Source organism: Mustela nivalis, assembly GCF_964662115.1.
Source record: "Mustela nivalis genome assembly, chromosome: 16".
Classification (NCBI taxonomy): domain Eukaryota; kingdom Metazoa; phylum Chordata; class Mammalia; order Carnivora; family Mustelidae; genus Mustela; species Mustela nivalis.
In genome coordinates this window covers 28,764,768-28,834,584 of record NC_139035.1, presented here as the reverse complement: position 1 = coordinate 28,834,584, position 69,817 = coordinate 28,764,768, and the positions used below count along the sequence as shown (strand labels likewise).

The following is a 69,817-nucleotide window of genomic DNA, read 5'->3' as shown; positions in this document are numbered from 1 at the left end:
AAGGAGGGCTGGAGACCTTTCCTGGTTTTCTACAAGTTCTGTTCTTTAACCTCAAACAGCCCCCAGAGGGTAGGCCGGATTGGACTGTTGGAGGCTGTTGTCACACACAGGGGCTGAGACATGCTGACATGGGACACTTTGTTCCCTGGTCCCAAGGCTCCAGGGACAGGAGGTTGTCCGTTACCCAGATATAGATGAGAGGGAGGGGAGAACCTGTTCTTTCAAACCTTTCATCAGTGCCAGAAGTTTTGAGGCCCCTCATCACCCCTCCCCCACCATGCACTCTGCAGACTGAGGACCATACCCTGGGCCCCCTCCCCCTGGGCTGTGGTGCAGGTGGCTGGGTCAGTAGGGGTTAGGGGCAGCTACACAGGATAATAAGACATGAATAGTTTAAATATGACTTTCATCCCTCCTGTGTGTGAAAGCAGCTAGAAGGAAGGCTCTCCAGGGCTTGTCTAGCTGCCCCCAGCTGCCAGGGACCCAGCCTCCTTTCAACTTTATGCCTTGCTGTTCTTAGCAGTTAGCTTCCCTCCCGAGGTTGGCTTCGTGGTACAAAATGGCTGCTGGAATTCCAGCCATCAGGTCCACGTTCAAGGCGGGAAAGTGGAGGAACCAGGCTATGACTCCTATATGAGACAGGACTCCTAAAAAACTCTACACACTTCCATGTATATCTCATTATTCACTACTAGCTGCGAGGGGGTCTGGGAAATGCCATCTCTTAGCTGGATGCTGCTCACCGGGATAAAAAGTTGCTTTAATTTTAAGGAGGAAGAGATAGATGCATACAAGACAGGAACAAGTAACCTCTGCCACTCAGTGTCCTTTCTTTCTTTCTGGAATGCTCTATTGACCCATTAGCTCTCAACTTCGATGTCTCTTCTTCCAGGTGCTTCCTGGGCCCGAGACTCTGGTTACCATACCATCTGACACCTGCTGGCTGACCTGTCCCACTCTCCTCATCAACAGGGAGCTCCAGGAAGGCAGAGGCCGCTGAAGCTCCAATCATGCCCATGGAGGCTGGGGCAATGTTCTTTCTGGAACATTTCACACGAATTCCCCTGTTCAGGATGCTGGTACAGCCCCCAACTGATCTTGCTGTGTTTTCACTTCTGAGTCATTACCACAAACATGTACCCAAACCTCTTCTTTTTTTTTTTGGAAAGGAAAAGCATCTCTTCCCAAACCCCTGGGGATGGTGTATGACTTGCGGGCTCACAGCTCTGGGAACAACTGGCACACCCAAAACAGCGTTCACGCCTGTCTGGCTGGCAGTTTGTAGGGTAATAAAATAAGTAATTTAGAAGCGGCAGAGAACTTGAACTGAAGCATAATTCCATTTGGTGCAGAGAGCCAAGCTGTTCTGCATAATTTGTCAACCAGCCAGTCCTCTGTGACTTGCTCCAGCCAACGGCCCCCACCTCCTCCCCATTTCTCCCTGGCTTCTTCTAATTCAATTCTACATGGCAGTGGTCCAGGCTCCCAGCGTCCCCAGTAAGGATGTTTTCTCCCCCAGCTGGGCCCACTGGTCCATTGTCTTTGCCAAAGGCTGACCTGGAATGAAAATTTTTGGCCTTTTGATCCCAGAAACTTGCTCCTGGAAGAAGTTCACATGGTTTTTGGGGTCTTAAAATAACAATTTATGATTTCCCCTGATTCTGCGGGCTGTCACTTTGGTCACTCACAAGCTTGCGTTCCGCTGGGGTCTGCCTGTAGCTGGCACATCCATGGTGGCCTCTTACCCCTCCCCCCAACATGACCTTGAGCCATTCAGCGCCTGCCTTGCATTTTCTCCAGCATGGTAGCTGGCTCGCAAGGAGGGACTTTCTAAAGGAGCAAGTCCCAGTTGGCAAGGGCTTGTGCAATAGCCTATTGGCCAAATCAGGACACGTGGCCAGTCCGGGAACACACAAGCCACGGATCCTGGGAGGTGTGGGTCCTTGGGTCACCAATGCGACCGTCTACACGACTGGCTTCTGGGGACAGTGGCAGGGGGAGGAGCAACGAGCCTTAGGGCAGGCCACACAGGACTCCCAGAGGCAGGGCCCATGGGTGACCAAGACCTTTCATGGGAGCTGCTCAGCAAGGAGTTGTCTGCTTTGTAAGATAACGGGTTTGTCTTGGGAAGCATCCAAAGAGACCCTTGACCCCCCCTCTTGGTGAGGATGGACTTAGTGAGCGTAAGCTCCTTTCAACTCAGTCTTTTTAATGCCCTTGGTGGCAGGCCAGGTTCATCGTCTCCCAGATAGCGGGTCCCCCGGCTGGGCTGCTCTCCAGGGGAGTGAGGGCGACAGGGATCCCAGTCTTCAGGTGGAAAATAGCTCAGGGATGGAGACCTTAGGGACTTGTCTCCGTGGACGCTGTTCGCACTGACTGATTGCCATGTCAAGGTGCATGGGTGGCCCTGGCTGTCCTGGTCAGCCCTGAGGGACCCAGAGAGAGAGGGGTGTCCAGAAACAGACCATGGGGGCTGCCAAAGGAGGGGGGCAAGCCCAGGAGGGTTTGCCACTAGCAGAGGTGAGGGGGGTGGGGGTAGGGGAGGGTCCTGCATCAGCTTCAGCAACACCCGCAGATCTGCTCCTCGAGTCTGAGGTACTGTTTTGGAGGGTTTGGCCTACTCGCCCAGGAAGTGGCTCCAAGTCTACCTAGAGGTGGTGTGAGGCCTGCGGGGGACAAAGCCCACACCAGGGATGTCCCTGGAGCACTGAGGGAGAGGCGAGACGGCCCGCTAGATCTGATGGGGTCTCCCCCTACAGCACAGCACAAGACCACCCCCCTCACAGCTGGTTGAGGAAAGCAGATCCCACCAAACGACCCCTTTCCACCTCAAGACAGGCTGCAGCCCCGTGCTAGTCCCTCTCCTCTCTGGAGCCGCAAAGAGTTTCTCTCCTGGTGGTGATGTGACCGAGGAGGGCTCCTGCCTTTTGCCAGGAGCGTTTGGCTGGAGGCTATCTTCAGTTCCCTGCCACAAGGGCCTCCTTGACATAGCATGGGGCTTCATCAAGGCTGCAGGGGGAGCTTTTCACCTCAGGGAGGGCCCAGACCTCCTGGAAGGGCTTTCACCTGATTAGGTCAGCCCCATCCTGGTCCACCTTCCTTTACAGTAACTCAAAATCAACAGATTTGGGACCTTAATTACATCTGAAAAAAATCACTCTAAGGTTGCCGTATTCTGTTGGCTAAAGACAGTCACATGTCCCACCCAGGCTCAGAGGAAGGGTGTGAGGGGGATGGAAATCATGGCGACCATCCAGGCTGCATCCTTTACCGGGAAACCCCCAGGCTCCAGGCCCCTAATCCCTCTCCCTGCTTGCTGGGCCCCATGCTTCCCGCCTTCCTCCCCATGCCTAGCTCTTCCAGATTGCTCTTCTCAGCTGTTAGTCAAAGACTTCTTTCCATCATGCCCAACTTGGGCTTCCTAAACCAAATGTCTGATGAGGTAGAAATGTCCGGATCAAAGATATAGGTCCTCCAGAGGGGACTCTGCCTCCTCTTTGGAGCCTCTGCCTTATTCATACAAAGAGGTAACCAGCGGCGCACATTTTAAGATTTTATTATTTATTTATTTTAAAGGTTTTTATTTATTTATTTTAGATAGAAAGAGAGGCAGGGGGTGGGGAGAGGGGGGAATCCTAGGCAGACACCAGGCTGAGTGCAGAGCCCAACGTGGGGCTTGATCTCACAACCCAGAGATAACCACCTGAGTCAAAACCAAGAGTTGGACACTCAACTGACTGAGCCACCCAGGCTCCCCTGAGATTTTATTTTTAAGTAATCTCTCTTCCCAATGTGGGACTTGAACTCATGTCCCTGAGGTCAAGAGTTGCATGCTCCGTGGACTGAGCAGCCAGCTGTCCCCAGCGGTGCCCGTTTTAGGGAGCCATGACTTGTGAGCTCTAAAAATGGTTCATTTGGATGCTGAGATCACTCTTAATCACTCTGCTTAGATGACCTCCTGCTTTGTTACTCTGTGGGGTCATCTCTGGGGGCACGTGTTCCTCCCACCACCACCCCAGAGGACAACTTGCTGATAAATCATCGATTCTTTGTGTGTCTGTGCTTCGAGAATGAGATGACCAGCCGCTACCAAGGGACCTGTCCCAGCCTGCTCTGTAATGTGTTAGCAATGACTGCCATAATACTCACCTACACATGAACGACTCAGTTTTCTACCTTCCTGTGTATGGAAACACCCACTCCTCCCCTCCTTGTTTCTTGCCTGTGTGTGTCCTTTTCTACTCACGCAGAACACCTACATCCGACACTGCTGGTCCCTGAATGTGTGCAGGTCCCCCCCACACCCTGCAGTTCCGTGACACCCGCTGTGTGTCCTACAGTGTGGCTCCATTCTGATGCTGTCGACCCGGAGATGGCGTCAGACCCTGCCAGGCTCAGCCCCATGAGACGGCCCCTGCCCCCCCACCCCCACATCTGCTTCAGACATATTGCAGGTCCTGGCTGTCACCTGGGCTTTGCTAGAGCGGTTCATAGAACTCAGGAAATACATTCACCAGTTTATTGAAGGATATAAAAGGTACAGAGGAACCACCAGACACAGGGATGTGTTGGGCGAGGTCTGGCGGGGTCCTGAATGCAGGAGTTTGTGTCCTGGTGGTGTTGGGGCATGTCCCCTCCCCTGTGGACATGTTCCACTACCTGGAAACTCTCCATACAATGTACTATTGGGGTCTTATGGAGGCCTCACTCTGTAACTTCGTTTCCAGCCCCTCTCCCTTCTCCAGAGAATGAGGAGGGCTGAAAATTCCAATCTTCTAATCATGGCTTGATTTTTCCGGTGACCGTCCCCACCCAGGAACCCACGCAGAGTCGCCTCATTCAAACAAGAGACACTCCTGTCACCCAGGCTGTTGACAAGGGTTTCAGGAGCTCTATGTCAGGAATGGAGGTCACCATTCCTAGTGTTCTTATCACAGGAGCCCTGTTCCAGGAAATGGGGCAGAGACCAATGTATATTTATTTTCTATGACCTCACAGTACCATTTCCGGAGCACTTACTATGTGCCAGGCATTGTACCGAGTTCTTTCCAGGACATCGTCATGTTGATGTTATAAGGTAGGTACTGTTGTTGTCCCATTTTACAGGTATGGAAACTGAGTCCCTGAGAGCCTCAGTCTCTGGCTCAGAGTCACGTCGTTGGCGAGAGGCAGAAGCAGGCTTGCCCCTCTGAGGACTCCGCTCTTCATGGGCCCAAGCACCTGCTGTCCTGGCTTTCGAATGTGTGGGTGCCCAGCATGCCTCTATGGGGTGCAGCCACACAGGCTTTCTGGGGGCTCTGGGAAGGTGTGGGTGGCATGCCCGAGGGCCTTTTGGAGGGCCATTGTGGCACGGCAGTTCCTGTGGCCCCCAGGAGCCTTGGAGGTGCTGACATAAGATTTGACTGTTGGGTGCCTGGGTGGCTCAGTAGGTTAAAGCCTCTGCCTTTGGCTCAGGTCATGATCTCAGGGTCCTGGGATCGAGTCCCACATGGCACTTTCTGCTCAGCAGGGAGCCTGCTTCCTCCTCCTCTCTCTCTCTGCCTGCCTCTCTGCCTACTTGTGATCTGTCAAATAAATAAAATCTTTAAAAAATTTAAAAAAAAATAAGATTTGACTGTTTAAGAGGGAAAAACCAACCCGTGCCCAGGATCTAAATACCAGGAGAGACCAATGTGTGGTGGCTACAGGAACAACAGCACTTCGTGTCCCCGTGTGCCCCGTGCCCCTGGCCTGGCCCTGCCTTTGCCCGTTGGGGTGCTGGGAGCCGGGCTGGAGGGCTTGCTGCTGGAAGGGCCACCAGGCCAGGCCATCCAGTTTTAGGGCCAAAGGGAGTTCAGCTGACAGACTTGGAAACAGGTCAGGAAGAAGCCACGGGGTCTCTGCACGACCCAGCTTCGGAGATGTGAGGTGGCCCAGGACTGCTGGTACCTGCCTGCCAGGCTGGCGTGGGTGGGGGGCTTTGTGATTGATTGCTTTTCTTTGTTTCATTTTCCAGGTCTTTCTTTTGTTTCTTTCTTCCTTCCCTTTTACTGAATCCCAGGACAGTTACCATACAAAGAGGATTCCACAAGTCTCTACCTTACACAGTGTTCATCAGGACAGGTGCACTCCCCACCACCTGGGCTATCCTGCCGCCTTCTTAGTTCAATGTTAGCGTCATGAACGTGACCATGCACGAGCCCCCTAGTACCAGCCCTGGCATGGATTACCTTCAGGGTTCAAGGCAAGCTCTCTTTCCCTCTGTTTCCCTCTCTCAAACCCACCCCTCTCCTTTCTTCTCCCTGGTTTCCCTCCTCCTCTAGCGACTCATCAGCTCTAGGACACCTACTGCTTCCGAGAAGACATCAGTGGCTTGGGGGATGCCAGGAAGCTGGATGAGAAAATTGCATGTGGATTGTGGATTCAATTCAACATATGAATTGATTGGTGCCTGCACTAGTGGGCGAAGGCAATTCACACAGATTGAACACCCAAGATGTGCAGCCTCTGTGCATCGCCCGGGTGTGGGGGTGTTGCAGGGAAGAGGGTGGGGGAGAAGGCTCCAGAAGCCCAGGCTGGACTGCAAGGAGCCTCACAGGAGTGTGGGACGAATGGTCAGCGTGCCCTGCCTCAACCGAGTGGCCTCGTGCCAACCTTCCTGGGGCTTCTGGAGAGGGAGAAGGGAGGGAGACTGATTTTCAGCTTTTGGAACATCTTCTCATCGGTCCTCGCAGCCACCCCTCCCCCACTTTGGGTCCCCACTCTCATGACCCCCGCTGCCTGTGGTCCCCTTCTGTTTGGTTGGGAATAGCTCAGACGAAATGCAGTTCCCAGACTGTGTAGGTGACCCACAGCTCTTGGAAAGCCCTAGCCTCTCTGGCCTCTATACCCAAGTGGACGGAGAAAATAATTACCCTAGACCTGGAAAGGGAGGGACTTTCCTGACTGGGAGGAGGAACCCTCTGCAGGAGTCTCGTCCCCCTTGGAGAACTTTCTCTCTGTGACTTTCAGGGTATGGACATCTGGCTCAAGGCCAGAGGTCCATTAGGCTCCCACAGCCTCAGCCTTGGGGGGAAGAGGACAGCAGGGGTCCGGTGATCCGTGGCCAGGGCCTGGCCAGGAAGCCCCTAGTGGAGAAGAGGTAGGGTCTTCTGAGGTCACCTCATTGTCCCTGTTAGTCACTTTGCTTTATTGGCTGCATCTTCATCTGTAATTACAGGAAACGCAAACCTCATCCCCACCAGAGACAATCAGGAAAGCTGATTTATAGATTGATTATGGATTAATTAGCAGGCCGAGTGAGGTGGGCCTGCCACATCTGGAGGGAGGACAGAACGAGTGCCAGAGGCGGAGAGGGGGCTGGGGGGCGGGAGAGGGGGGCAGCGGGACTCCCGTGGCAGGAGGGGTGGGCCCACGGCAGGTGGGAAGCCAGTGCCAGTGGCAAGGGATGGAAGAAGTGGGGGGAGATGGGAACTTGGGAGGGGAGAGAGGCAGCACACAGACGGAAAGGCTGCAGGAAGGGAGGGTTGGGGGGCATGGGTTCCCACTGGCATAGCTGCTGGGGGAGGGGCTGCTGTGTGCGCTGTGAGCCCCCACACCCCCCAAAGGGCTCCTCCTCACCCACAGTGGCAGGCTCACCATTTCCCACCAGGATAAAGGTTCCCAGTCCCCCCTCGGCATTGGACGAGGCCCCGTGACAGTTTCTGCCCAGTGGACACCAGGGGAGGAGGTGGGTGCACAGCCTGGGAGCACCTTCCAAAGGAGAGAATGCACTCTTTCTGGGCCCCGCAGATAAGAGGACACTCCAGGAATGACAGAGTGTCAAGACGGAAGGAACCCGGCCCCCCAATTCAGTGGGCACCACATGAGCCTCGCCGGTCCTGGTGACTTGGGGGCCCCGAGCTACCTCACTGACCTGAGATTTGACACACTAGAGAAAGAAACCAACCTCTCAGTGAGGCAAGTCTGAGGCTGCATCGTGGACCTGCAGCACTACTACTACCACATCTAGCTCAGCACTATCTTACGCAAACCTCCCGGGCAGCGGAGAATGGCCTTTGTCTATGCCATCCAGTATGGCAGCCACTGGGCCCATGTGGCCACAGAGCCCTTAGAACATGGCCGGTGCAGCTGGGGACCCAAATGGTAAGTTTACTGAACTTTCATTAATTTAACTTTACTTTGACACAGGGGGCTAAGGGCTACCATACTGAGCAGTATGCGACTACTTCATACCACTAGTAGTGTTACACAGTATGTCTACTACGTGCTACTACACTGTACTACCAGTAGTATTAGCTGCTGTGACTACTACACCTTACTACATAGTACTAGTACCACTGCATAGGATGACTACTACCTAGTACTACCTACTACTACCACAACATGTTACTATTATGTACTACCACACACTGCTACTAGATATTACTACTGCCACATACTATTACTACATGCTACTTCTAGTAGTACCAGCAGCTCTTACCTAGTACTACTGCATATCACTACACATCACTCCTACACAGTGCTACCACATACTACTACTATGACATTCTATCGCCACATGCTAGTATTACATACTACTACATGCTATGACATAACCATATACCACTACATACTACTACTGTTGCTGCTACTGCTACATAACAGCACTACTACTACCACACGCTACTACTACATACTACTAGACACTATGTACTATTACTATGGCTGCTACCTACTACTGCTGTTCCTACTACTACCTACTACTAGCACATACTACTACTATCTACTATTCTATACTCTTGGTACTACTACATATTCCTACTACTACCTACTACTGCACCACTGCTACTATATACCAATACTACTACTACTATATTGTTATATACTACCATGATGATGGCATATTATTACTACGGCTACGATGGCTGCTGCTACTACTGCATACCACCAGCACTCCTAAATACTACTACTATATGCTATTCTATACTATATACTATTACTACTACTATGATATATCACTACTACTACCTACTATGGCTGCTGCTATGACTATATGCTACTATTATATGCTATTCTATACTATATTCTATACTATACACTATTACTATATACTATTATATATTACAAATAATATGACGATGATATATTATTACTATGACCTACTAGGGCTGCTGGCTACTACATGTCCCAGGTGTGCTCCTGGCTGCCTGGTTCCCTTCGAGGACAACCCCTGTGGCACCCAAGCTGGTACTGCCCTGTGCAGGGAGAAGGCTGCTAGGGCAGCCCTCCTCGCCTCCCAGTGAGGTGGGGAATTTGGCTGATGCTACTGCGTGGGGGGCTCTGGGAGTCCTGGGTTCTTTAGATAATGTCAATCTGCCCGATTTCAGGAGCTTCCAGATCAGGAAGGCTTTTGTTGGCTCTCCTGTTTTCCCTCTTGACAGCGTTTCACGTTTTTCTTGGGGACTGGTCTGCAGCTGCAGCCTTACCAACTGTAGAGCAATGTGAAGCTGTTTGCATAAGAAGCAGGACTTGCCAAGGTAAAGCTCCAGCTCCCAGCAGTGGCTGTCCTGGGACTCTTCAATAGACAGCGGTCTCCTCCTTGTCACCGCAGGAGCTCCTGGTAACTACTGTTTTTCTCAGTTCACTGAGACTGAATTCAGTGCGGTGATGACTCTCCCCTCGTGCTTAAACCCCGGGTGGGGCAAGAGGCAGGATGGTTTCCCAGTGGGCCCGGCGCTTGCCAGGGTCCCGGGTCTTTCCCCCATAGACAGAACCACACCCAAGCTCAGCTTCCTGCAGGGTGCTTAGTTAGCTCTGCCACCATCACCTGTGTCGGTGGGGGCGACTTCCTGAGAGCACTAGCTTTCCAAATACCTCTGTAAGTAGCTGGTGTCCAAATCAAGACAGCCTGGTCTGATTATTGTTCTGCTGCCCACATTACCATCAGGCCTACTGTATTCATTTACAAAAGGATGCCCATAGTCCACTCTGAGTCCAGGAGAGCTCTCTGGCTCGTGTGCCTCTCGTTGGGATTTTGAGAGCACGGGGACCCATGCCGTCACTTCTCTTACTGCCCTTGGCCTTGTAAACTTTCTTTCCCTCATCATGTTCCTCTGCAAACACTATAGCATTGTGGCTCTTGGGGAGCAGTGGGGAGGGCATACCATTGTTTGGGGGAAGGAGAGTGAGAAGTCCCGTTCACAGAGGGAGAAGGGAAGCAACACTCCTATTCTAACTTGTGGTCTAAGTCCACACTCCCAATCTTCTGGAGCAGGAAGGTGGCTGTGGCCATTCCCATTACACAGACTGGTAAATGGAGGCACAGGGAGATGATGTGCTCTGACCAAGATCACCCAGCTGGGTAGCAGTGGTGTGAGATGTCGGGACAAGCAGGCTGGGCTCTGTCTTTACGATTTCATAGGGGTATGTTACTTCTGGGAAAGGCAACCAGTGGAGGCCAGCATGTGGAAGGAAGTCTAAACACGTGGCTCCTGTAGGTCAAGCTCAGTGACTGGAAAGGTTAGTTACCCAGAATCTCACTCTCTGTCATTCAGAGTACATTGCGGTGACTACAGCCATTTGTCTAGCACGCATCCCCATGCCCCTGTCTGGCTGCATTTCCACCCAAACCTTGAGGTTGGCAGAGGCGATCAGTTCCAGAATCCCTCTCATCACAGGCCTGGTCAAACTGAGTACTCGGCCACAGTACCCTGGCAACAGTGGCCGATCTAAGAGGACCCTGGGAGAGAAAGCCGTGTCCTGCCGGGCTCACTTGGAAAGATGTGAGTCTGGGCTGTTCAGAGCCTGTCTTCTTCCCCACGCAGGGAGAACCAGTCAACAGAATGAAGCCACACACGGAGGCCAGCTCGCTGAGATGGAGTTTGAGAGAGACACAGAAAGAGTCAGACAGAGAGGTGTTCATTGATTAGATGACTCTCTGACATAATTTCAGCCCATTGTATCAGCTGGGGTTGAGAAGAGAGGCAGAACTAGCAGAATCATGTAGATGATAGACAGACAGACAGGTAGATAGAGGTATGGATTTGTTCACTATAGGGGCTGGCTCAGCAAGTCTGGGGTCCACAGGGCAGGTACTTGGGGTAGGAAGATCACAATCAGGCTGGAACCCCATGCCAAGGTCAAAGCTAGGCTTCTACACATTGCACTGAAAAGGAAGATCCAGAGGGAAGGGAGAGTGCTTGTTGACCCAGCAGCTGTCCAGAGTGTCTCTTCTGGCTGAAGAAGCCAGGCCCACCCAGGAAAACCTCCCATTGACTAACACAAAGGGGCTCTCACGACATCTGCAGAATTCCTTCACCGTAGCACCAACATGAGCGCAAAACCTAATGTAGGCCTCGATCTCATGACCCTGAGATCAGGCCATGAGCCAAAACCAGGAGCTGGATTCCTAACTGACTGTGCCACTGAGGTGCCCCTGTGTTGGCTTTCTATCACTTGGGATGAAAAACCTCCTCACCCAGCTGCCGTTCATCAAGCGCCTTCTATATTCTCTCACTTAATCCTTACACATCAACAAATGAGATCAGTAATATTTCTGATTTTGGAGCCTGAGGCGGAGAGAGGTCAAGATATTGTTCAAAGATGCGGAGCTTCAAGCCAAATCCTTCTACCGCCGATGCCACAGTGCCAGTGTTGGCCAGCAGGAGCCATCTATGTTGGTGTACAAATTTCTTGGAGTGAAATGAGTGAAAATGTGTAAAGTGCTTAAAACAGTGCCTGAGAGCAGTCTGGAAGCAGATCTCAGCAAAAATGTTATTTTTTCCGGCTAAAAAGAGGTCTAGGGAATGTGCCTGGTTGAGCCAGCTCTCAAGTACCAGACCTGTGCGCCCCTTTGGAAATGAACCCTCAGCCCCAGTGGCTCTAACTGCCACCATCTGCGTCTTCCCTGCTAAGCCTCCAGACATTTCCTGACCTACTGGATTTGTGAGTGTTACCCAAAAGTTGGGTCAAGCCACGAGATTCTGGGGTAGTTTGTTACAGAGTAATAGTGCCTTGGAACCCCCTTGCCACGCCACACCCTTCCTGGAAATGTTCCAGGGATTCCCCATGGCCACCAGGATGAAATCCAGATTCCTTTTCTCTTCCTCGCCAGGTTCCTGCCCACCCCAGAGCCAACTCCTGTCCCTCCCGCACACGCCCCAGCCGAGCCCCAGGCATACGGCAATCCCCAGAACGTTCCCTAATTTCCTAGACTTCATGCTTTTGTATGTGCTGCTGATGCCTGGATGTCTTTCTGACATCTAGACCATTAAGTGAATCATCTAGCAAGCTGGGAGATGTAAATCCATTTTCTTCCTTGAAATCCTTTTTCCCCCCCAAGGAAGAATAGTGTTTGCATGGCCCTAAAATAGTTCAGGTGATCTGTGAGAGAATATTCATAGAATGTGGGTTATTTCCTGGGTTTCTGAATAAAATAACAGCTATCTGTATGGATTCTGGGGCCAGATTGCCTGCATTCCAATCCTGGCTGTGTCATTTACAAGCAGATGACCGTGTGCAAGCTACTCAACCCCTCAGTGCTCCCAGGCTTATCCCTCATCCGCAAAATGGGGAATCCATGATACTCCGTAGAGTTGTGATAAGAATTCAGTGAGTGAAAATGTGTAAAGTGCTTAGAACAGTGCCTGGCAGAGAGCGCTCCGATCAAGAAGTGTTTGTTTTTTATTTTATTTAAAAAAAAAAAAAAGACGTTTATTTATTTATTTGAGATAGAATGAGACAGAGAGCGCGTGCGTGCACAAGCACGGGGAGCAGCAGGCAGAGGGAGAAGAAGATTCCCTGCCAAGCAGGGAGCCCAATGTGGGACTCGATCCTGGGACCCCGGGATCATGACCTGAGCCGAAGGCAGCCGCTTAACCAGCTGAGACCCAGGTGCCCCTCTTTTATTTTATTTTTTTTTAGAAGACTTTATTTTTTGTCAGAGAAAAGAGAGACCACAGGCAGACAGAGAGGCAGGCCCCCCAATGAGCAAGGGGTCCAATGTGGGGCTCAATTTCAAGACCCAGGGATCATGACCTGAGGCAGATGTTTCACAGACTTGAGCCACTCAGGTGTCCAGGAAGCATTTGTTTAAAAAAAAAAAAAAATAGGTCTCCTGCAGGTAGCTAGCCATTGCTACACTCACAGTGGGCAGCAGCTCCACGGACAGGCCCACATTTGCTCAGCACCTTGCCATCTGTCACTGTCTAACTCTATCACCGTGACTCAGTTGGTCTATTAGACTGTTGAAGAAAGAGCCTGGGTTTTATTCCTTCCTAACTCTCCCTAGAACCAAAGTAGTATTCGACCTTCAATAAATTTGTATCAATTCCTGCTTTGATGTTACAGTCTGAGCCCAGAAGAGGTTGTGAGCTCTTCTAAGTCATACAGGTAATGAGTGGAGGAGTCCGGACTGAAATTTTCAGTCTTGTTCACCCCGACTGCAGGTCTGAGCTAATTACTGTGTGTGCACATGCAACACACGAGCCTGCAAGTGAGTGTGTGTCCGGAGTATCTTCAGTACCCCCTGAGCATCTGCTTTTAGAATTATTTTATCCAGGGACCCTTAACCTGTGGTCTTTCAGCAGCCTTCCTCTGACCCCTACAATCACTATTACTCCTGGAGAAGGAGGGACATGGAGAGGGAAATGGATTTGCCTTCTTCTGATCATCCAGACTGTTCCCTTAATATCTGGGTAATTCCAACTCACAGAACGTCTCCCTAAGGTAAGAGATGGTTGCTTTCAACCTATCACTTTTCCAGGTGTAGAGGTCAGGGCAGCATTATTCAAAAACCCTAATTCAGGGGTGCCTGGGTGCCTCATTTGTATAAGCCTCGGACTCCTGATCTCAACTCAGGTCTTGACCTCAGGGTCCTAGTTGGAGCCTGCGTTGAGCTCCAATGCTGGGCAGGGAGCCCACTTAAAAAAAATCCCCCCCAAACCCTAATTCAGTACAGGGGCTCCTGCCGCGGGTGAACCCTCTCGCTTCTACAAACTGTCACATTGTCAACACCAGACGGCGCTGTGTCCCCGCTGGCTTTTGAATCACCACGTCGAGCACACAAAAGGCCAGGTTTTCCTCCAGGACAGTTCACGGCTTGGTTCCCAACATCCCGCATTTCTAACCGCCTTCCGTGTGTGTGTGTGTGTATGTATGTGTGTGTGTATGTCTGTTTGTCTGTAGGGGACGGTCCCATCTTAACCAGTCGTGACCCAGTCTGAAAAGCCGCGTCTCCTGCTTTCAGCACTATTATCGACTGGAACGAAATCCCTTTAGAGCTGTGCGCCCCTGGCCTCCCTCCGCCCAGCGCTGTGTGGCTTTCGCGACAGGGCCCGCCGAGCACACCAGCCCCGTTCGCGGTGCCCCGGGCAGAGACTCGCGCCCGGCTCACCTGTTCCCGGGGGCGAGCTGCGTCCATCCCTCCCAGGACCTGCACCGCACGAGCTCCCTCCGCGTTCCTCTTCTACTTTCCTGCCTCCGCCGGGATCGGCAAGTGGCATTTTGTGGGGGGAGGCGGGGAGAAGGGCGGGGAAGGGGCCTGGCGGGGAGGGGCGTCGGAGCGCTGTCGCCGAGTGTCGCGCCGCCCTCTCCGCCCCGCGCCGGGGTGTGGGCGCGGCGCAGCGCGCGGCAGAGGGCCGGGCGCGTGGGGACGCGGGAGTGCGGGGTTCTCGGCGAGCCGCGCGGCGCCGGAGCACGCTGGCCGCCTGAGCTCGGCGCGGAGCCCGGGGCCCAGAGCCGCCGCCACCCGCCCCTGTGCGCGCCCCGCCATGGAGCCCTCGCACAAAGACGCCGAGACGGCGGCGGCGGCGGCGGCGGTGGCGGCGGCTGACCCCCGCGCCGCGTCCTCGTCCAGCGGGGTGGTGGTGCAGGTCCGCGAGAAGAAGGGCCCCCTGCGCGCCGCCATCCCCTACATGCCCTTCCCGGTGGCCGTCATCTGCCTCTTCCTCAACACCTTCGTGCCGGGATTGGGTAAGACGCAGCGGCGCTCGCGACCCCTGCGCCCCGAGCCCCGCCGCGTAGGGCACCGGGGGACGCCCTCGGGTGGCGCCCGCGCGTGCCCCGGCCCGCGCTCCCAGCGCCCCCAGGCGGGTGGCCAAGGCTTGCGGAGTGGGCGCCCGGGGGGAGGCGTCGCTTGGGGCTCCGTGACCCGCCCTTTACCTCCTCCCACCTGTGAGCGCGGTGGTGCGGCCCCAAGAGCCGGAACTTTACCGGGGACCCCGGGCCAGCTGGCGGCTCCCCCGGACCCCGCGAGCCTCGGCTCCAGACGCCCGGGAATCCTGCCCCTAGCGCGCGCTCCTGGGAGCCCCTTTCTTCGAGGGCTGGGGGCCCAGCCGGGGGAGCGCGGCGGCGTGGAGCTCCCGGGCGTTAGAGAGGTCCGCCGAGGTCGGGAAGAGGGGGACTAGCCGGGCTTTGGAGACACCCCGCGAGCCCGCCTGTCTTCGCGGGGTGCGGACCGTGAGGGGGCGAGTGTCCCCTGCCTCCTTCCGGGGTGTCCGCGATTCCGCCAGCACCCGGGGAGGGGGACGGTCTCATCAGTTTGAATTCCTGTGGGTTTGGACCACTCTCGGCCAGAGGTGACCCCATAGCTCCCTTCGGCTCTCAAGAAAGTGGGGAGAGCGCCGATATAATTCTGTGTGGGACTCTGGCTGCCCGGAGGAGGCCCTGTTGCTCCCAGCGTCCCAAATTTTAAGAGTCCCATTACAGAGGTAGGGGTGCTCAAGGTTGCAGAGAGAAGTTTCCCTGACCCTCCCTCTCCTGACCCAACCGCAAATCTCTGTCTGCGTGCCCTCCCCCAACTCCCGGCTTGCTTGCTTGCTTGTTTGCTTGCTTGGCATCCGCTGTTCTTGCCGGGAGGCCCCCCCGCACCCCAAGTGCGTACGGGACTAGAGCGGTAGCCACCTCTGTGCCCTCCCCAGGAGAGAGCTTGCCCCCGCGCCAGCCAGTTGCCAGCGCCTGGCTCCAAGTTCCCAAGAACAGAGGTCAGCTGGAAGCCGTTTACTGATTTACTATGGCCTTTCTCACGGCCTCGCGCTTAGCCGGCTCCCTGGGGCGGTGCGTGGCCAGGGTAGCGAAGGTCACGCCCATCCACGCGGGTCGCGTTCACTTTCCCTTCGGTGCTTGCTTCTGCTTGTGCCCTGGGTGGCTGCGGAGGCCGGGCTTGCAGATCTGTCTGAGCAGGAAGTTAGGTGGGCGGCAGCGGTGCTCCCCCCTGGCGGCGAGTCCAGCAGCCTGTCCCCTCCGTCCCCTCCCCCGCCCCAGGGCCGTGTCACCAGGCCGGCTGTCCCCACAGTTAGACGCCGCGGGGACAGCTAGCTGTTGTTAGTTTGCGTCAGAAATTCCCACCTGCTGGAGTACAAACGCACCGCCTAGTCTCTGGGGACCTGAAGATCACGGTCTGGGATGGGTCTTCATTCCCCTTTTTTAAAAAAAGTGAAGTAAACGGCACCTTGTATGGTCTTTTGCAGAATTAGATGCATTGCGTTCCCGTTTGGGAGGGGTCGTCCCAAGCTGCTGGGTGAGGGGATCTCTCCCCTCCGCCCCTGCCCACGGCAGACCGATGCAGGAGGCAGCAACTAGCTGCCCACCTCCACGCTGTACTGGCTTTCCCAGCTCTCCCCACCCTGGTTTATGCCTCTGCCCCTGGCATCCAGTTCTGTCTTCCCTCTTTGCACCTCCCTTTGTTAGATCAGAATCCTATGGGATTTTTCTAGTAATACTTTCTGAGAAGCCAGAAGAAAATAAAGGGGAAATTAGCAAATGCAAAAGTAATAAAACAGGTGAGCCAAGGGTGTACAGTTTTCTGAATTTTCTAGGACCGAATCCAGGACCCCCTGCCCGGTTTTGTTTTGCTTGTCATTGTCTGGTTGGCAGGCGCACAGCTCCGCCCCTCCTCCCCCCACCCGGCTGGCTTCTGTACTCCCAGGGAGGGGCTCCTGATCCTGGGTGGTGTTTCTCATCTGTAAGTCAAGGATGCCTGTCACTCTGGACTGTGGAGAGGACCGTATGAAATTCTAGAAAGCTCAGCGGTTGGGCAAAGAGGCAGTGCTCCTGGGAGAGTGGGTTCCTCTTGCCCCTGGCCCTTCTGCAGGGCTGAGCACTGCCCCCCACCACTGGGTGTGTTGGACACTCTCCAGGACCTTGGCTTTGAGTCCTTGTGGATCTCTCTGCAGTGGAGCCCAGGGTGACAATGCAGGCCACGCAAAACTTGCAGGTGTGTTCTGTTCTGTTGGCTTTTTTGTTGTTGTTGTTGTTTTGTTTTATTTGTCCTCCATGAGCGGTGTGAGTGGCCTCAGTACCTGGAAATCATCTCCTTGGCCTAGATCCCCTCTGCCAGGCTCTGCTAGGTCCTTGTGGCTTATCTGAAGCTCCCATGAAAACTGAATATTGATGTCGGGCTCTGCCCTTTGATGAAATGCAGCTTTTTTTCAATGCATGTGCTCTCATTCATTCAACCAGCACAGAGCACCCACTACCTACCAGGCGCAGGGGCGTGAGGATGAGTAAGTCAGTCCAGGTGTCAGAGACTATTGGGAACATGGAGGCAAACTTAGTTTGGATTTGATAAATGCTGTCAAGGCAGCAAGAACAGAGTGTTTGAGCACAGTTACTTCTTCCTAGAAGGACGTGGGGTCCAGAGAAAGCCTCCCAGAGGTGTTGTAGGAGGTGAGACCCTGCCTAGGGAGTCAGCCACAGGGCCACAAGCCCTTGCTACCCTCACTTTACTTCCACTCTTCGAAAATGGGTCAGACCTTTGGCCCCAAGATTGGTTCTTTTTTCTGGAAACTTGCTCCTCTGCAAGTCTTTTCCACATCTGCAAATCAAATGGTACAGAGTGGGTGGGGTGGGGGGCGGCTGGAGGCAGGCATGTGGTTCCTCTGACAGGTGTCTCTAGCGTGAGAAGCCCAGTCCTTACAATCCCCAGCGACTTGTCGATATAAGTGACAGTGCTGTCACTCTGTCGAGCATGTTTCCTCTCCTGGGATTTCTGATTTGTGGTCACTCTGACTCCTCATTGGAACAATACAAAAGAAATTTTAAAAATGGATGACAATAGGGGTGCCTGGGTGGCTCAGTTGGTTAAGCATTCGACTCTTGGTTTCCTCGGCTCAGGTCATGATCTCAGGGTCTTGAGATGGGCTTCTCTCTCCCTCTCCCTTTATCCCTCCCCCTGCCCGTGCGCACAGTGTGCATATACTCTCTCTCAAACAAATCAGCAAATAAATCTTTAAAATCTTAAAAAATCTCCATGGTCAGTAACTTCACAGTCCAAAAAACAGGGCATTTATAAGTTTATACACAATTCTTTATATATGTGATGAAAATTAATTGTTATGCCCCAGAATGGATGGAAAGTTTGTCTGTTAGGTTACAGACAAAATTATACTTTCATACTTAAAAATTTTATCTTTATTGATTGAGTTGGTGCAACGAAAATGTTGGTGACTCAGATGGCGACAGGGAAGTGATGGGGGGAGCACTTCCCTTGACCATTACCCATTCCTTCAGACTAATGTTAGCTATAAATCGACTGTTGGATATTCATAAATATTTAGTCTAACTCTAATATACTGCCTACCCTTTGACACCCAACTAAAGTCTTGCCTCCGTAGCAAAAGAATCATGGGATGGCTCAGTTTCTGTCTTCCTTCTAGCCCCGAGGCCCAAACTGCTGATGATTATTGCCCTATCTTGTGGCATCTATTGCTGACCTTTTTTTTTTAATTGTTTCAAGAGTTTATTTTTTGCCTCTGTAAATGTAAGTTCCTTGAAAGCAGCAACCATTTTAAATTTCTCCTTGATATAGTATAGTATATGTGAATGAATATTGACTAGAATTATACTCCTGGAATAGACATTGGAGATCATCTGGTCCAATGCCTTTATTTTATATGTAAGTACAGTGGTCCCAAGCATGCAAGGATCCAGGAAATTTACATTGTATTCAACCTTTTAAAGGAAGTTATTTAAGTATGTATTTCAGTAAAACCAGAGAGTAAACCAAGAGAGAAGATACGAGATCCAGGAAACAAGGGATCCGATTCAGGGCAGCCATGAAAATCGAGGATAAAATCATTCAGCAGGCCTGAGAGCAGTCAGTCTTCTTTAGAGTGGGAAGATGAAGGCCCCAAGGAAGAGTTTTTTGAGAATGGTGTGAAAAGGGAACATTCCATAGAGCTAAGAGTATTATTGGGACTGCCAGAAATTAAACATTTGATTAAAAAAAAAAAAGGAAGGCAATTAGTAACAACAGTAAAGACAAAAGGCTCTGGAAAAGCATTAAAATCCAAAAGTGAAGCAAAATGCCCAATTAGATCAGAAGGTCAACAGACTTCAAAAAAGAAGAATAAAAATATTCCAAACAATAAATGGAATGAGAAAGGATTTGGAAGGTATTGGGGATAGGGTGTAGAAAACACATGTTTCTTCCACCAACAATAAAAAAAAAAGAGAGGTAATGAGCGATTTCGGGGAGACCAAAAATTTTTCAGGGAAGGCATAGCTCAAATATGAAGCAGATCAAAATGTGGCCTGATATGGAGCAAATGATGGAATATAAAAAAGGCTCTTCGAGGCGCATAGAGTCTGTGTCATTGGAACTGTGGTGCACAGTATGGGCTCTTAGCACCGCTTTGACTCTGCAGCAAAGAATATTTGCTTAGTCATAATAATATAAATGCTGCTCAGTGGTTTTCAGCTTTTAAAAGCAACCACAGACAAGGCGCTGAAGACTGCTTAATAATAGCTATAAAGGAAGATGTAAAGTTTTTCCATCTTGACAGCATAAAAGGAAAACTATGGCCCGTAGAAGTCGGCAGGTGGATTGTGATAGATTATTATTCTCTATTATTCACTGTCCTCCCTAAAAAGAGGATGGCACATCTATGCCTGACGCTATGTGACTTGCCATGCTTCCTGGGGAAGGGGGATCCTTCTTTCCCTGTGCGCTGATAACAGGCTTGGCCACGTGACTTGCTCTGGCCAGTCGGATGTGAGTGGCAGTGACATAGGCCATGACCGAGCAGACACTTTAAGGGGCCTTGTGAGGTTCTGGCATTGGTCTTCTTGTGCTCTCATGAGAGTGGCAGGTCTCAGAGGGAGGCTGCTCTTCAGGCTGCTTCCCAGAATCAAAAGGGCATCAGAAACAGGGCACGGCACATCATAGGGCTAAGAAATAAGCGTGAGTTGCCAAGATCTTGCAGCAGCTGGCATCGTTACCACCCTTGGGCACCCTACAAAGCTGACTGATGCAGAGAGGGTAGGGGAGAGGTGTGACTCCTCTCCCCGTATAAAGTTGGGGGCGTTGTCAAGAGATGCTATCAGTAGTTTGTAGACCAAGAAATAAAGGGTACCAAGGTGATCAGTGGATGAACCGAAATAGGGCTATGTTGGGACAGTGGGACAATTGTGGGACAATGATATACTGGGATAATATTGGAACAAGAGCAGCGGGAAGTTGAGGGCTGATGTCAGTCAGCTAATCTTACATACCATAGCAGAAAGTCAATGCCTAATGTTGATAAAACATAAAAAAGCAATATAAGTATACGCCGGAGGTTAGAAAAACATCAGAAGAATTCCCACTCTTTCTGACATCACCCTTGTTTCTTTACCGACTGGTTCAGTCCCAGCAGTGTCCGTCCATGCTGATATTGTCCCCCCACCCTTTTAAAAATAGCTTGTTTTGATCTTCCACCCACCTCCCGCCACTGCTCTTTCCCTGCTCCCCCTTACAGTACAGGTCCCTGCAGGAGTTCCTGGATTGGCTGCCACCAATCCCTCTCCGCTCGCTTTCTCTTGAACCCATTGTGGTCGTTCTGCACCCGTGGTCCGCCACTCAGCTGAATTGTACTTTGCAGGATCCCAAGCTCCTCCGGGTTGCTAAATCCCGTGCCCAGGTCTCTATCTCCTCCTCCTGGAGTGCTCCGTAGCGCCAGACACAGTCCCCACGCCCTCCTTGAAAACACTGTCTTCCTCTGGCTTCTGGAACACTTCCCTCTCTTGGTTTACTCTGTACCTCACAGCTCCTTCTCCGTCTCCCTTGCTCATCTTGGCAGCCTCCAAACTTGGGGATCCCTGGGGCACTTGAGGCTCTTGATCTTGGCCTTCTCTTTGACCTTGCTCTTCTTCCCGCCTATGCCGGCTCCTTTGATGGTGTCTCCTGGCTTTTAGTTGCATCTTTAGAATGACCACTCCCAAAGCCAGATCTCCAACTTGGACCTCCCCCTGGACTCTGGAGTCTTATACCCAACTCTTCCCCACACCTCCACTTGGAAACCACAAGGCATCCGACACTAACTCACCTAAACCAAGCTCCCGCTGTTCTTCCCCAGACCTGCTTCTCCCTCCTTCGCCCCCCCTTGCAGCAAATGGCATCCATCCAGGAGCTCAGGCATAAACCCGGTCTCATCCTTGACTCCTCTTTTTCTCACACCCCACGCCCAATCTGTCAGGAAACGCTCTTGGCTCTGCTTTCAAAATCTATTCAGTGTCTGACCACTTCTTACCACGCTGCTTCTGCCTTGCTGGTCCAAGCCCCATCTTCTCCTGAATGGTTGCCATGGTCTGCTCACCTTTATTGATGTTCCCAGTGGTCTCTCTTCAACATGGCCACCAGGACTATCCTTTGAAATCATGAGTGAGTCAGATCAGGTCATTTTTTTGAGCTGGAAACCCTCCAACGGCTCAGCTCTGCATCACCCAGAGCCAAAGCTCAAGGTTTTATCATAACCCACAAGGGCTGGGGCCAGAACTTTCCCGAAGAAAGGTAAGATGAGCCTCAGGTATAATCTAAAATTTTCTGGTACCTATATCATAAAACACTAAAAGGAACAGGTGAAATTAACTTTACCTAGTATATATATATATATATATGTATATACATATATATATATATTTTTTTAAGATTTTATTTATTTATTTGACAGAGATCACAAGTAGGCAGAGAAGCAGGCAGAGAGAGAGGAAGCAGGCTCCCTGCTAAGCAGAGAGCCCGATGTGGGGCTCGATCCCAGGACCCTGGGATCATGACCTGAGTGGCTTTAACCCACTGAGCCACCCAGGCGTCCCCCTAGTATATTTTATTTAACTCAATATCCCCAATAAATTTATCATCCAGTGCATGTCAATCACAATTGTTAAAGATATGTTTAATATTTCTTTTTTACCATGTGTTCAAAGTCTTACAGCGTGTCTCGGTTTAGACCAGCCCCACACCAGGGCCTGCAGCTCCAGAGCATCCTCTGTCCACCGTCCTTTGGATTCACCTCCCGCTGCTCTCCCTCTTGCTCACTCTGTTCCAGCCCTACTGGCCTCTTTGCCATTCCTTGGATATTTTATTTTATTTCTTTATTTTTTAAGATTTTATTTGTTTACTTAAGGAAGAAATAGAGAGCAGAGAGAGAGAACACACACGAGAGGTGGGGAGAGGCAGAGGGAGAGGGAGAAGCAGACTCCCCACCGAGCATGGATCCTGATGTGGGACTTGATCCCAGGACCCCAGGATCATGACCCAAGCCGAAGGCAGACACTTAACCAATTGAGCCACCCAGGTGCCCCCATTTTAGGAACCACCTTCGCACCTCAGAGCAGTGCTGTTTGCTGTTCCTTCTGCCTGGCGGGCTTGTCCCACAGATATATATGTGGCTCACACATTCAGGACCTGCTACAGAGCCACAGCCTCAAGGCCACACGGCTGTTTTGTGGGTGCTGGGTTCCTCTTAACATGTACCGCAGAGGGGGTGGCTTAAGCAACAGGAATTTATCTTCATGCTTCTGTAGGCTGGGCTGGCTTCTCCTGAGTCCTCTCTGCCTGGCTTATAGATGGCCGTGCTCTCCCTGTCCTCTCCCTGTCTTTGCTCTGTGCGTGCGCGTGTCTGTGTCCTAATTTCCCCTTCTTTTAAGGACACAAGTCGTCCTGGGTTAGGGTCCACCCAAAGACCTCATTTTAACTTAATCACCTCTTTAAAGGTCTAACCTCCAGGGGCACCCAGAGGCTCAGCTGGTTGAGTATTTGACTCTTGGCTTCTTCAGCTCGGGTCATGATCTCGGGGTCATGGGATCATGCCCCATGTCGGGCTCCCTGCAGGAGGGAGTCTGCTTGAGCTTCTCTCCCTCTGCCCTCCCCACCCAAATAAATAAAAGAATCTTAAAAAAAAAAAAAAAGATCTTATCTCCAAATACAGTCACAGTCTTAAGAGCTGGGGGTGAGGATTTCAATGTGTGGGTTTTGAGGGGACACAGTTCAGCCCAGACACCTTCCTAGATGATCTCACTTAAGACGGTAGCTCTCCCCTTCCTCCCCACTCCCCCTCCGCCCCACACGCCCTACCTTTCCCTACTTCCTTTTCCTCGAGAGCACTGTTGCTGTCAAACATAGTGTATATTTAACTAATTTTCTCTATTGTCTGTTTTTTGTTTGTTTGGCTGGTTTGGGTCTGTTCTGTTCATCGCTGTATCTCTGCACCCTAGAACAGAGCCTCGTTCATGACGGGGGTTCCATAAATAGAAGTGCTTGCCTTCGGGAAAGCTGGACTCGGCAGGGAGAGCTCTGAGTACAGGGAACTGTTGCTTTCCCCTAAAAGCCCTTTTCCCCCTATTTGATTTTTAAAAAACTGTGTATTACTTGCTTTTTTGTGGGGGGAGGGCTGGGATAAGAATCAATGCCACGGAAAGAGAAGGGGATTTTATGTGTCACTGATAGGAATGTAAATTGGGACATCTTTCCCGGAAACCAGTTTGGCTTGATACTTTATACGTATCAAGAGTCTTCAGGGGGCGCCTGGGTGGCTCAGGGGGTTGAGCCTCTGCCTTTGGCTCAGTTCATGATCTCAGGGTTCTGGGATCAAGCCCCGCATCGGGCTCTCTGCTCAGTGGGGAGCCTGCTTCCTCCTCTCTCTCTCTCTCTGCCTGCCTCTCTGCCTACTTGTGATCTCTGTCTGCCAAATAAATAAATAAAATATTTAAAAAAAAAAAAGAGTCTTCAAATGTTCATACCCTTTAAGTCAGTAATTCCACTTGCAGGAACTCATCCTAAGAAAACAATCAAAAACAGGCACAGAAAGTTAGGCATAAAGATATGCCACGAAGCCTTATTTATAACATTGAAAATTATAAACAAACCTGGGCGCCTGGCTGGCTCAGTGGGTGGAGCAGGCGACTCTCCATCTCAGGGTCATGAGTTCGAGCCCACGTGAGGCATAGAGATGACTATAAAAACAGTATTATAAAAAAACCCAGTTGACAACAATAGAAGGATGATAGAATATTATTTACCCATTGAAATGGTGTTTACAAAGACTTTCTGATGAGGAACAGCAAGCTGTAGGAAGAAATGAGAAAAATGTAGTTTGAAATTGTGTGGTCTGTAGGATTTCACATCTTTTGCATTTCCTGGATTCTAAGGCACTTCTTTCCCCCAGATGTGGATGTTTCTGAATCTGAGACTGCTATCAAGAGAAATGGTTTCTTTCTTTTCTTACTTTCTTTCCTAAAAAGTTGTTGCTCAGTTCATGGTGTGTTTCCTGATCAGTGCAATCTTTTTTAAAATTTATTTTTAAATTATTATTTTAATAAATATTTTATTTATTTGACAGAGAGAGAGATCACAAGTAGGCAGAGAGGCAGGCAGAGAGTGGGTGGGGGGGGGAGCAGGTGTCCTGCTGAGCAGAGAGCCCAGGTGTGGGGCTCGATCCCAGGACCCTGAGATCATGACCTGGGCTAAAGGCAGAGCCTAAACCACTGAGCCACCCAGGCACCTCTGATCAGTGCAATCTTAAAATCAAGCATGTACAAGGTAGAAGACTGACGGGTAGATAAATCCAGGCGACCCTGGGAGATTTACATACAGGTGGGGAGCGCCTGGGGGCTATTTTCTTCTTTATACTTTTACGCATTTCCCAAATTTTCTAAAACAAACACAAAACATATTACTTTTGTAATCGGAAAAATGGAACCAGCATTGTCTCGAGTGAACCTCCTTCCCGTAGGGCTCTGTTGGTCTAATGCAACTACTGATGTGTTTTCACAATGGTGACTTGCTGGGAGATGCCTGAGGCAGTAGGGTTCCTGCAGGATCGTTAATAATCAGTGTCCACGAGGTACTGTGTCAGGGGTGGCAACGGGGTCAGCACATTGCCACTCTCAGAAGCCGAGTGACAGCTGCTCCGTGCGTCTCCCGTGGGATGTGTCCTGCCGCGGCTTGAGCCAGGGGTGACCAGGTCATGTTCAGTAGCAACAACAGCATCCCTGTTTGCTCTGAGATGTTGCAAGGGACCAAGCTGCTGGAAGTGGTCAGCCAGCGGGTGCTACTAGGGAAGTCCGCGTTTCCAGTGAGTGTCACCGAGTGCTGAGCCAAGGAGAGTGACTTCCGAGCGCCTCTGGCAGGGCTGACTGGCTGACAGGGGGTGCGCTGTAGTAAATGGGTGTGTGAGTGTGGAGGAAGGGCCCCCCTCATGTGGTCACAGTGGTGAGGGAATGCTTTCCACCAGAACTGGTTGGCTGGGAAGTGAGCAATGGGCTGGACAGAACGACCTGGACGGCAGGGAACGGAGTAACATTTCCAGCGGTGGGTCCCGATTCCTGAAGCCCCAAGTGTCATGGAAGCTGGAGGCAGTTTCCGAGTTGGCTCTGGTTCTCAAGAGCACAGAACTCTGAGCAGGTCCCCTCACCTCTCTGAGCCTCTGCGGGACGGGAGCTCAGGACTCGTGCTTGGCCACCTCACAAGGTCATTGTGTTCTCTTAACCACTAGTTAGCATTGACCGAATGTTCTTTGTTCCCAAGGTCGTTTCTGGGGGTGTTCTCTCAGTGCCCCCATCCCGCAGGGTGGGCAGGACCCCCGGAAGCACTTCCTGGTCCCTCAGAGCCGAGACCTGGCTCACACGTCCGACACACTGGGGGTGCCCCCCAAACCCAGGGCCCGGAGCCCACCTCACTGTTGGGCTAGAGGCGATGCGAGCAGGGACCCATGAGGAGTGTGTGTGTGTGTGTGTGCATGTGTGTGCAGGTGTGTCGCACACACAAATGCCCTCCCAGGCTTTAACTTTACCTTCCGAGTGGCCCAGATCCTTGAGACCCCACCACCGGGGCCAGGCCTGTGCGTTGGGCCTACAGTGTGGGAGCTTCCCGAGAGAACGGGGTGCGGGGCCTCCGTGCCCCAGGCTGAGCCGAGCTTACCAGGAACGGAGTTTCTAAGGGGATGCTACGGTGAAGGTGTGGGGACCGTATTTTCTTACTCAAATGGCAGAACATAGGGATATACTGGGCATTTTTTGAAATTCACTGGAGAGGCTGTTTTCTTGGCAGAAGGCGCTGACACGAGACCAGGGCTGTTCTGGAAGCTGGACTGTGGGACAGGCCTGGCCGGAGCACTCTGAGGGAGCCGAGCTCCCCATGGGCTTTGGTCGTTGTTGACTGGGAGGCCCAGCTCCTATGCCAGGAATAATGTGGTCTTCGTGAACAGCCTGTCCCAAGACTCCACCAAGGAAATGGCCCAGCTATCCTGGGGCCAGGCAGCTGCAGGGCGGCTCCAGTCCCCGCATTTTCCCCAAGAGGGCCGTCCTGCCACCTCCATGCCTATTTGCCTCCGTGCCTATTTGCCGTATTTGCCACTTGTTGAATTAAAAGTGTGTGCGGGCCTCTTGCAGCGATCTGAGGGGGACTGTGGGCTGGAGACCCGTCAGCCCTTTCCAGCACTGCGGTCGCACAACCAGGAGGCCGCCATCGCCGGCGGGTGTGAGCCGGACTCACATGTGTCCCGGAAGCGAGTGGTACGAGTGACTTGCTTTATGGTGACCCTTGCTTTACTGGGGAGCACTGGCGCCCAGCCCGCTGTGCCTTCTGGGACCCCCCGCACACACTGGAACAGTCACTTTTTCAGTGTCCCGTTCTGTGGTTTTTGGCCCTTTGACCGTCCTTTGTGCTCCCCCGGCCCCATCCTCCAGTCTTACTCCTGACTACCTTCTTGCAGATCCTGGGCCGTGTGACGTCACAAGAACATGTGAGTACAGGTGCCTTCAAGGAAGCTTCTGGCCTTGCTGCCTGGCGACGGGGGGTGCAGGAGCCTGTGTTTGGGTGGGCTAGGCACATGCGTGCAGGTCGCCTGGAGGCTCCTGAGAGTGAGAAGCATCTGGAAGCCAGGAAGGAAGACGGATAGCGAGGCACCAGCACAGAAGCCAAACCCTGGGCCAACACGGTCTGTGCCCCCAGATGACAGCTTTGCTCGCATCTCAGCTCTGACTACTTGCTCTGCTGTGAAGCCTTCGGCAGCTCCCCACCACCCACAGGCCCAGTTCCTACTCCACGCCGGGCCCTCGGGACCCAGGGAACTTGCTCTGCTCTCCTCCACTGGTTTCTTTAGTCCACGGTGCCCCTGTGCCTGGGATTGCCTCCCCCCATCGGGGGTAGCACCTGCCTGGCTGTCAAAGCCCACCACAGATGGCTTCCTTGACCCCTCTGTGAGGTGAACTCCCCCTTCCAGGACTGTCGGACCACTCAGGACATTCCCCTTGCTCCCCGGAAATTCTGATTCTTCTGTTGTTTTAATCTTTTATAAATATATATATTTTAAGTTTTATTTATTGACGTCCTCTCTACACCACACGTGGAGGTCGAACTCAAAATACCGAGATCTAGAGTTGCTTGCTCCTCTGACTGAGCCAGTCGGTGCCCCTCTGTCGTCTTAGTCTTACATGAACCATTTCCTTGAGGGTCGGGGCCATGTGTGACCTACCCTCTGCCTCGCCGGGCGCCTAGCACCCCGGTTGCGTGCAAGCCAGGCTAAATACTTAGTGATTTCCAGTTGTAGGGGTGGAGTCCTTGTTCCTTGAACCTAGTGAACCCAAACCTAAGGGATGCAGGCTTTTGTGTCACTCTTCAGCCTTCCCAGCTCAGAGGAAGTGGGGGGCAGGGTTCTCAGGACTGTAGCTGGGATGGTGGGGGCTGTCTCTGAGGAGTCCTTGGTGGTGGTGGTGTCCCAGCCGCTCCAGGGAGGGACGTGAGGCAGAGGATGTTGGCTGCCCCCTCGCTGGGACAGAGCACCTGCTCTGTGGGGAAATCACTGGGACAGTCATGAGCTTGCTGAGAAGAGCAGGGCCACCGCCCGTCTCTTCAAGTGGTGTAGCTAATGGCTGAGAAGTTGTGTGGGGCGGGGACCGTGGAGATGATCAAACCCAGTAAACCGTTTTGATCAAGACTGATACGTGATAGCCATCAAATTAAATCTGGGGGAAATTCTGGTAGGGAGCAGGATATTTGCGTGGTCTTCAAGTGCCTCCATAGAGGGTTTGTGACTTGCAAAGGGAAAAAATCACGCAGCATCCTGACTGAGTGAACAGAATAACGTGACCTGGACCTTGAAAACATTACACCAGAAGAAGGAAGCCGGTCATGAAAGACCCCGCACTGTACGTCAGCATTTATATGGACAGAGGCGGAGGGCAGCTTGGCCGAGGAGTGTGGCTAGGAGCACATGGGAGGGGCTGCTAATGTCTAGGGAGGTTCTTCTGGGGTGGAGAAAGTGTCTGGAAGCTGGTTGTTCTTCGTTGCACACCGAATTATTAAATGCTATGGAATGTGAATGATAATCCCAGTGAAGCGGTTAAAGGGTTGGCATCTCCAAGGTAGCACAGATGGACATCGCGTGGGATTTCCTGGGAGGAACACACCATCCCAATCCAGGTGCATGGCCCGAGTCTACGAGGGAGGAACCAGAGGAGCCCAGACCGAGGAGCAGTCCACAAAATACCTCGCCAGTATCCTTGAAAAGCATCATTGTCACGAAAGATTAAAGAAGACTACACAAACTTGAAAACCAAATTGCAAAGCATGATCTTGGATTGGCTCCTATACTGGAGGAAAAAAGAATCCCAAGAAAGACATTGTTGAGACAGTTGGCAAAATTGGAATATGGGCTGTTGATTAGATAAATATTGTATCCATGTTACGATTTCCTGAAATCCGTCATGGTGCTATGGATATGTAAAAACACAATTTTGTTGCTAGAAACACGCCGAAGTGTTAAGAGGTGGAGAGCCATAATGGACACAGCCTATTTCACAGGGTTCAGAAAAATAAATAATAATATGGAAGAAAGAGGGGCGCCTGGGTGGCTCAGTGGGTTAAGCATCTGCCTTCGGCTCAGGTCATGATCTCAGGGTCCTGAGATCGAGCCCACTTCGGGCTCTCTGCCCAGCGGGGAGCCTGCTTTCCTCTCTCTCTCTCTGCCTGCCTCTCTGTCTGCTTGTGATCTCTCTATGTCAAATGAATAAATAAAATCTTTAAAAAAAATAATAGGGAGGAAAGAGAATGACATGTGTAGCAAAGCATTAAGAATTGGTAATCTGCATAAAGGGTAGACAGAAGTTTTTGTATTATTTGTGAAAACTTTTCTGCAAGTGTGGAAGTATTTGAAAACAAAAATTATAAAATTATGTAGTTAAAAGTCAGATACATTCAGATGTCTCAGATGTAGCGATTACAGCTAAAGCCAAAGAACTGTAAGTTTTTTCTTATCACTGAAGTTCTGCTAGTTCTGGAGTTCACAAACTCTGGCCATCAGGGGCCGCAGGGATAGAGTTGTGGTGAGGTGGAATTGGTGTGCAGGGAGTACAGGGTCCAGATCCCCAGAAGAGACTTTCCCTGGGACTCCTACCACTTAAACCCCGAGGTCACGTAGAAGTTTACCCTTTGGGCACATGAGCAGTTCCTCTGGCCCATCAATGCAGGCTCAGGCCTAACTGGGAAATGAGTTTCTGCCTGCCCTGGGAGATACAGTGAGCCCATAGCAAGCTTCCCTTACCGTGTCTGGTTGGACCTAGACCCACTGCCCATGCAGCCCGCTTCTGGGGTCAACCAGGAATCTGAACATTGCAGCCAGAGCTGGCGCAATCCCAGTGGTACAGATCTCTTTTGGAGAAGCCTTGTTTCTTGGTTATTCCTGTTCATCTTCTCCCAGTGGAGTCCGAGAATCATTTGTGGACCTCAAAGAAACCAACCTCAAGGGGCGCCTGGGTGGCTCAGTGGGTTAAGCCACTGCCTTCGGCTCAGGTCATGATCTCAGGGTCCTGGGATCGAGTCCCGCATCGGGCTCTCTGCTCCACAGGGAGCCTGCTTCCTCCTCTCTCTCTCTGCCTGCCTCTCTGCCTACTTGTGATCTCTCTCTGTCAAATAAAAATCTTTAAAAAAAAAAAAAAAAAAAAGAAACCAACCTCAAACCAACCGCCAGCGAGCACGTCATGCCGTCATGCCAGGAGAGCGTGGGAGAGCTCCTCCCTGGCCTTGGCTGCTCCGGGGGCACCTGTGGTTGAAATGCAAGTGGAATTCTTCCAGAAATCACTCTGTGGCCTGACTCAGAGGTGGAAAAAAACAAAAACAAACCCAAAACCATAACCACCTTGGGCCCCCAGAACTGGGGTTCTTAGAGGTTCAGAGCAGAAAGGGGCCCATGGAGGACGCGCCGAGGCTCGCAGGTTGGGTGAGGCCAGGTTCAGTCGGTCCTGTTCTCACTGCCCGGGGCTGGACTCCGAGTCTGATACATCCTGAGAAGAGGGGCCTTAGTGCTTGGGAATTGATGTGAACTGAAGGAAAAGCAGGCAAAAGCCACGGCGTTGGCAGGGGACCCGATCGCTCGCGCCCACTCTTGGATGGGACTGTTGTGTTTTATCTTCCCTGCTAGCTCTCACTCTGGCCTGTGCAGCTGGCGCGGAGGGACGCTCTCGACCTCCCTGCATGGATTCTCAGGCATGCTTAGAGATGGACCAGAGCGGTCCTCGAAGGCAGACCAGGGGAAGGCAGCGGTGAGCACCTGGGTCTGCCCAGCGCTGTTTGCATCCCATCATTTCGTGTTCTGCTTGCGGTTCCCCACCCCCCACCCCCAGCCATCAGGGGATCGGCGTCAGCACCAGTCGTGATTCTTAATGCGAGTCTGAAGATTGTTAACCCCGACTGGGGGACAGTGGCTGGAGTGTGCTTGGAAACCAAGTGTCTGTTCTTGTGAATCATCTGGTCTACCTGCTGCTCTCATTTTCGCGTTTCCCGTTCATCCCGTGGGTTGGTCTTGCTTCTCGGATGACACCTACTCTGTGTGTCTTCCCCAACTGTTGGTCCCGTGCAGAGAGCACAGCTGGGTCCCAGCATACCTGCCGACTGATAATGAGCCCGGAGGGAGAGCGTGGCCTGTGCTGGGCTGAGAGCCGCTCTCTCGGCTTCTCTTCTGGCTCTGCCACGTGGGCCGCCGTGGGCTAATGGGGCTCCCGTCCCTGTCTGGGCCCCACTGAAGCAGGGGTGCTTACCAGTCCTGCCTCTTTGTTGCCGAGGTAGTCAAAGACCAGGGCCGTAGGCACCCCATACCTTTAAGTCAGGAGGTAAATGGAGGCTCTGCTCCAGGCCCTTGTCCAGATGGCCCTGGCTGATGTCATGCTTTCAGGCTCTGAGGAGTGAGGCTTTCACTCTCCCCCGCCCCCAGACCTCTGTCAGAGCAACAGACCCTTCGTTAAGAGCCCGGCTCAAGCCGAGTTCCTGCCGGGACCCCTCTGGGTGCAGAGCTGGTTGTTGCCAGCCCCCCCTATGGGCCTGGGGGATCCCAGCTCACAAGCTTGGCACCATGACTGCCCCCCATGCTCCATTTTCCTACAGAAGTTGGTTCTAGCGCAGTCGTCCTCCCAGAGGCTCTGGAACAGCTAGTACAGGGAGCCAGAGCCTCCTGTGGGGTGAGGAGTGTGGGCGTCCAGCTTCCAAATGGCTCTCGTGCTTGTGACACGCTGTGTTCCCGAGTGGGCTGGGGGCCGGGGCTGCGTGTGACTTCTCAGGCTCCCAGCGGGGGTCCTCTTCCATGCGTCCCGTACTGTTTTCACGCTCTTGCCTCGCAATCATCCACGGCACAACGCTTGGTTCACGGAGCTCCAGGCTAACCTCGCCTCACAGGGAAGCCAGGCTCTGGAAGGTTCGCCGTCCTGGGAGCGCTCACGCCTCCTCGGCCTGGGCACCCCCCTTCTCTTGGCTTTCCCTCTGGACCACCACCCACTTCCCCACGGTCTGCAGACATCCCGCTTGGAGGAACTCACTCCCCATCCATCAGTGATACTCATGGCTCTGTCTCCAGCGTGATGATCACTTGGGAAGAGGGACCATCTGGCTACTGCTGGCACCAGGCGCAGCTGCCCCTCTTTCCCTTCCTGAGATAAGCAGAAGTCATGGCAAGCCAATTACCACCTCTGTCCAGCATACTTCCAGCTCCCTAAGACCTAGCATTTTGCTTCTCGCCCCCTCTCCCCGCTTCCCCTTCCGCTCCCCACCCCACCCCTTCGGAGCCTGGGACCTGGCAAAGAATGAAGTCCTCATTGCGTGGTTTGCTTTTTCTTCCTCTTTGCACAGAAAGAAACCCCAGTGTTCCGGTTGCTAAGGCCCCCAGTGATTCCTCATTATGGAGAGTCCTCAAAACACACCTGTTACGTGTTAAGTCTTCACAAAAGACACCAAAAATGAGCGCACCATCTCCCTGCAAGCCACACCAGTTACGTTTTTCAAAAGCAGAGAGGTTGGAGTTGGGTTCTTCTGAATCTGGTTCTCTCCCCCTCCAGTGTGACTTGTGTGCAGACTTCTGAGAAGCAGGTTTTATAATAGAGACTCAGCTGGGCTAAATCACAGTGGCAGAACCTTATGCAATGGCTAAAAACCTATGAGTTAAAAATGGAATAGTCTTGCGGAGTGGGGAAGGTAATAATATCAGGCATGTGAAAATAGAAAGTAAAAAATTAGTATTTCAGCAGCGCAGGTCTCTTACCCACATTTTTTTTTCTGCACCCGGAGAGCTTGGTGTCATTTTCCAGAATAAATCCAAAGTGTGAGCTCTCACTAGAAAAATAAAACTTAGTTTTCACAGGTTCAACCCTCTGTCTCCAGCGAATCCGGGGTCGAGAGCCCTTTCTCCTGACTTCTGGCCCTTAAGCCACAAGACATGTTTTGTGTTGGTTAGAATCTGTATGTTCACTAATGCTTATAGAGGAACAGATTTCAGATTTTTTATAAGTGGGTTTTGTTAATTTGCTATTTTAAAAATACTTGTGAGACCTTTACAGTTGCCATGGTGATGTAATTTCCATAAACATGATTTTTTTTTTTTTTTGGTGGGGATTTTTTGCACATTGAAGGCTGAGGTTGATCCGCAGTGTTGGGGGGGGAGTAGGTGGTGAATTTGGCAGGCATCCCGTTGCTGCCTCCCTCAAATGCTGCAAGTCTGATCTCAGGGATCCACGTCACGGCAGAGATCTAGACCCCTAATCACCACACCTGACACTTGAGGCTTCTGGGGGAGGGGGCCTGGTCTGGGGAGTAGGGGACCAGCCGCCAGGTGGTGGGTCATGGGCACCTGCGTGGCCCATCAGTGGTCCAGCCCATGCCAGAGCGACCTGCACTCTCTCGCCAAGCCTTGGAGTACCCGACCTTGGAGCTGCCCGAGGGGTAGTGGAGAGCCTGGAGATTCATTCCCTTTGAACCAGAGTCATAAAAAAAAAAAAAAAATTCCATTTTAATTCACAATACTGCTAAAATGCTGAAGGTTTGCAATGGGAAATGAAAGTGTAAAAAATTTTAACTCTTAAACAAGACAAGAAGACATCAAATAAGAAAGCATTGTTGTTTGGTGCTCTAGAAGGCCAGTATTTGAAAAAAAGCAGGTGTAATCAGAAGAAGAGTTAGATGGTCCCAGTGGCACCAAACTTCTTATCAATAAGACTGGACATTTGCTGTGGCTCACGGAGAGGTTCCACATTAAAATTTATTTCTCAGAGAATGGAATATACAGAGAGATCAAGGGAGAAGCAGAACAAATAAGAGAGAAATTTGTAGTAACTAAGAACGTTTGGGGAGAGAAATAGCCAGAAAAAGGAATTGCAGGAGGAAGTGTGTCTGCCTGAGACGCCAGAACAGGGACTCCACTGTGTCGGGCCGGGCACTGGATGCCAGGCGCTGCCTGACTGAGCCGAGGGGTTTGAATCATACAGAATCATGAATCATAAGGAATTATGAATTACTAGAAAGCCATTGTGTTGACTGTTTTTATTTAGGTAGTACCGTAAATGCGTACAGGGCCACCCAGAAGGGAATGTGCCGGACTCCTGGTGTGGTGGGTACCCATTAACATCTCTGGAAAGCTAAACCATGGTGTCGGGAGAGGTTGCCTGTGCGTGTGTCCGCTGGATGCCCGGAATGTGCACTGAACGAGGGTGCGTTCGGAAGTGTGCCAGGAAGGCACGGAGCACCAGCTGCGCGACACACAGTAGGCCCGAGGACTGGCCCGTCTGGAGAAGTGTGGCCACATGGCAGCTGTCATCTTTGGGTTTGTTGAGTGTGTCTCGTGAAGAGGAGGAAGACGTGAACCCGGAGCGTGAGCTGACATTCTGTGCCGCTGGAGTAGTGGGGCTTGGGGCGGGGCCCCCTCGGAGGGGCAGGGGGGTCCAGGCTGGGCCCTACTGCGGACTCTGGGAGGTGAGCTGGTGCCTGCGCTGCGGGGTGTAGGCGGCGAAAGGAGCTGGGTGGGAGGACGTGCTGCACAGGCGTTTTTGTTTGCCCTGAACGTGCCCGCAGGAATCTGGCATGGCATGCTGCCGGAAAGTGGCTCACCATCCCAGCCGGAGTGGGGCTCAGCACCGCGCCGCATCAGCCTCTTCTGTAACACACATTTAATGTAAAGGTTTTTTTTTTTTTTAATGCCTCGGTAGCTGGCAGCTTGGCTCTCGGCTAGGGCTGGTGGGTGGTGAGGAGGAGAGGGAAGGCTCCTGCTGTGGTGGGAAAGCAGCATCCCAAGACTGGTGCGGGGTGGAGGGGGGGGACGGGGGGGAGCTGGCGGCGGGCACCCCCTCCTCGTTGGGTCCAGGGGTGGGGGTGGGGGGAGAGTTTTGCCCTCAGGGCGTGACCATCCAAGTTGCTCTGTGATGCTCCAGGATGCAGACAGGCCAGGACCGGCCCCGCTCCCCTCGCCTGGAGTGGGAAGATGTCATCCTTGGGGAGGAAACAGTGAGCAGAAGTACAGCCTCCTACCGAGCTGCCCAGAGGAGGGAACATGGTGGGGAGTGGGTCCTTGAGCACAAAGGACATTTGGGAGCCAAGGACCCAGTGCTTCCCTGAATCCTGGTGACCCCGTGCTGGATAGAGCTCATGTATTTTGCTGGGGGAATCCCTCCTGGATCCCACTCTACCACGGGAGAGCTGCATGACCTTGGGCAAGTTACTTAAGCTCTCTGTGCCTCATTTTCTTCATTTGCAAAACGGGGGCAATCCCAGGACCCGGCTTCTAGGACTTCTGAAGATTAAATGGGTTGTTACATAGAAAGGCCTGGAATAGTGCCTGGAGCATAGTGAGGGTCACATGTCTTTTCACGGCTCCAAGGCACAGATTTTGGTCTCTCCCCTCTCCCCTGCAGCGCAGTCTCTGGTAACCACATTTCACTCTTGTCGCTGAGTTTGGCGCTTTTTTGATCGCACACGTGAGATCACGCGGCATGTGTCTTACTGTGTCTGGCTTATATCCTGTAGCCTCAAACCCTCAAGCTTCATTCATGTCGCAAATGGCAGAATTTCATTCTGATTTTGAGGCAGAATAATACCGCACTGTGTGCACATGACATATTCTTTGTTCGTCCATTGACGGACATTTAGCTTGGCTAGGAGGCTGCACGGAATGCAGGGGCAGGTATCTCTCTGAGACTGTGATTTCGTTCCCCGTGGTTCTCTTCTTTAAGGACCCTCTGCGCTGTTTCCCAGAGCAGCTGCACCAGACTGCATTCCCACTGGCAGCGCACAAGGGTCCCCTTCCTCCACGTCCTTGCCGCAACTGTGGTCTCCACTGGTTTTGATGATGGCCATTCCGACAGGTGTAAGGAGAGAGCTCCTTGAGGCTTTGGTTTTCTTTTCCCTGGTGATTCGTGATGTCTCTCTACCTGTTGGCCACTTGTGCGTCTTCTCTGGAGATATGTCTGTTCAGGTCCTCTGCCCATGTTTTAATTTTTTTTTTTTCTGGTTAAATATTATTTTCGTCTGGGAACATGTTTTGGGGTGGGGAAGCCTGGTGCCCTCCAGGGAGAGGAGCTGTGGCCAGATTTGTTCTAAAGCATGTTTAACTTGGAACCACTCTGCAGGGAATGGCGAACCCAGGGTTCTTAGAAATGCGGAAAGGACAGGACAGCCCAGGACAGGGCTGTGGCTCGCTGGTCCCTTAAGCTGTATCCACCTGTCAGAGCCCCTTTTGCCTACTCTGCCTGAGCAGTGGGCCTCCTGGGCCCCCCCTTTCCCAAGCACCCTCCCTTTCGGAGTCTGTAGGCTGCCGTGGCCAGGACGGTGGCCCCCTTTCTGCCCAAGGCTGTCACACAGCTCTCTGACAGTTGCTCCTCTGGGTAATTAGAGTAGTTTGTCGGGTTTACTTGAGGCTCCAAATGAGACCTTTGGAGAACGAACAGTGGCGAGTTTAACCTAAGTGGCCCAAGAACAGGCAGAACGGAGCTGAGTGCGGAGGAATGTGCTTTTATGAGCTGTGTGTTTAAAGATCCATCTGGGATTTGTTTCTTAGCAACGGGGCTCATCTGGAGCACGCCGGCAGTGTCAGAACACCCAGCAATGCCCACAAGCACCACAGAAAATACAATAAAAATCTGGAGAGTAGGAGAGAAGATCTAAGCGGAGTGCCTCCAGCGGAGTGCCTCCAGCAGGAGAAAAAAGCTCAGAACTCTGAGCCGATGTCGTCGACACAGGTGTAGACCACAGTGGTCTCAAGCGTGGTGGATGGGAGGTTCCTAACCTACCTGCTAAGCCACCTGCCTCCACGGGGCTCCCTTCCTCTCTGACCCGCATCTCACAGGGGCTCCTCCCTGGTTGCGTCTCCTTCTCTCCCTGGCACCCGGAGCCTCCAAATGGCCTTCTAGGGTCTGAACTGGAGGAGTGGCTGGTTGGAGCCCCAGAGGCGATATCAGAGAGACCCAAATCCAGGGGCGCCTGGATGGCTCAATAGGTGAAACGTCTCACTCTTGATTGCGGCACAGGTCATCATCTCAGTGTCGCGGGATCGGGCCCCACGTCAGGCTCCCTGCTCAGCGGGCAGTCTGCTTGTCCCTCTCCCTCTGCTCCTCCCGGGCTCACTCACTTGCTCTTGCTCTCTCTCAAATAAATAAATAAATAAATAAATAAAATCTTTAAAAAACAAAAAACAAAAAATCCCACCCAAATCCAGAGGTTCTGATCCTTGTTTTGGTGCCGTTGGACCCTTTAGCTGTCTGGTAAAGACCCGGACCCCTTCTCAGATTAGTAGGTTCTTAATATTGCATTTTATTTATTTATTTATTTATTTATTTTTTAAAGATTTTTAAATTTATTTATTTGACAGAGAGAAATCACAAGTAGTTGGAGAGGCAGGCAGAGAGAGAGAGAGGAGGAAGCAGGCTCCCTGCTGAGCAGAGAGCCCGATGCGGGACTCGATCCCAGGACCCTGAGATCATGACCTGAGCCAAAGGCAGCGGCTTAACCACTGAGCCACCCAGGTGCCCTTAATATTGCATTTTAAATGCCTTTAATATGTAGACTCATAAAGGAAACCAAAGATATTGAGAAATAATTTTCAAAATTATCAATAATTATTTTTAAAAGCTCCAGATTTTTATACTGAAACACTGTGCTCCTACTGTTAACACGTTAGACGGGAAGATCCAGCGGCGGGTCGAGTAAGTGTCGTGACGTCGGGCAGAGATTCGTGTCTGTGATATTTTGGGAAATCTCCCCAGCCGCACTGGGGTACGGGAGTATCTGTGATTTCTGTTGATGATGACGACCAGGCTCTACTCATAGTCTAAGCGGCTGTTGTCTTAATCTGTAATGAAAGGAAATGCGAATGCTGAGTTAGAGGTTAGTGTTTAAGCACAGACGTGATGCCCTTCAGTCCCAGCTCATGGATGCCCGGAGGGTTGCAGACCCGGGTCTACCCCAGAGAAGCTCTTCCTCATGCATCCACCTGCTCCCCTCGTCTGTGTCCCCAAGGCCTGTTAACAAAGTTGCTTAAAAACCTGTGTGGGGCGCCTGGGTGGCTCAGTGGGTTAAAGCCTCTGCCTTCGGCTCGGGTCATGATCCCAGGGTCCTGGGATCAAGCCCAGCATGGGGCTCTCTGCTCGGCAGGGAGCCTGCTTCTCCCTCTCTGTCTGCCTGCCTCTCTGCCTACTTGTGATCTCTGTCAAATAAATAAATGAAATTTTAAAACAAACAAACAAACCCTGCATTGTCAGGGGGGCACCTGGGCGGCTCAGTGCATGGGGCGCCTGGCTCTGGTTCTCAGGTTTGTGAGTTCAAGCCCTGTGTTGGGCATGGAGCCTACTTAAAAAAACAAAAAACAAAACAAGAAAGTCCCCAAACCCTGTGTTGTCAGAGCTGCTCTGTGGGCATGGATGGACAGATAGGCAGGACAGAGAGGCAGTGAGATGCTACTGAACAAACACAGCCAGTAACTAGCTGCTCCAGGGCACAGCAGTGCTGGGGCCGCTGGGAGGACCCGGCAGCACGGTCACCTTCCTCCATGGAGGGCCATTGATAGCACCCATGGATGTCCAGGGACAAGGTCACTGAAATGGCATTTAATCTTGGAAAATGAGTTTCTCGGGAAACACGAGTGGGGCCTTTCTTCCATCTGTTTTTCTCCTAACGTCCAATCTGTTCACTTAACCTGTATAGCAGGTGTTTTGTGAAGTTCCTCAGATGCGGCAGGCCCGAGGTCTGGGCCCCCTGTGCTGTCCTCGTGAAGCAGGGCTTCCATGGAAGCTGGGAGACCCGAGGTGGGGAGGTTACCCGCCCAGTGTGGCCAAGTGCTTGGGAGATGGGGAGATGGGAGGCAGAGAGGGTTAGGGAGCTACATAGTATAAGGGTACAGGGGGCACCTCCCGAGGGCAGGCCTGCAGGGTTAGGGCAATCCAGCATTCCCACGGGGGTCTGCCACTGGGTAGAGTTCCTGTGAACCAGGTGCTCTGGCTGCCTGGCCCCGGGCACGGCTACCTGTAGGCTGCTGGGACAGCCCCTGACCCAAACCGTAAGTGTCCAGGTGCTCCCCCCACTTCACTGAGTGGGAAGGTCACAGAACCCACGGTGTCACTTCTGCCACAATGGCGTTATTCCATTTCACAGGACCAGGGTCACAAAACCTGAGAGCTGGAAGGGTTCTTGGGGAATGCGCCATCCAGGTGTCTGGTTTTACTGACAAGGACCCCAAGGCTTAGAGGCAAGAGGGACTGTCCCAGGTCACAGGGCAGCATCAGAGCCAAGGCGAGAGCCAGCCATGGGAGAGGACCACACCTTCCCATCTCGCTCCGCTCCCACTCCCCAGGAAGCCAGCTGGAGGTTTTGCTGGGTCCCGGGTAGCATCGTTTGCCTCGTGTGCAGCTTGCTGGGTTAGTCCAGCAACCACAACGGTTATCTGGGCAGTTCTGATAGTGGTGGTCTGGAGGCCCCCACGGGTTAGTGAGCACCTGCTGCCGCTTTCCCAGACCAGGGCAGCAGCCTGCCATCCCTGGCTCACCCTGTCTCACCTCGGCAGGTCATGTAAGTTCTTTGTGCCTCAGAACCTGATGCTAACGGTACCCACTTCACAGGCTTGTTGTCACATGAGGGTTAATACACACAGAACTCTGGGAACAGACGGTGGTGGGTGATCATCTTTTTGTTAGAAGATCAGGAAGCCAGCTCCACTGGCTGTATTGCTTCACTGAATGTATTGCTTCACTGACCTGGTGGATTTCAGGCCTTGCTGGATCCAGGCACTCAGGGATGTCCTCAGACTCAGTTTCTCTTCCCAGCTCTTGGACCATCTTCCTCTCCCCTATATTGCTTGAATTCTAGGTGAGCTGTTTCCACCTGGTGACTCCCGGTACCCTGTGGTGACTCTGTCCTTTAAACTAGCAATTCCAGTAGAGAGAGGGCTTTCCCCCAGTTGGTCCAGTGAAACTTCTGGAACTGACCGGTCTTGAGTCGTGTGCCATCTCCGAGCTGGCCACTGTGGCCTGGGGACCGGAGTGCTTGGATTGATCAGGCCTGTGGCATGGGCCCACCTTAGGAGTTAGAGGCCAAGGTTGGTCCTCCCCAAATTTTGTGGCTGGAGAGTAAGGGACAGGCAGACCCCAAAGGAAGCTACAGGTGTTGTTTCCAGAGTAAGGGGGACTGAGTGAAGTCAGCAGAAAGAACAGGTGACCAGACAGGGCGAAGGTCGTGGTGACCACACACAAACACACATCTCGGGGAGCCGAAGGTGGGGAGCTTATTGTTGCTAGGAAGGGACATGGTGTTGGAGACATTGTTCCTGACACAGTCCCAAGGCAGTCCTGAGGGGTTTTCTTGGGGAGCTACTCACGTCACTTAATAGACTTGGGCCCATGAGTCTGGTTCCCGTCCCCCGTCTCTGCCCTGTGTGAGCAGCGGGTGCCTTTCTGAGGGCAAAGGGGTGGGCCCTTGTGGAATTCCTTATCGACCAATCTAACGGTCCCCAGGGTGGATCTGGGCTGTGGCGGTGATAGGATTCCTCACCCCAGAGAGGATGGGAGTCAGGCTCCGGCACTGAGCCAACCAGGGAAATGGAACAGGGCTCAGGGCTAGGGCTCAGGGGCCCAAAGCCAAGGGCCTCATAAGCTCCCAGGGCAAGTTCTGTCCAAGCAGAGGGAGCTGGTGTGGACTGCTGCCTCCATCCCATCTCATAACCGGAGAGTTACGCAAAGTGTCCCTGATAGGAGGTGCAGGACGCAGGTGTGGGTCGTGTGGCTGGATCCCCTTGTGCCTGGCTCCGTTGCAGGTGCTCTGTGGATGTTAACCCACTGGGTCATCACGTCCGGTCCGTTGCTGGGGGCTGAACCGTGTCCCCCTGCAAATCCACATGTGGAGGCCTTCGCTCTCGAGTTCTGTATTTGGAGCTTGGGCTTTTAGGAGGTAAAGTGAAATGCGGCCCTAAGTATGGGGCTCTGATGTGATGGGATTCGTGCCCTTATAAGAAGAGATGCCAGGGGCGCCTGGGTGGACAGTCGGCTCAGCATCCACCTCTTGGTTTTGGCTGGGGTTGTGATCTCATGGTCATGAGATCAAGCCCCGTGTGGGCTCTAGGATCAGCTCGGAGTCTGCCCAGGATTCTCTCTCCCTCTGGCCTTCCCCTCCACATGCGCTCTCTCTCTTACAAATAAACACGTCTTTTTTTTTTTTTTTTTTTTTTTTAAGATTTTTATTTGTAAGAGAGAGAGAAAGAGAGAAGTAGACAGAGGGAGACGCAGGCTCCCTGCTGAGCAAGGAGCCCGATGTGGGACTTGGGGATCGTGAACTGAGCCGAAGGCAGCTGCCCAGCGGACTGAGCCACTCAGGTGTCCCCAGATAAATACATGTTCAAAAAAGGAGAGACCCCAGAGATCTTGCTCAGAGCTCCCGCTCTGCTGGATGAGAACACCGAAGGTGTCTGCAAACCACGAGGAGAGCTCTCACCAGAAACCACAGCGGTTGGTGCCCTGGTCGCCGGATTCCAGCTTCCAGAACTGCGAGTTATAGATGTCTGTTGTTGAAGCTGCCCTGTCTTTGGTACTGGGTTCTGGCAGCCCGAGCAGACACCTGTGAGGCAGGTCCTCCTGTCGTCAGCCCCGTTGAGCGGGAGGAGAGCTGGAGACGCTTAGTCCCTGATGGACGGGCTCTGGGCAGGAGGGGGCGGAGCCAGTGGACATAGACAGCCTGACAGCCCTCCCCCACAGCCTCTTTGCCGCCCCGTGGGGCATCCACCTCCCAGGGTTTAGGCTTTGCAAGCAGAGCACCTGCAGGGGACTGGCACAGAGCAAGTCCTCAGGGACAGCGAGCTTTGTCGCTCAGCTCCACTGCACATGTCAGATAGGACACAAAGTGAAGGAGGGCTCAGGTAGAACCGCCCCCCCCACCCAGCGGGTGGCAGAGAGCACCTACAAAGACAGACTGGCCTGGCCTGGCCTGGTTCTCCAGGTGGGTGATGTGAGAAGCGAGCGGGACACAGGTGAGCGGGCCCCCACCCCTGGCGGCTAGGCCCGGCTGCTCTCTGGTGCTGGGGAGCTCCGTGGGTGTGGTGACACTCAGTGGGAGGAGCCATGTGGCAGCAGGGAAGGGGGGTGCGGTTGGGGGAAAATGCCTGGGCCAGCCCCTGCCTGGACGTGGCTGCTGGAAGAAGACGTGGGGGTGCTCCTGGGAGTCCAGCCGAGGATGAGATTTCATGGCACCACCTCCAAGAGGAAGAAATAATCATTTCCACGTGAACTGTGCACCTTAAGCAACCACCATTTTCCAGACGGCACTGGGCCGGTTGGAGCCCACAGCGACTAGCCTTGCTACCAGAATATCCAAGGGAACCACACTCTGAACACAGATGGAGCCCGTGACATTGCAGTCTTGCCCTAATAGGAAATGTCTTCTGGTGAGTTCTCCCCAGAGTCTGCCTTGGCATCTGGCCCAGGGCTGAGTCTTGCCTGCCCCAGCTCCAGGGTGTGCTGCCCGGGGTTGCAAAGCCCCAGATCTAAGTCTTCCTGCACCTAATGAACCCTGTTCTGAGAAATCCGTGGGCCGCGGCGGTGGCTCTGTCTGGCCCTGTCATTCCGTCCTTGGCTCAGCAATCAGGCGAGCACCAGGAGGAGCACTCCTCTCCCAGTGCTTCCCTGGTAGGGGGATGGATGGCTTGTCCTGACAGCAGGGCTCAGAAGGACCTCCTTAAAGGTGGGGGACACACTGTCTCCTGGAGCTGCTGGCTGGGGTGGCTGCAGGACACAGCTAGAGGGACACGGCTGGCTGGGTGTGTCCTGGGATCCCCGCCCGGGGTGCTCCCCTCCAGGCAGCCAGGAGCCCAGATTTGACCTGTATACTCTCCGTTCCTATGCATTAGACCTCCTTAATCAGTTTGGCATGCTGGTCAGGGAGGAGAAGGGGATTCTGCCCCGACTCCAGAAGCTGCAGGAGAAGGGAGTTCAGTCGTGGGGAGATGGTGAGTGAGCAAGGCTCCCGCTGGCTGCTGCGTGGGGTGTGATCATCGGGTCCAGACCCGCCTCTCCCTAAGATTCCTGGTCATTGCTGAGTCAGCGGACGTCCCCAGGGGACGTTTCTTACTGTAAAGTACGTAATGAGAAAGTACCGAGGTCAACATTTTCCAGTGTCCAACTCGTGGCCTCGAGTACAGCACTGTGCATTCATCACAGGGTGACTCTGACCATCTGGTTGCCTGGGAGGCAGGAGGAGAGAGGGGGATCTTCTTCCGGTTAGGAAGGCACTAGGGGCAGGCACTAGGCCGAAGGTGGGCATGCTCTCCCCCACGCTGGCTTGGCCACGCGTCTCGAAACCCCCTCAGAGGAGGGCCATGGGGAGGGGCTCTCTCTCTCTCCTTGTCCATCTGGATCGAGCCTTCCAGGACTGCCACAGCCCACGGGGCACCAGCCTGAACTGAAAGCTGGCGCTGAGTGTCTGTAGCAGAGACCCAGAGAGCCCTGGCCCTTGGTGACCTGGTGATCTGCTTCCCAAGCCTGCTTCAGAACAACTCTGGACCTTTCAGCGCTGGACTTCATAAGTGCTTTGTCCCTGTTCAGCTAGTTTGGGTCGGCTCTGTGTCACTTCCAGCCCAAAGTAGCCTAAGAGAGAGCATCTGTAAGTGTCACAACCTTCCTTTCTGTGTCCTTGAGTTGCTCGTCTTTGGAAACAATGCATAGAAACGGGCAGTTTACCAATCACAACAATGACACACACCTGTTATTCATTGTAAACAGATAACGTGGCACAAATGACCATTTTTGTTTGATTCATCAACCAGTTACACAGAATATAGACACTGCTATGCCTGGGACCTGGGGAGGGGGGAGGGGCAGTGTGCTGCATTCAGGAATGGCAGGTGCCTCTGTCCCCCTGCACCTGCTTTTCTGAGCCCGGTGGTGGTGGCCCAGGCTTGTTATTAGCAGGTGACGTGCTGAGTCTGAAATGCAGGGAGGGCCTGACTCGGCCCTGATCTCCCCTTTCGAGAGGAAGCTGATGATGCTGGAGGTTTCAGCAGCTCCCCAGCCTCCAGAACCCCTGGACGCCCATCCCTACCAGCGATGCACGAGGAAAGGAGCATAAGGGAGAACAGAACTGCCTTTGAACGCCATCGTCCTTGAAGGGGTGACTCACAAGTGGAATCGGTTCACATGTACGAGATGCACATTTCTGGAGATGCTTTCGTCCCACGTCTCTTGGTCCCAGCGGGGCTGCTGCTGAGAGCAGGCCGAGTGCCCTCCGGGCCTCCGCTGTCTCCATCAGCAGCTCCTAAGAATGAAAAGGCTAAATGGTTCCAAAAACGCACCCAAGGAAGGTGAAATTCATTTCTGGAAATGGCCAGAGAAGTTTGCAGGCAAGTCTGGAGAACAAAGTGGCAATCAAGCCGACCAATCGGACTTCTGTCTGGGGGGACCTGCGACCACACCCCAAGTCGGCTTCCTGATGCGGGTCCCGCGGCCGCCGTGCCGGGTTCGAGTTCTGCCCGCACTGCCTGAGGGGCTGCTGTCTGTGCAGAGGGGCTTCTGGTATCTTCGGTGGTTTCTGGCATGTCACTGTGGGGGGCCAGTAATTTGGCCCTAAAGTCTCGGGGAACTCTCGCCTGATTTGTGCTTGGGTCTGTTCATGAGGATCGGGGCACATGGTCCCCATGTTGTTTGGTAGCCCTTCTGCACAGAGCTTTGGTGTCCTGTTGTCAGGCTGTCTGTGTCCCGAGGGCTTCTGTCCCTTCACGTCCCCGTCCCAGACCCAGCCAGGCCTCTAGGAGGGGGAAGAAGCTACTTGCCCAACTGTGCCGCCCCAGAGAAGCAGGGTCGTGCCCAGTCCAAACGTCCTGTGCACTGGATTCTGTGGGGCACCAGCAGTAAGAACACCCGTAAGAACGACCCCGGGTGTGGGGTGCTCTGAGAGGGGGAGAGATGGCCAAGGTCCTGCCGGGACCTTGGTACGGCCGGGAGCCAGGATCGTGGCTCCGCGTTCCTCCACCACGCGTCTCAAGGTCAGAGGGCGTGCAGGCAGCTTGCTGGTCTTGGTGGAACCTCAGCCCGTCCCTCACCTGCAGGGACTGGGAAATGTAGATCGGTCTCCTTGGCCTGAGTGACCATCGACTTCTCAGTGAGAGTGGGCCTTGCGGGCTTCTATGGCTGTACCTGCCGCCCTGTACCTGCAGAAGGGGAGGCTGGTGGGGGGCAGAGTGGGAGCTCAGGGAGCGCATGGCCCACTGGGTACCTGCCATGTGACGCCCGAGAAGAGGGCAGCTCGTGCAGTCCTGTAGTCCTGTAGACGCGCGGATCTTCTGGTCTCAGCCGATGCTCTGGCAATCTGGTCCTTCGAGAAACCTCACTAAAGGCCTGAGTCCCCTGGTGCCTGGCATGGGGGCAGGAGGGATGCAAACCTAGTGTCTAGCGCAGTAGCAGCTGGCGTGCACACTTCTACGGGGCATGCGGTACTGGGTACTGTTCTGAGCACTGCATGTCCCCTAAAGCTCAGGCCAACACAGAGAGCTGGAGGTTATTGCTCTCATTCTCAGCCGACCAAACCAAGCACAGAGAGGTTAAGTGACTTGCCCAAGGTCACACAGGACCCTGATAACGTGGCAGGGCAGGGCTCAAACCCGAGCAGTCCATGTTCAGAGTGGGTGTTCCTCTGGGCTGGACTGCCTGGACTGCCCCAGGGGGCTCGTAGCTGGTGCAGAGGGCCGGCTGTACCTTCTTGGAACCACCCTCCACTGTGCTGGTCGCACAAAGGGATTCTAGGAAATTCAGATTCATTAGGTGCTTGAGTATCTTTGATGCACCAGTTCTTGTAGGCAGCTGGCAGGGGGCGCTCGGAGAGGAACAGATAAGGCTTGTGCCCTGGGGAGAGCAGATCGTTGCATAAATAGCTCAAAAGGGTGATCTGAGCTGCGGGGGACCGGGTGGACTGTGGGCTACTGGGCTCCGAGCTGGAGCACGGAGCCATCAGCGTGTGCAGCGGGAGGGAGTTATCAGAGGGGAGGATGGGGAGCACGGGGAGCCAGCTGGTGGGCGGGGAGAAGAGGAAACCAGCAACTTCGGCTGGGAATTAGTGGCCAGGGTAGGAAGCAGGGCCCTCGGGGAGGAGTTGGGCTGATGGCCCACTGGCCCCCCACCCCGCTAGGTGAGTCCTTCCTGCACCAGCCAGGCCTGGTCCCTCCGGTCTCTGAGAGGCTACAGTGGCCCAGAGACTTTACCTGGACTTAGGAGTGTGCGTCCCCTCAATTCCCTGAAGCTGCCAGGATTTCTCTGGGATTCCACTGAAATCCCCCTGTTTTCCATTTCTAACTGCTGCCCACCCAGCTGCTCTCTACTCCTCCCCCCCCACTTTCTTCGCATCTTCCCTGACGGGCATCGCCGCCCTAACCCCCTCCTGTGGCCCTTGGCCTGGTCCCCCCTGCAACCTCATTGGCCTGATGTCTACAGCTTCCTCTGGGAAACTGTGGTCCCGGGGCCCTGCCCTAGCCGGGTTCAGGTCCAAGCCGCCTGGATCTGGGGACAGAAGGCCTCTGTCAGGATAGCTGGTCATGATTCTGGGTCCTTTCTTGATGTAAATTTCCTGTTAAAAAGTAGGTTTATCAGATCTGTTCCGTTGTTTGCTTGTTAGAAAATCAGCAAGTGAGTCTTTTTTTCTTTCTTTATTATTTATTTAATAGAGATCACAAGTAGGCAGAGAGGCAGGCAGAGAGAGGGGGTGGGGAAGCAGGTTCCCTGCTGAGCAGAGAACCCTGTGCAGTACTTGATCCCAGGACCCTGAGATCCTGACCTGAGCCAAAGGCAGAGGCTTAACCCACTCAGCCACCCAGGCGCCCTCAGCAAGTGAATCTTAAAAGGCTACCCCAAGCATGGCCTAGGGGACCCCTCTGGGGGAAGCCAGATTAGGTTTATTTGGACCTTATTTTCTGGAAGGGTGTTCTCCAGGTGCAGTGTGGGTGCACTGGCAGAAGCCCCAGTCCTAAGCTTCTTCTTCCCCTTTCCTAGCAGCCACAGGTTTGGGGAAATGGGCCCTCTTGGTGCCTCAGTTGGAGTTGTTCCTAAGACTTTGTGGCTTAAAATCACGATTGTCCACGGAGAGGTGCCTCCCCAACCCCAAAGAACACCATAAAGCGGTTCCTCCTCGGTGGCTTAGTCCATCCCCATGCCTCCAGAAGGGTCTAGAAGGGTCTTCAGGGAGCCCCCCTGTCCTCCACAGCCTGTGGTCCATGCAGTCTGCTGCTCCCCAGCCAGCCTGTTGCCGCTTGAGGGAAGGAGGCTGGAGGGGGGGGCGGGCAAGAAGACATCCAGCTCTGTGTCCGAAGTCACAGTGGTCCAGCATCCCTGTCCCAGTCTCCGGCCGGCGGTTGTGAGGGTCAAAGGCCATCTCCTGTGTGGCCCAGCAGCCCTGTGTTGGGAACGTCGGATGCTTCCAGGAGCCTCGCTTCCCTCTGTGAGTGTGCTCCCATGGCATGAGCGGCCACGGAAGGCCCACTTGGAGAGAGTCGTCCGAGCCCTATCCTGCGAGCTGCCGCAGGAAGCTTTCCCTGGCCTGGGAATGTGCACTCTACCCCGCTCTTCACCCCTCCACCCCTGGCATGGCGCACCTCGGGGAGGGAGCAGGTGCCTGCCAGGCGTGTGGGGAGTCCCTGGCCAGACAGAGAGTAGCCGAGCACAGGCCTCATGGGCCTCTTGTTGCTCTCCCGGCTTCTTCCCTACTCCTCTGGGAGGCCTGACACCAGGATGGTGGGGCCGCCCCCTCTGCCGCTGCCATCACAGGAGTCCTTTTCTAGCCTCTGCACGAGCCTCAGCGTCCTCCCGGTCGCGTGGCACTCCAGCAGGTTGAGCTCAGACTGTCTGTGCAGCCAAGCTTTTTCAGCTTGTTGGGGAAGGACGCCCTCTGACAGGGGTCTTCTTGGAAGGTCAGGGGCCTCTGCCACAGCCCCGGCATGGTCATACAGCATCATCCGTTTCCTCTCTCCCGTGACTGCTGTGTGGCCTTTTCCATGGCCACTGGGATGCCCTTGCCGGACTTGGCCCTTGATAGGTACCTGAAACTATTTTAATTTTTTTTTTTTTTTAAAGATTTTATTTATTAACTTGAGAGAGAGACAGTGAGAGAAAGCATGAATGAGGAGAAGGTCAGAGAGAGAAGCAGACTCCCCATGGAGCTGGGAGTCCGATGCGGGACTCGATCCCGGGACTCCAGGATCATGACCTGAGCCGAAGGCAGTCGTCCAACCAACTGAGCCACCCAGGCGTCCCGGTACCTGAAACTATTTTAATGGAAGAGTGCACCTTGCTTTGAAACAAAAAGAACCAGCCACCTGCAGCTCTCATGCGCTTCCTTGCTTGCCCACAAACGGGAGTGGTGTTGGGCAGTCCCCGGGAACAGCACACACGCTACGATTAAAATTCCCTTAAAGTGCTTGCCTGGCTTGCTGTGTGACCCTCATTATCACTATTTTTCTGGCCACACAACGCCCTGGCATACGGGTAGGCACCGGGCCTCGGGCTCCATGAGGCCGACAGAGTGAAGACAGCATCATGGGCCACAAACCACAATGATGACAGGCTTCACTGGGATCTTTAGCTCATCTGACCCCCTGAATCCCTCCTTATCTCCAGGCTCTGCTCAGGCATCGCCTCCTGGGGAAGACTTTCCGGATGGAGCTGCGACCCCCCTTGTGCACCCACGTAGCCCTTGCTGAAGGCACACTGTGTTCTCAGGGCTACATGCACGATGTCAGCCTCAGGCCCACCCCATGAGGCAGGTTGCAGATGGGGAAACTGAGGTCTGGACAAGTCCTGTCACTGGGCAAGGCCTCGTGATGTTCCAACGCTGGGGCCCCCTTTTGCAAGCTCGGCAGCATTCCCCCTCCGCTCCTCTCTCGGGGACTGCCCACAAGGCCTTGTGTTCCTTGGCCAACTCGTCCCTCACTGCTTTGTGAGGTCCCTGAGGGCTGGGATGCTGCCTTTTTGTTCCCAGTTCTTGGCATCCAGCAGGTGCCTCATAAATGCCCCTGAACCCAAGGGAACCTGAATGGATGGAATGACTCAGGGAAGATTGTGAGGAAGAGCAGCTTTGTGCCCAGGAAGGCAGGTTTGAGCGGGTAAGGACACAGTGACTCCTCGCACAGGCTCAGTGCTGAGGACACAGTAGGTGCATCATAAATGACTGATGTGACTTGGAGGTTTGAACGATAGACGGAGGCTCAGCCATGAGCCCACAGGTCTTGGCCAAGCCCCCGTGGATAAAAGACTCCCACGAAGGCCACGGGTGGCTGCAGGTTGCGGGGATCCCTGCTCTCAGAGCCACCGGTGGGTTCTTCATGTGGCAGGTTCTCCTGGCGTGGACCTCCAGGCGCCTGTGACCTTGGGCAAAGCCCCTCTCTGTTTTCAATCTCAGTGTCTGCCCATCCATGGAAATTTCATCTTGTCAGGCTGCAGATTGTGAGCAGACGGGAACGTGTCGTCCCTCCAGCGCCTGTCCTCGGGCTGCCCTTGCTCACCTGCCACCTGACTGACCAGCCATCACACCGATCCTGCTAGAGAGTAGGGAGGACACAGCCCAGCCACCAAGGGCCTCAGTGCCCTTGTCCCTGCACAGCCCCTTCTCCACCCCCTCCCCCTCTGGCATTTGCACCCAGAATCTGCTGTGACCCAGCTCGGAGCTGGGGAACAGAGAATTCCATGCGGTTAAATTTCTGCTCAGGTGCAACATCCTGGGGAGAGATCGGGAGGCCTCCCCAGGCGCCCTGAGAGAGACCTGAGTGTCCAGTTCTGCTCTGCATCGATGTGGGGGTGTTGGCCACGGTGGAGAGCAGGGGAGCTTTGCCAACAAAGCACGGGGAGGCTGATGCAACCCAGGGCTATTAAAATTAATTATCAGCTCCTGTCAACCTAGCCTCCAGCAGGATAATCAGCTTGGTGTCGCAGTGGCGGCTCGAAGGACAGAGGGAGCCAGCTTCATGTTCTCCTTCCCCTGTAAGAAGGACGACAGACTGGTCTGCGGCAGCCAAGGGGGCTCTGTGTGTTACTGCCTTTATGCCACAGGGCCTTTGCATTTGGGGATGCAGGGCCCACCCCCATGGCTACCATAGCCACTGAGGACTGTCATCCGCTGGGTCTCACCTGTAAGCCCCTGAGCCATCCGAAGGCTTCTGCCTGCATCCATTCCCTGAGCCCCTCAGTGTTCGCTGAGGCCCAGCGAAGCCTAGGCATCCGTGCCCCAAGCTGGTGCTTTCTGCCTCCAGGGTGGAAGGGGAGGGCCCTGGGTGTGGAGTAGCCCTGAGGAGGGACGCAGGGCCCATCTGTCCGCTCTCCATGAATTGTCTTCTTTGGAACCTGTGTTTGGAGAGAGTGAAGTCATTGTAAACTCACTTCCCGGTCTCGGAGTGATCAGAGATGGGTAGAAGGGTCAATGGTTGCTGCTGACTGCAGGGGACAGCCTGGTCACCGCAGGGTGATGATGTCCTTCCAGCATGTGACTCATTGAGGAGTGTGCTGTCGGGTTGTAGGAGACCGTCCACACACCCTTTTACCACTGGTCCCGGTCGAAGAGACAGACAGATTCATTCTCAGGAACTTTCAGTGTGGTCAGGAGGACAGGAGACCAGAACTGGCCGTGTTTTGCCCTCCGTTCCCCTGTCTCTGCTTTGCTACTTCCCCATCTGGCAGGTCGTGAGGCGCAGGCCAGTGCTGGGTCCACAGAACGCTTCCTGCCCCAGGACAAAGCCATCCCCACTGACCTCCGCAGCCTTGAACCCTGGCGACCATCCTTTGGCTCCCTTCACCCTCCGCGACCCGCACTGGTCTGTTCAATGCCCCTGCCTCTCTGCTTCGCCCGCCTTGACACTTGCTTGTACTCAGCTCTGCCTACAAAATGGGCAACGCCTTCCTATAGCCCATGTGAACACAGGTGCCCCGGTCCTCCCCCTCCTGCCCCTTCCCGAGACCAGCCCCCAGGTATGTGCATGATGGAAGGACGTGCAGAGAGCCCTGCAGGGGCCCGAGGCCTCATCTCCCGCAGCTCACGCGGCCTCACCGAGGCCAGTAAGCTTATGTTCAAACCACCCTTCACTTTCATCCAGAATCATGTGTGCACTTGTCGTCCTTCCCGCCTCCGGGGGGATTAGCTAACGTGATGACAAGCTGGGTGTCCAGACGTGGTGTGTTAGAGTCTCGGGGGGGCTGGTACCCAGCTTCTTATGCCCTCCAAGGTCTGAGATTCAGAACGTCAGAGGGCTGAGTGTGACCCATGGGTGACCTTCTTTTCATCTTGTTCTGGCCCGGACTGGACGGCGGTCGGCCGCGAGACCTGTGTCCTAAGGTGTAGTGTCTCCTCCTAAATCGGCTGTGAAATTGGGGTGAGGTTCCTGCACATCTCCCCCGAGTTCCCTGAGGCTCAAGGTCAGGGTCTGCCCAAAAACTGCTGCACTGTCAGCCCTCCCTGGGGGTTGATGAAGAGTGTGCAGGTGACGTGCAGCGCATTAAGGGGACAGCAGAGACCGCGGCCTGCAACTGGGGGGCCACACCCCTCGAGACCCCTGTTCCAAACCCTGCACCTTCCACAGCTCCCACAGGAGTCATGTGAGAAGCTGAACCGGCTGGGGCCTTGTGAAGGAGGTTTCCAGAACCCCAGCCCTACCCACCCCACCTCCAAGCTCTGTCCCAATGGGGCAGAGCGGCCCCTCCTGCTGGGAGACCAGCAGGTGCTCAAGGGAGGTTTTTCTTCTAGGGTGGGAGCTCCAGGGGGTAGAGGTGGACGGATCCTTGGCCTCCCCACTGCCCGTCCCTGGGGCCCAAGCTCTGAGCTCCTTGGGGATGCTACCGGCCCAGCCACCTCAGGGGAGCAGTGGTGGCCAGAGGGGGTTGGTTCCAAAGCCCAGGGGCATCTTTGCTGTGAGTCTGTGTATGTGTTGGGGGGGTCCTTCTCAGGCCCTTCTTCTGTGGCATCACAGCAGGACATGTGTGCGAGGCTCACGTCCACGTCAAAGCTCCCGGTGCTGGAGACCGTGTGCGAGGCTCACGTCCACGTCAAAGCTCCCGGTGCTGGAGACCGTGCTGGTGTCACCCGCCTTGTGCCTGGTGGTGGTGGCCTGGCCTTGCTCTTCCCCCCGGAGAAGTGTGCCCTGGGCCCAGTCCCTTGCCCCGAGACTGTGCTCCGGGGGATGATCTCCCCGACTCAGCCCTGTGCGGTGGGTGTCGCCCTTGGGCAGCGCGAAGGGCCAGAATGGCACCTGGGGCTCCTGAGAGGGGGTGTGACTCTGGTTCTGTATCTCTGAAGCCCCCTCCCCTTAAACCAGACAGTATGTGAGAGTCAGATGGGGTGGGCTTTCTTGCTTTAAACCAGGAATTCCTGGGTTGATCCCTGTGCCTTTGGGGGTCTGGGATGTGGGGCCCGAGACCTGCATTTTTAGAAACCCCAGTTCATCCTGATGCACAGATTGGTTTGGAAAATGGCGGTAGGCCCCCTGCCCCGCCCATCAGATCCTCATCCTCCGGAGGCTGGGACCCCCCCCCCCCCAACTCAGCGACTTCCTTAGGCTTCTCGCTTGTACTCTTTTTTTTTTCTTTGGAAAGTCGTCCTCACCCTTGTCCTGGAATCCACACACCTCATTGTCTCCCTCTGACCTCCTCCTTCCACCTTGGCACCCTTTCAGAACCCCCGCTGAGGCCACTCCTGGCCTGATGCACTCTGGCTCCCACCCCTGTCCCTGCCACTGGCCGTCTCTGCGGAAGGGGTCAGTCCCTGGCTTCTCTTCCTTGAGTCGGCCTCCTGTGTCCAGGACCTCAAGCCTCACCCCTCTGACCTGTTCCTGCACCTTCGTGCCCTCGTCCCTTCTACCCTCTCTGTCCTTGCTCACCCAAAGATCTTGATGTCCCCTGGGCTCTGGCCTTGACCTTTCTTCCTTGAATTCTGTGCCCTCCTGGGTGATTTCCACAGTCTGCAGCCCACCCTCCCAAGCTGCCGTTCACGCTCTCCTGGCCCATGATCCCTGGGTTCCCCCCATATCTTGGCTCCACCTTTAGGGTGTCGTGGGGGAAACCAGGAGCCCGCAGCTGTCAGGGCCCCCTCCCCGCACCTTCTGCGTCCTGCCGCCGGCTGCCCAGTCCTGGGGACACTACCTGCTCTAACTCCTTGGGCTCCTTCCTACCTCGTTCCCCGCCGCCACTCCTCCCTTCCCACCTCTGACTTGTCATGGGATCTTGGCCGTGCCTCTCTTCCCAGCCTCATGCCTCAGCCGTCCCTCCTCTTGGGAATCACAGCATTTGTTCTAAAATTAAAACCCGATCGTGTAATTTCCCCCATTGAACCCCTTCCCAGGAGCGGCCGTCGCCTGGAGAGGGAAGCCTGACTTCATAGCAAGGCCCTTGGGCAGCCTTTCCGGTGTGACCATGGCCCACCTTGGCCCCATTCTTTTAATTTATGAAGGTGGTTTATTTTTCTTTATTATATATTTACTAATTTGTTAGAGAGGAGGAGGGGCAGAAGGAGGGAGAATCCTGAGCAGGCTCTATATGCAGCTTCGAGCCCGATGCGGGACTCGATCTCATGACCCTGGAATCACAACCTGAGCCAAAATCAAGTCAGACGCTTCACCGACTGAGCCACCCACACACCCCAATTTATTATTATTATTATTATTATTATTTTTTTTTTTTACCAAGGCAGGAGCCAGCCTTGTTTTTCTCGCTCCCCTCCATGTGCCCAGCTGCCCTGTGCTGCCCTCTGGGCCACCGGACAGACTTGCTGGGTCGTGTCTGGGATCCTCTCCCTGTCTTTCTTCCCTGGACCATCTCCGTCTGCTTCCAGACCTTTCCCCACCATCACGTACTCCTCTGTGAAATTCTCCCCGAAACAACCAAGCAGAATTTGTCACTGTTCCTTTCATGGCCCTGGGATGCCCGCCGGAGCCCAAGCTCCCGAGCTGGGGGTGCCCCACCCCCCCGCAACCTGCCTGACCGGTCTCTGTCCTGGACCTGGCATGGGCACAAGGTTGGTGCTCACTGGGGTAAATTAGAACTAACACGGGCTGGCCAGGGTTCTTTATTTAGCGGGTAAGACTCCTTTGAAACAATTAACACCTCTTCACATGCAAATGGGCTACAATCATTCTTTAAATTTACTGTTGAAAAAATTAAAATGATGTTTTTATAGTATAAACCCATCCACTCAGGCCTGACTTTCTGTGACACGTGTAATCTTATACAGCAAAAGGGAGCTGTTACCAGCATTTCCTACTTAGTGAAATTATTGATCCTAATTAGTATTAATTGATGATTAATTTATCAAAGTGAATGCAGCTGCTGGTAACATCTATACACATACATGTTGTACAAATCGCTCAGGGTGCGAGGTGCTCGTGTTTCTGTGCACGTCCCAGAGTTACCCTGAGCATGTCCATGTGTGCGAAGGAAAGGGGTGACCAGAGTCCCCGCGCTCACACCTGTAAGTGTGCCCCCCTGTCTTTCCCTCCCTCCCTTCATTTTCTTTCTTCCTTCCCTCCCTCCCTTCCTTCCTTCCAAAGATTTTATGTATTTGAGGGACAGTGAGCGGGAGGGAGAGGGAGAGAGAATTTGAAGCAGACTCTGCTGAGCTCCGAGCCCGAGGTGGGGCTCGATCCCACGACGGTGAGATCACAACCTGAGTTGAAACTAACAGTCAGACACTCAACCAACCGAGCCACCCAGGTGCCCCGAGTTTGTCTCCTCTTTCGAACACACCGTGGGCAGGCCTGTCTCCTCCCAGCAGACGGGCCTGGGTCTTTGCTGGCATCGCCATGTTGCGAAGCGCCGTGTGTCCACAGAGCGGCCGGTGCGTCAAGCTGTCCTCTCCCCTCGGCGGGCGGACAGGTGTGTGTAGACGCCCGGGGCCCTCTATTCAGTTTGGGGGTTCTGGTGAGGGTCCGTCTTTTGACGGCTGACGGACCAGATGGCTTTGTAATTGAGAGCTCGGAGCTCAGGGACGGAGTTTCTCAGGCCCCCAGTGTCCGTCTACGCAGCAGGCTGAGCCGTAGCCTGACCCGCAGAGATGGGCACTTCATGTGGCTCAGCCGAACGGATGCGGGCAGGCAGGCTGGCGTTCAGCCACAGGTCGGGGCCCCGCTGCTCCATGGCCTCCCAAGGACGACTCTGGCCACAGGAGGTGGAGGTCCTCAGGGGTCTTTTGAAAATCATAAAGGATGATGTTTCTTTACTTACGTATTTCATTTTTTTTTTATTGTGGTAACATGCGCGTAATAAGAAACGGGCATGAGGTCCACTTGCCCTGTCCAGCTGCCACCTTCAACAGCCATCTCCAGAATAACTTTGCCTTGCGAAACGGAAACTCTGTCCCCATGAAAGTCTAGGTGCCCATCCCCGCTCCCAGCCCCTGGCTGTCACCCTCCTACTGTCTGTCCCTATGAAAGCGACCCCTCGGGCGCCTCGCATAGATGGAATCATGAAGTATCGTTTTTTGTGACTGGCTTCTTTCCCTTGGCATAATGTCCTCAAAGGTCATCCTGGCAGTAGCAGGAGTCAGGATCTCCTTCCTTTTGTGGGCTGAAGAACATTCCGGTGTGTGTATACACCATCTTTTGTTCATCCTCTCGTCCACCTGTCGGCACTCGGGGTGCTCTCACGCTTTCTGTTTTCACAGACCCGGAAGTGAAACTGCTGGGCTAGCTGGGGATTCTATTTTTGAGTTTTTGAGGACCCTCCATATGTTCTCCGTAGGAGCTGAACTAATTTTCCTTATTTTTTAGTGTAAGGGTCCAACATCCTGGCAGAAAAGCATTCAGGCTGCTACACCAGACAGATCTGCATCTAGTCCAAGGCTGGGCAGTGCGGCCCCATCACTCAGCCTCGCTCAGTCCGGGGCCGCCCAACTCGTCACTTGTTTTTTTAGTTTCTCCTTTTTAATGGTGTCAATCCTCGTTCATCTCATTTCCCAGCACGCACGAGATCAGCAGAGGCAAAGGACGGAGGTACACGCTTCCCAAGGGGCCCCAAGTCTCCTGTTTCCTCCCGTGTTCACTCCCAAGCCCTGAGTCCATGTCCTGTCCTTCCCCAGCTGCTGCTGGCTCATCCCTGACCCTTCCAACCCACTCAGCATGCTGCTGGCATGTCATCTTCAGTCACTTCTTCTGTCATGTCTCTGGCTCCAAACACTGTCAGAGCTCCATTTCCCCCAGCTTAGGGGCGTGCACCTTCTTTGGGCTTTCAGAGCCCCTTGGCTAGTGCCCCAGCAGCCTGCCACCCCTGCCCAGGTCACTGGTCCTACCCCCACAGCAACCTCCCTCTCCCCAGGGGAGGAGGCTGGGTTCAATATCATCTCCATCATCCCCACCTCTGTAAACTGGGGCGTACCCCTAGCCTCCTTCCTCCTCCGTCAGGTGGTTAAGGAGCTTCCTCACTCATCTGGGGGTTCCACAGGGCAGGCACCGGGTCAGGCATCTGGATGAGCCGCTGAGAGACCCCAGCCAGCCACAGCCCGCAGGAAGGAAGGTCCAGCCCTGCTCTGCGCCACTGGCCCAGCTGTCCGTGGGTGTGAGAGGAGAACCACCTTCTCCCAAGTCTCCCCGCTCTGTGCCGGTAACATGGAAGGGCCGCTTCCTCCATGATTCTCACACTTGAGTGGGCATGTGCGTGGAGGGGGGAACTTTCCTAGAAATGCGGATTCTTGCCCCCCACCCCGCTTCCCGCCCGGTGATCTAAATTTGGATTAGGTGGGACTTGGGCATCTGCATTGTTTTCAGCTTTCCTGAAAAATCGTTGAGACCCATCACGGTGCGAGGTTGAGGTGTGCAGCGTGATGGTTTCGCTGACGTCTGCAGTGAAGCGAACAGCACAGGACGCTCCGCTAGCATCCAGTTGCTCCTACAGATACGACACAAAGACACAAAGCCCTTGTCTTCATGTGGCGAGAACTCGGGATTTTTCTGTCCCTCCAAGTCCCACAGCAGGGTTGGCTACGAGACACCCCCCTGGTGCTTCCTTCCCTTGCACGTGGGATTTAGACCCTCTGACCCGCCCCCCCCCCCAGCTCTCCCACCCCCCTATAACCACACGTCTGACCTTTTTTCCTGAGTTTGTTTGTTGTTTTGTTTGAGATCCCACGTATCAGTGAGATCCTGCAGTGTTTGCCTTTCTCCGTCTGGCTTATCTCACCTTAGTGAGATGAAGGCATTATGTTGTCACGGGTGGTAGGGTTCTCTCGGTTTTCATGGCTGAATGATATTCCATCGTGCACACGTGCACCATGATATCTATCCATCCCTCCATCCGTAGACATGACTTCGCTACTACAAATAATGCTGCAGTGAACTTGGGGAGCGGATATCTCTTTGAATTAATGTTTTCGTTTTCCCCATATGGCTGGGCCATATGGTCGTTGCATGTTTCATTTTTTGAGGACCCTCCATCCTGTAAATGGCTGCACCCATTTACAATCCCAGCAGCAGAGCACGAGGGTTCCTTTTCCCCCGCATCCTCGACAACACTAGGTATCTCTCATCTGTGTCTTTTGATCCTGGCCATTCTGACGGGTGGGAGGTAACATCTTGTGGTTTTGATTGGCATTTCCCTGAGCATCTTCTCATGTGTCTGTTGGCCGTCTGGGTGTCTTCTTTGGAGAAGCGTCTGTTCAGGTCCTTTGCCCATGTTTTAATTGGGTGGTTTTTCTGCTACTGAGCTGTATGAATTCTCTCTGTATTTTGGAGATTAACCCGTTATCAAACACACATTTTGCAGGTATTTTCTCCCATTCCACAGGTTGTCTTTTCACTCTGTGGATGGTTTCCTTTGCTCTGCAGAAACTTTTGAGCTTGATGTTGTCCCACATGTTTATTTTTTGCTTCAGTTGCTTGAACTTTAGGTGTCATATCCAAGGAACCATCACTAGGACCCACAGTGGGGGAGCTTCGTGTCTGTGTAGGGGTCCAGCTCCATTGTTTCCCATGTGAATATCCAGTTATCCCGGCACCACTGATCAAGAGACCATCTTCTCTCCTGTTCCTCATCCTTGTCAAAGACTAGTTGATTGTACATCCCTGGGTTTATTTCCAGGCTCTCAGTTCTGTTCCAATGGTCTGTTTTTTTGCCAATACAATATTCGTTTGCTTTTTTTTTTTTTTTTAAGATTTTTAAATTATTTATTTGACAGAGATCACAAGTAGGCAGAGGGGAAGGCAGAGAGAGAGAGGAGGAAGCAGGTTCCCTGCTGAGCAGAGAGCCCGATGCGGGACTCGATCCCAGGACCCTGAGATCATGACCTGAGCTGAAGGCAGCGGCTTAACCCACTGAGCCACCCAGGCGCCCTCGTTTGCTTTTTGTAGCTCTCTGTATATCTTTTAAAAAATTATTTATTTGAGAGAGAGAGAGAGATCGAGCGCGCACAGGAGCTCTTCTGGGCAGATGGGGCTGTCTCATCCCTTGTCTGGGTGAGGGTAGGAGGCTGCTCCGGGCAACTCTCACTTCCCCAGACTCTCCATTTGGGAGGGGCCAGGAGCTACCCTCAGCCTCGGCCAGGAACTCATCCCCCTGCCTCGGTGGACCAGAGAGACCGTCCACAGCAGGCACAGGCTTTGCCCTGGGGGTAATCAGCTTGCCTGCCTGCCTCGGCACATGTCCCTTCCTGCCCTCTGGTCACACGTGGCTGGGAGACCCTCTCTGGGAGACCGTCCCTGGGTGTCCAGTGTCTGGAGATTAGGGTGGGGAGCCAGTGGCCTAGCTTTTCTGCAGGCTGGCCACAGGGCTCAGAGCCCAGGGAGGAGAGAGCCTGGCTCCAGGAAGATGTCACTAAGTGCAGGGACATGTGTCCCTAGCACGTGCAGGGATCTGGGAAGTCCTACTGGCTAAGGGACCTGGACACACCTGCTACATCACTTTGTGGCTTGTGGATATTCAGCAAGTCTTGGGCCCCCTTTCCCTCCCCTTGCAGGTCTGGGGTGTCCAGGGGAACCCCGTCAGAGATGGGTCTTAAACACGGGCACCGGTCTTGCCTTTTCCACCCTGCAGGAACCTGGGGTCTCTGCTCCTGTCCCTTTGCAATTAGTGAGTGTTCTGGGAGTCACTTCCTGAATTTGCCTCTGTGGGTGGCTTCCGTGTCACCCCAGGGACTCTGGTTCCTACCTCTCAGCTGCTAGACCTTCACAACTTCTGCCACACAAGGTGGATGTCCTTCCCCAGGCTGTTCACTGTCCTCACAGGGGGCTGCACGGTGGCTCCCTTGTGGCAGGGACAGCTTATCATGGCCCCAGAACTGTGCTGGGCCTCAGGACTATGCTGGGCCTGGGCCCACACATCCCAGGGCTGGTGCCTCGGCTCCCCCAGCATGGGGACCAGAGGTGAGCCGGGTCTGAGTGGGAAGGTACTGGACACAGGCCACCCCTCTCCTAGCTCCCTGGGGTTGGCGTTGGATAGCAGGGCCTCCGGCTGGCCGGGAGCATGCGTGTGGCTCTTGCCCCCAGTGCACTCAGAAGGCTGTCCCCTCCGGTGTCTCACAGGCACGTTTGTCTCGGCCTTCGCGGTGCTGTGTGGAGCCCGTACTGACCTCCCGGACAGGCACGTATGCTGTGTCTTCTGGCTCAACATCGCAGCGGCCCTCATCCAGACCCTCACGGCCATCGTCATGGTGGGCTGGATCATGAGCATCTTCTGGGGCATGGACATGGTCATCCTCGCCAGTGAGTAGCCACCCATGCGTCCGGGGGCTGGGCTGGAGGAGGGGCTGGTGCTGGATGGTCTGGGCCGTGTGGTCTCGCCAGGGGGAGCACCTTGCCGGGAGGTCTCCTCCTCCCTGGGGCCGGGCGCTTAGGAAGGCGCACCTGTGTGCTGGTTACAGGAGTCTGCAGCTGCCTGGCAGAGGGGACCCTTCCCCTGTCCCAGTCCCTGACCCCCCGCATGCCCAGCCCCATGCCTGCTGGGAGTCCTGAGCCCGAGGGTGTGAACGAGACAGGATGGAGCTTCTGACCAGCTCAAACACCTTGGGCATCCTCCTTGTTGAGGGAACAGCCCCAGACCACCTTGGGTAGCCGGGATGCGGTCCGTGTGCCTGGTGGTGCCAGTTTCCAGAAAGAAGGAGAACCCACGTGGCCTCCCTGCCCACGGGAAGTCCTGTAACTGTGGGTTGTTGTGTTGTTGTGTTTGGTTTTTATAGCCAGACAGTACGGTTTTCTCCTTCCTTTGACCTAAGTGTGGCTCCTTCTTGAGGGGACCTTCGCCCATCATTTAGTACAAACTTGAGTCAGACACAAAACTGTTTTGAGAAAGTGCCTGACGTTACAGAGCTCACCGGATGGACATAACATCTGTGAAGTAACCTTGAGCTCTTAGAGCAGACACTGCACGTGGCCGGCGTTTTCACACGTTCTGTCCACGCCGCCGTGGACTCCCACGGACAGGGACCGCATCCTCTCAGGCACCGCGTTGCCCTCTCTTCATGCCCCAGGGACCCCCTGGTGTCCTGTGCAACAAAGCCCCTCCTGGGCTGGCCTGTCAGTGCCAGAGCATGGATGTGAGTTATGGGGAATGAGCTAGAACGATCTAGAATGACCCGTAGCTGACTCCCTCTGGTTTCAGGGTCCTCTGAGGAGGCAGGGCACACACAGCTGCCAGGCCAGGCCAAGCCTCCGGTCAGTGACCAGTCAAGCCACGGGCCAGAAAAAAAATGCAGGTCCCAGAGCCCAACTGGGGTCCCCTGGAGCCAGTTGGTTGGGCAGACTGGCCACCTGGAAGCAGGACATCCAGCAAGAGAGGTCTGAGAGGCAGTGGCAGACCCTGGGAGGTGGGGGCCAGCCAGGAGAACAGGAGGGGACCAGCAGGCCTGGCCAGAGCTCCGGGGCTGGGTGGGTTGGCCCCGGGGAGGGCTAGGCTGCAGAGGGCTGCTCTCAGGGCAGGCACAGGGAGGCTCTCAGGGAGGGGAGCAGGCAGAAGAGTCAGAGACCCAGGCAGGCCCGCCATGGGCGCCTCGCCCTGTGCCCGGGAACAGGGACTGTAGAGCCCAAAGCTTCCCCAGGGGCCTGTGCGATGGCCCACTGGCTCCTGACCCTTTCCCATTTGGGACCTGGGGGCCTTGCTGTGGGACACGTCCTCAGCCGTAGTCGGAAGGCCTGACCCCGAACGAGGCCTGACCCCTTTGACGGCTTCCTCCTGCGTGACCCCATTGTCTGGCCAGGTGCTTGGGCACCTGAAGGAGGAGACTTTCCCCTCAAGTAGAATGCACCTGCGTCACCCAGCTCCCTTTCAGTGAATGGGCGCCTTGTTCCTAGAGCTTTCTGGTTGTTTTTATCTTGGTCTCCCTTAAAACCCAGGGGTTTTAAACACCACAGGGTCTGTGTCTTAAAGATAACTGGAAGGGCCCCCCGATCAGATCCTAGACTAGGAAGCATGGACCCTGATGAGTCAGATGGGGCCTCTTCCTCTTCCTCTCTTTGCATCACCCCAGACTGTGGGCTCAGCCAGAAAGCCTGGCCCTGTGGCTGGCACTGAGAGTGCAGCCGGGATGCTTGGTGTGAGAAGCCGGGTTCCCACCCCGCCCCGGGGCCCCGGGCCCTCGCTGTGGCCACTCAGTTTCTTGGATGTCTGCACACTGGCCCCGGGGATGCTGGTTTTTTGCACCAGACTTTTCAGACTTGGCTGTAGGAGAAAACCCACCACACCTCACCCCTGCCCACTGGCTATGCCGCCTGCCGGACTCAGCCACCTATCTTGGCAGGGGTGACTCGTTCCAGAAAGCAAACCTGCCCCGGAAGGATGTGTAATCACTGCTGTTGAGAGGCGGCTGCAGGCTGGGGGTGGCTCCGAGGGATGGCGGAGCACACAGGTCCTGCGGGGGATGGTGACTTTGCCAGGAGGTCCCACAAGGGACTCGTCTGTCCTAACTGATAGTTGGACGAGGGCCATTCTTTCTGGGTCCACTCCAGCCCCTTGCTGCAAAAATGAAGGAAACCTCTCAGCTGGAACAGTAGAGGATGATTAAAAAAAAAAAAAAAAGGTTTTACTTATTTATTTGAGAGAGAGAGACAGACAGACAGAGAATAAGCAGGGGCTAGTGGCAGGCAGAGGGAGAGGGGGAAGCAGACTCCCTGCTGAGCAGAGGGCTTTATCCCAGGACCCCAAGATCATGACTTGAGTGGAAGGCAGGCACTTAACGACTGAGCCCCCCAGGCACCCTGAGGATGACCTTCCACACAGCACTGGCCAGGGGGTCATCAACACATACACTATCCAGAAAAGCCGCTAAGAGGGCGAGCAGGGAATTGCAGACCTAAGCAGTCCGGGACATTAGCAAGCCATTCTGTTGATAATAACAACGAGCCCACCACAGTCTGTCCTGGTCGAGGATGGAGAAATATGGGGTAGTTCCCCATGCTCTCTGCCCCATGTCCACCCCAACACGACACCGTCTGCTTACCCATCTGCATGTTCTCCACACGGGACTTCGGCGCCTCTGCCGGTCCATCGGGGTATCTGCAGCAGGAGATCTGTTTGCCTCTGTCTGTCCCCAGGCATTAGGATGTATGTACAGGACTCCTGTCTCTATACGGGGTGACCACACAGAGCCCGGCTGGGGCCAGGAGGGAGCATCTCAACCTCCTGAGCATGTCCCGCAGCCGTCCCCCCGCAGGTGCACCTAGCACACTGAGCTCCTCGGGGCCCGCGGTCGGCTTCTCCAGGCAGGTGGGGGTGAGCCCAGAGGGAGGGTCAGCAGGTGGCCCCAGGGGAGGAGTGCGCTTGGCTGAGTTGTGGGGCTGCAGGCTGTGAACCTGGGGTGGGGAGAGCTCTGGCCACACGCCCCAGTCCCAGCACCCACCTGCCAGTCCCCAGAGCCCGGGCAGAGCGCTTACACATCCTGATGCTTTTTAGACTTCCGCCAGTCCTTCTGGTCTCTGTTTTCACCCTGTTTTCTTTTTCTCTTTTCCTCCTTTCCATCCTGCGGCCTCACATCCCTGTGTTGCCCCCAAGTTTCCCAAGGTGAGTCTGCTGGTGGGTGCAGGGCCCCCAGCCAGGGCTGCTGCCCACCCTGCGCACCACTCTCCCCCACACGTTCACCCCAGCGGGCCGCCGGGCTTTCGTCTTGTTTTTGGTTTTTATCTATTTTCATTTATTTTTGTGCTTCTGTATATCTTCTTTGTGTTTTTGTTTGGTGGGATTTCTAGCTGTAGTGTGGAAAGTGTTAAAGTGTAGACAGAAGTCTGGGGCCTAGCACACTGAGCCCCTCGGGGCCTGCAGTGGCTTCAACAACACATGGTCACTCCTGTGTCGTCTGTGATGTCATCTTTTTTCTGCATTTCCCGCACATGATTCAGACTTAAAATTGGTGAATAATTTGGTAAATAATGAGAGAAAAAAACCGTTAGGTCCTCAGAAACTCCTCTGGAGCTAAGTTGCCAGCTCTCAGTGGGGTGGGAGGCATTTCGCCAATCCCAAACTCATAACTTCATCCCAGTGGTCTTGTGATGGTCAACAGTGTTTTAAAGGCTCGGAGTCCTCGGTCATGTTTGTCTGTGTCCAAGACGTCCGGCTGATTGAACAGACACATGCTGACGGTCTTCTGTGTCCTGTCTTGCTGTTTTTCTTTCCATCCTCCTCTCTGTCCACACGTCCCAGGAGCCTGGCTTTCGGGGATGGAGGCCCACCCAGCAGTCTCCTGGGCAGTGGTTTCGGGGCATGTCGATCACCGTGCCCCCCACCCCCCATCCCGGATGCCCTCCTGTCCCATAACCTCACCAAACCCAAGGTTCCACAGTTCTTCCTGCATCTTTCTGTTCTGGTTAAAAAGCTCATGCCCTCCAGAAAAGGTGGACCCTGAGTATAGCAGCCATTCACACCCTAGTGTGAATAAGATTTCATGACCATATTGCAGTTTACAGGCACCTCCTGGAGAAATCCTGTAGGAAGTATGCATCTCACTGTCTCATCTCTTCTTCTTCCACACAGGATACAAGGAGCAGGGCATCCCACAGCAGCTGTGAGTCGAAGGCGCTGCCGAGAATTCCAGGGTGGTCCCATGAGGGCTGCGCCAGGCTGCAGTGGGCACCGGGACCTCACTTGCTCTTCTGCCATCTCCCGGGGTTGGAGTGGAAGAGGGGGATTTAAAAAACATTATTTATTTTGAAAACGCATCTGCTGTTCTTGGCAGGCTGCGAGGCTGCCAGCCCCTCCCCCTGCTCCAGAAAGACACAGGCCCCCAGAGCATCTCAGGTGGGGTGGAGGGTGGGGAGTGGGGGGAGGTATCGCGGACAGCGAGGCTGGGATGCTCGGCTTGCCCCTACCCTGCACGTCTCCCTGCCCCCTGCCAGGGTGCCCCAGAGCTGCCAGGCAGGGGCAGGGTTCAGTGGACCCTTCCTCTGGGTCCCCAGCCCCCATCTGACTGTTTGGTCTCCCTGGGGCCACGCCAGGGCAGGAATGAGCCAGGGCAGGAGTGAGCACCCAGCCCGGTGTGGAAAGGTCTGCTGTGCCCTCTGCCATCCCAGGGCTGCCTGGGGACGGGTCCCCAAAAGTCTCTCCTGGCCCTGTGCTCCCTTACTGCAGCCTACCGTTCACCCACCCTCCCTCCTCGCCACTGAAATCTCTGGGCCTGGGTGTGTTTTGACCTTTTGACCTTTGCTGGTGACTCCATCTCTGGGCAAAAGGGCTTGCCAGGTGTGTAGACGCAGGCTCCCCAGTGCAGGTGTGGGCGAGCATAGGCCTGCTGAGCCTTCACATTATACAGAATACCACGCCTGGTCCATAGTCCTCCTAAAATCCTTGGGGCTGGATGGGTCTCTGAGTTCAGAAAACGTGTATCTGAGACGGAGTGAGACCCATTTACCATGCGTTTCCTAACACCCCCGCAGTCCGGGGCACCTCCCGACCGCCAAGCGCATGACTGATTTTGCAGAGAACCCTGTGAAAAGTCAGACTAATTGGGATTAATAAAAACCATGAATAGCCTCAGCTTGCTTGGTTCAGGTCAGATCTTGGCCTAAATAAGTTATGGAAGAAAACTTAGCATTCGAGAGCTTTTGGGGGATTTAGAATTGAAAAAAAAAATTGTCTGGGGTGGCGGACTTGTTTCTGAAAATCCCTCTTGCGGGGCCTGGGACTCCTGCTGGGGTCACGCGGGATTCCTCCCTTTCCAAAGGGGTGGTAGGGGCCTTCACAGTGCCTGCCTGCATGGTTGTTGGGGAGTTGGACCCTGATGGGGGAGGGACTCACGGGAGGTGTTGGGGCCACTGCAGGTTGGGGATTGCTCTGAAGTGGAGAGAGAGGCCATTCAAAGTCACGGTGGATGTCTACACGTCTGTTTTCATTTGCTTCCTAACATGGGAATGGTGAAACTGGGGTACTGGCCCAAAGCTGTTTACAGAACCTCTTAGACTCCCTGGGAGAGGGCTTTTCTTGTCTGTTGGAGACTCAGAGTGTGGCCAGGGCTGGCGAGGTGCCCTGACTGGCCTTTTCCTGTCGCTGGGTGGGTGTGCGTGGGGAGCCTGCCGCTGGACAGGTCACCTTGCTCCCCAAGCCCACTCACCTCCCCTGCTGGGCTTTCTGATTCTCATCCTGCCAGGGACATGGGGCCTTGGGCTCCCTGTGGGTCGGGTAGCTCTGGCCCACTGTGGAGACCCAAATCCCCTGCCCGGAGCTCGGCTGCACTCTCTGAACAGCTGGCTGTGTCTTTTTTTCCCTGCCCCCCTTCCCTCCCGACCCCAGCCAGGCCTTTGCTGCTGCTGCTGCTTCTTTCGTGCTTGGAATCCTGTGCATTTTCAAGGCGTGGGACCAGCTTTGGTTTCATTCAGAAAGCCAGAGCCTTTTAGAGTGTGAAGATGGCATCCCCTGCCCGGTAGACAGTAGGTGGCTGCTGGTGGCGCCCTGGGAAGCTGTGTCAGTGTGGGAGCCTCCCCTGTAGCCAGGTTGGAGGAGCAGTACCCCGCTGCCCTCTTCCCCCACATGCTTGAAGGGACCACGGGGAGGGACCACAGGCCTCAGGCGCAGCCCCCGCGGTGGAAGCAAGGATCTTGCATTCCCTGCTTGGGTGGCTGCTGAGGGGGACAGAAGAGAGAGCAATTTATGGGATGTGCTTAGTGGTGATCCAGACCCGGGTGGGGGTTTCTTGAGTGAACCCCGGTGTGGGATGGGTTATACAGGGGTTTGTGGGCTCGGAAGGATGGCACCCCTCGGCTGCCAGCTGCTTCCGAACTCGAGGGCATGTCAGCCTCCGGAGGAAGCCCTTCCTGTGGAGCTGGTGTGTGCGAGGATGGAGGCACCCCCGTCCTCTGAACCCCCAGTCTGTGAGAACAGCTGCGTGGGAGAACGGCTTGAGATAGCAGCTCTCTACATGAGACTGTGGCCTTGGTGTCACCGGCTGAGACCAGGGTCGGGAGGTGAGGAAGGGCCCTGCAGAAGGGTGCCTTCCCTCTGCCGCCCCCGAACCACGTGTCAGCCCCGACGACAAGGACAGCCTCCAGGTGTTGGGCCCTTGCCAGGCTTGCTGCGGCTCCTTGGGCCGCCTATGACCCCAACCAACAATCCTGGCAGGGGGGACGTGAGTATGCGGAACTTCCAGAGGGCAGGGCTGAGGCATTGGGAGAATGAAGCCCCGAACATGCAGCTCATGGCCTGTGGCAAAGCCTTGCTGCAGTGGGGATGAGATCTCTGAGCCAGAGGGGCCTCTGGATGGCCTTGCCCGTGGAAGTAGCAGGTGACAGGAAAAGCCTCCTCAGCAAGGACTGGACGGTTCCACCACACGCTGTCCTGGGCGGCCCGCCAACCCACAGCCCAGAGCAGGAGTGAGAGCAGGCAGAGGATTGCTCCCAGCCCTCTGATCCCCCACGTCCCAGAGGCTTGGCGGGGACTTCAGCCTTGTGCAGACGCCACGAGGACCGAGGAGCAGTGGGGAGCACGCGAACTCAAGAGGGTCGAGAAAGCCACATGGTCCGAATTTCCCCAGGAAGGACAGGGACCTCAGGAAAACCGAACACTGAGCCCCGAGGCCCCAGAGAATGCCTTCCAGAGTCCTGAGGCGCTGGAGGAGGAAGCCTGGGGTCCACAGAGGTGGTCCTTCTGCGCCAGCCCAGCTTTTTAAACTGCCCCCGAAATCTACTATGTTTTCTTTAGTGAACCCCATCCCTGCGCAGATGGGGGCGAGTTTGCGAAGGCCACTTGGGGGGGTGGGGCAGGGCCGATGTGGGGCCCCATCCTGTCCTCAGCCCAGAGGCCTTCGTGACCTGGAAGGTTTTCTCTGGTGGTGATGCGGGCTGCCTGGGCCTATGGAATTGGCTTAGGGATGACTGACCTTGACGTGTCCCCTGGTTGGTGGCGCAGGCCCTTGTTGGCTCCTGTGGTTGGTTTGTTTGGGAGGCTTACAACAGAGAGACTGGAGGCGGACGGGCACCCTCAGAGGTTTCCCAGCCTCGTTGACCATCCCCAGAGATTGGGACCTCGCAGGGGCGGGGGTGTTGTGTGAGCTACTCCCCATGAACCCGCCTGAGGCTGAACAAAGCCAGAGCGCCTTCTACTCAGGGGTCCCCCAGGCTGGAAAGGGGTAGCTCTTGCAAGCGGGGCCCTGTGATCCTTTGTGTGTGCAGCAAGCACCCAGCGTGCCTGCTGCGGCCTGAGGGGGGCTCCCAGGGGGCAGCTCTGGGGTCGCCTCACCTGCTCTTCCCGCCGTGCAGGTGAAACAGCAAGGTGAGCGGAGGCAGGAGGCCGGGCTGTGGGAGGGGAGGCTGGCGGCTGCCTGGGCTGGGGGCTGCTGGTTGGGGTCCAGCGATTCTCACCTGTTGGGCTCTGAGAACTTGTGAACGTTCGCGGGGTCACGGAGGCATGCAAGCACGGCTCGACTGGACAATCTGCCCTAATCTAATCCCTGTGCTGCTGGGGAGCCCCGTGCCCCAAACACTAGGGCCAGTTCCAGCTCAGTGCTTTCTCTCCTCCCGTCTTGTGCCTCAGCTGGACCATCTGTACGTGAGGCAGCCAATGCCAGTCCCATTTCTGTCAGAGCAGAGGCCTTGGAGGATGGCCCCAGGGCCCTGCAGAGGCAGAGGCTGAGGCCCCGGGCCCCATCGACTGGGAAATGGCCACACTGGAGCCGGGACTCTTTCTAGTGATAGACACTGCGCTCTCTCCCCTCCTGATTCTGTCGCATGGGCAGGCGGATGATAGGGCCGTCTTTGTAGGTGTCCTGAGTTTCCAGTACAAGTTGTCTCTCTGGACTTAATCCCCAGTTCTGTCTCCGTCTGCCTGGATTTGCCAGCATGCCGGCCACCCGCAGGCCAGGCCACTGGCACCCTAGGCAGGCAGAAGCACAGACATATGCACACTCCCTTACACATGTGTGTGTACTCCCCCCACCCCAAACACATGTTCACAGCCCCTCCAGCTGCTGGGTGAGGGCAGGACTCAGGGTTGGGACCTTGACATCCACAGAGGGTCCCCTCACACTGCCCAGGAGCCATACCTCCAGCATGGGCCCTGGCAGGTGGCACTTGTCCTCATCACCCAACACGGCCCAGATGCACACAGTTCACTTGATCCCGAAGGGCCTCTGTGCCTGGAGCTCTTCCTCCCAAGGTCCATGGTTCCACACCCCCAGCCACCAAACCCGACTGGCCTTCGTGGGAGGAACGACATGGGTCTCCCAGAGAGGAGGGGACCATGATCCCTTTCTGGGCTCTTCTATGGCTGCAGATAGTCCTCCCCACCATCCTCCCCGCCCCCCAGCCCTGGCCTCAGGATGTGAAGCAGTGAGGAGAGACAGGCAAGGTCATACCCACCCCACTTTCTGGGTGAGCATCTGGCTAGTGTCCCAACCAGGGAGCTGTTGGCGGTGGCCCTAAGTGACCAGGGCGTGCCATGAGAACACTTGGCTGGCCCTTTGCACAGGCTAAGGTAAACATGCCATTGTAAATGGTGCCAAATTTTTGAAAACAAAGTACATTTAAAAAAAAGAAACACTGATTCTGTGCATATTAGCTGAATTTATATTTGGATGAGTGTTGTGCTGTGATTTATAGTTTTCAATACGTGAGCGACTTTGGGTCTCTCTTCCTCCTGTTGAAAGAATTGCTGTCCATTTCTCTTGTTCTCTGCCAAGACCCTCTCCCAAACCTCCCAGGGCTTCCTCATTTTATCTCTGTCCAGACCCATGGGGATCACCCCCCACCCCCAGCTGCTGCCCCTGGGATCCTCGCCGGCCAAGGGGTTCTTCAGCCCATCCCAGTGACTGGAGCCTCCATCGGTTATACAAGAGGAAGAAATTCTCCAGCTGGGGACCTAGAGAAGCTTCCAGACTTGCAGTCTGGGGCCCAGGCCGGTCTGTGGCTTGGCCTTCCCCGCACCCTCAGAACCCAGCCGCCACCAGTCCCACCTCCCGACTGCCACTGGCCAGGTCCTCACAGCCCCTGGAGGCGCAGGGCAGGGTCCTGACCTCCCCGGTGCCCCACCAGCTTCGGAAGTCCCAGCTCAAGCCCCGTGGTCATCCGTGTAATGGGAAACAGCGTGCATGACCGTCTAAACCTGTGTGTACATATCTCCGTGTACATATTTATATTCTGATTTTAAATATACAAAGCATGGCATCTCTTTGGCATTCCAAGTTTGTGTTTTTTAAATCCTGGAAATAAGGCTTTAGGAACTTTTTCTTCCTTTCCCTCTTTTCTATGTAATAAACATTCATGTGACCTTTCTGGTGGCTTCTCAAAGCCCCCGCGTGCTTTTTTTTCCAGCTGATTGGACCTTGACTTACGCCCTCTCTCTGTGACATCTGCTTGTACAGTGGTCTCAACACGAAGAATGTCCTTCCCCGGGGTCTCCTGGGGACCCCCATGTTTGGCGATCATATCCCTCTGCCGGTGGGAGTCTGCCCACTCAGGCATCAGGGCCCCCCCGGGTT

At 54.4% G+C, this 69,817-nt stretch overlaps 1 protein-coding gene across 3 annotated transcripts; it reads left to right on the top strand.

Moving 5' to 3' along the window:
• Window positions 1–14,524: 14,524 nt before the first annotated feature.
• STUM (stum, mechanosensory transduction mediator homolog) lies at window positions 14,525–69,514 on the top strand. 3 transcript variants are annotated; one of them, XM_082704454.1, is made up of 4 exons: window positions 14,559–14,931; window positions 26,928–26,957; window positions 59,454–59,633; window positions 63,889–69,514. In XM_082704454.1, exons 1-4 carry the CDS (start codon window positions 14,730–14,732, stop codon window positions 63,921–63,923), a joined length of 447 nt encoding a protein of 148 aa, XP_082560580.1. In that variant the 5' UTR covers window positions 14,559–14,729; the 3' UTR covers window positions 63,924–69,514. The 3 variants fall into 3 exon arrangements, with proteins under 3 accessions (XP_082560581.1, XP_082560582.1, XP_082560580.1); XM_082704455.1 differs by lacking the exon at window positions 26,928–26,957 and having other exon boundaries at window positions 14,525–14,931; XM_082704456.1 differs by lacking the exons at window positions 59,454–59,633; window positions 63,889–69,514 and adding an exon at window positions 58,889–59,139 and having other exon boundaries at window positions 14,556–14,931.
• The last annotated feature ends 303 nt before the right edge of the window (window positions 69,515–69,817 follow it).

Coding starts and splice junctions, on each gene's coding strand:
- STUM (XM_082704454.1), top strand. CDS start 14,730: ATGGAGCCCTCGCACAAAGACGCCGAGACGGCGGCGGCGGCGGCGGCG. Junction 26,958..59,453: donor GTGTGACGTCACAAGAACAT/GTGAGTACAGGT, acceptor GGTGTCTCACAG/GCACGTTTGTCTCGGCCTTC. Junction 59,634..63,888: donor GGACATGGTCATCCTCGCCA/GTGAGTAGCCAC, acceptor TCTTCCACACAG/GATACAAGGAGCAGGGCATC.